Raw genomic sequence first — 72,089 nt, 5'->3', positions numbered from 1 at the left:
AGGGGACAGGCTCTAAGCAGAATGACGACCTAGTAGGGACACTGGATTTGTCGTCACAGCCTCTGTACTCTTCGTTCTGCCTTGATTGCTTCCATGGCTTGGTGACTTCTCTCTTGAACCTTCAGAGAAAGGAGCTGATATAGTTTGGATATTTGTCCCTGCCCAAATCTCTTGAATTGTAATCCCCAGTACTAGAGGTGGAGCCTTGTGAGAGGTAATTGGGTCATGGGGGTGGATTGCTCATAAATGGTTTAGCACCATCTGCTTGGTGCTGTCCTTGTGATGGGGAGGTCTTGTAAGATCTGGTAGTTTAAAAGTGTGTGGCACCTCTCCTTTCCTTTGCTCCTGCCTTCACGGTGACATGCCTGCTCCCCCTTCACCCTCTGCTATGATTATAAGTTTCCAGAGGCCTTCCCACAAGCTGAGCAGATGCCAGCATCATGCTTACTGTACAGCCTGCAGAACCATGAGCCAATTAAACCTCTCTTCTTATAAATTACCCAGTCTCAGGTATTTCTTTGTAACAATGCAAGAACAGTCTAATAGGGACCCAACACAGCTTTGCAGGAATAGGAACATATGTACTGCTTCTCCAAGGAGGGTTTGCATTTCAAATATTATCTCAAACTGTAGAAATGCTTATTCTCTATTAATAAACTGGAAGCAAGAAGAGGAGCTGTATTTCAGGAGTGGGAAGAACTATAGAACCCTTAAATCATTCATCCTTTGGACAAGACTTGCAACTGCATTCAGTTTTATACTGTCGTTTACATAGCTTTTGTGTACTGTTTTAAGTGTAGAAACTTGTAAGTTCCAAGGATAAAAAAAATACATAATTTTCAAAGTCTGTACCTATAAGGCATACATGGGGACATAAATCATCAGTAAAAAGTAAGTATGAAGTTTGGAATGAATTAGAAACAAGTTTTTTATACCGCAGTTCATCAGCACAAAGGTGACCCATGTTAATTTTAATAAGACAGCCCCCCATTATCATAAAATGCCCTTCACCTTTTTTGAAACTTAAATAAGGTACATATATATTGTTTGATAATCTAACCTAACTCCACTTATTAGTAGGTCTCATAGGTATTCCCTTGTTCTTTTTGACAGCATTACCTCCTTTTAAGAAATTCTCTACAAACCGCAGCATCTAATCCTGGGTTTTACTGTCTCCTCTGCACATTCCTGTCACCCCAGCTCTTTGTCATTACAATAACATGTTTCTCAGGATGAAACATGATATGGTTTGGCTGAATCTCCACCCAAATCTCAAATTGTAGCTCCCATAGTTCCCACGAGTCTTAGAAGGGACCAGTGGGAGGTAATTGAATCATGGGGCCAGGTCTTTCTCATGCTGTTCTCACGGTAGTGAATACGTCTCACAAGATCTAATGGTTTTATAAAGCGCAGTTCCCCTGCACATGCTCTCTCTCTTGCCTGCCACCATGCAAGATGTGACTTTGCTCCTCCTTTGGCTTCTGCATGATTGTGAGGCCTCCCTAGCCATGTGGAACTGTGAGTCAATTAAATTTCTTTCCTTTATAAATTACCCAGTCTTGGGTACGTCTTTATTAGCAGCGTGAGAACAGACTAATACAAAATGGTTTCTCTTACTACTTGATATGGTTTGGATGCTTGTCCCCTCAAAATTTCATGTTGAAATTTGAAATATGATCCCCAGTGGTGGGAGGTGACTGGATCATAAGGGCAGATCCCTCCTGAGTGGTTTGGCACCATCCCCTTGATGATGAGTGAGTTCTTGCTCAGTTACTTCACACCAGATCTGGTTGTTTAAAAGCCTGGGACATCCCCCTGCCCTCTTGCTTCTGCTCTCATCATGTGATGTGCCTCCTCCCCCTTCACCTTCCACCTTGATTGGAAGCTTCCTGAGGCCCTCACCCCACACAGATGCTGACACCATGCTGCTTGTACAGCCTGCAGAACCATGAGCCAATTAAACCTCTTTTCTTTATAAATTACCCAGCCTCAGGTATTCCTATATAGCAATGCAAAAATGGTCTAATACACTACTATCTCCCAGAAACTCTTACTATTTTTTTTTTAATTTTAATTCTTGAAGTCTTTTTTTTTTTTTTTTTTTGAGATGGAGTCTCACTCTGTCAGACTGGAGTGCAGTGGCATGATCTCAACTCACTGCAACATCCGCTTCCCAGGTTCAAGTGATTCTCCTGCCTCAGCCTCCCAAGTAGCTGAGATTACAGGCATGTGCCACCACATCTGGCTAATTTTTGTATTTTTAGTAGAGATGAGGGTTCACCATGTTGGCCAGGCTGGTCTCGAACCCCTGACCTCAGGTGATCCACCTGCCTCAGCCTCCCAAAGTGCTGGGATTATAGGCATGAGCCACCATGCCCGGCCAAAGTTTTGTTTTGATACAAACATTACTTTTTCTATTTCCCCAACTTAACTAGTAGAATGATGATCTCCTGACATCTGTAACTCAAGTTGACTTTTTTTACCTTCCATAAGTTTTTATTTACATACCCTTATTGAGATTTCCAAATTCTGTTCACTTATTACCTCCTGAAATTTTGCATTTTGTTTATCACAGTTTCCCCAGTACCTAGCAAAGTGCCTAGCACATTGTAGGAGAGCATTATTTATCTGAGAGAATGTAACCCTAGAGAACGAATTAGCACCTAAAATGTATTGAGCACCTACTTTGCACAAAGTATTCATTTAAGTAATTTACAGTTAACCCTCCCAACAACTTTAGAAGGAAGGATATGTTATCATCTTCAGTTTACAGGTGAAAAGTGAAGAGGTTCAATAACATGCTGCTCTGGTCACTCAGCTAGCAAATAGTAGTGATGTGGTTAAAATAAAGGCATTGCAACTTCAAAGCCAGCCTTCTTAATCGCTATTCTTTATATACAGCCTCCTAGAAGGCACTGAACGCCTTCTCCTTCCTCTTCCTTTCTTATTTCCATGTCCATTTCCTCCCTTTTCCCCATAACATTGGACATTTCCAAGTTGATCTGTATCTATCTTCAAGAAAAAAAAAATGAAGTTTTACTCTTACCCCAAATTGCTGGGGTAAAGATATAAAAAGACCTCAACTGCAAGAGATTCCAACATCCGAGAATGACTTTGGAAGAATCCCTTGCCTCTCTGGACTCCCAGCACACCCTGAAACCCTAGCCTGAGCACACCCTTTGCAAAGTCATAAAAGCAGGGCTGAGAACAGCTATCTGAGACCTTGGCTCATGGACTGCATCTCATTTGCTTTGGCTGTTGATTTGGGCCTTTGCCTGTGTGGGACTTTGTTTCTCATCAGCAGCTTCTGCTTGGTGTGAACTCCACAACTGGGGCTTGGTTTTCTTTCGCTGGACTGTGCTTCCCCATGGAGACCTTGATGTGCTGACCCATTACCCATCCCTTTATAACTTAGAATGCTCAGATTCAGAACTTGGCTTTGCTTACCTGCCCCTTTTATGTTTGTGAACACCTTGGACTTGAACCCATATATCACCTCCAGGCTTCACGGATATAGACCCCTAGTTCTGATCATCTATCATTCCTCTCTTTGCTGTCCCTATAACCCAAGGCTAACATTTTTACCCTACGTTTTCTTGTTTTCCACTTATCAATTAGAAGTCCCCAGTGTATTCTCTCGGCTCCTCCCTTGCTTCCACTTCTTACTAATACTCCTTGGCTTACTTCCACCCGATGACCTGCGGTTTTGTGAGAGAACCACAGGCAGACTTGGGATTTTCCAAATTTTTCCCACAGACACTCTCCAGAGGAGCTGTGGTGACGCTCTTTTTGATAACAGTATGATCCACTTTTCTCTGTGGTGTAGAGATTAGGGTAAGGGAGGTACAGGACTTGAACTTAAAGAATGCTTCAGAAACTGTATGTGAGGAATGAGGAACCACAAAGATAAAAGGCAGAAACAATGACAATAAAAAAATTGTGACCAAGTGACCATTCTGTGGGAAAGAAGACAAATTAAAATAGATCTAACCAACTCCATTTATGCTTTCTTTTGGTGCTAAGTATGTATTTTAGGAAAACTGCCAAGACCATCTGTTAAATGTTTGTTTCCTTTGTTACTTCTGAGGTGCTAAAAAAGACTATAAAAAGCCTATAATGAGAAGAAAGGGGAAAAGTTGCCTTTAAAATTGTTGGAAAGTGATCAAGAAAAGGAAAAGCTAGGAGCCAAAGTCAAGCTCAAGATCTGGCTTCCTTTTTATAACCAGAAAGTTCCAGAACAGACAAGTCTACCTTATTCATAAAATTATTACCTACACTTGTGCTTTGTTTCTAATTGTTGATACTGCTTTGTTACAGCATAAGAAACGGGGCACTTGGGAGGGAGATGTATTTTTCAATACTTTTCTGAAAGGACAGAGGAAATTGAGCAAAACCAGGAAACACTATTCTACTTTACTTGTTAGCTCTTCTGAAAAAAAGAAAAAGTTTGAGAAGCAGGGTGAAGGAAGTCTTCAGCCAAAATAAGGTACAAGAGCTCGTCTGTACAATTCAATTATTCATGCTCTCCCTGCCCACAATTAGTCTGGATAATCAAATACTGAGTGACCTAGAAAGAAAGAGAGACAGTGGAACATTTTCCAGTGGCCTCACACGCTCCTGATGTTGAATCCTGCTTGCTGACATTCAGTAATAGCCTCATCATGGAAAAATTGAAGGGAGTAACTAGCATCTCTGAACAAACCTTGAGAGTTTGAATTAAATTTATAAGAGGAAAAATTGGGTTTTTCTGTTCTCTGGACTATAAGAATTTGGATAGACAACGCCCAAATGGCCAGCAGCCTCAGAGTCAATTACTCTGAAGTTTGTTGCCAAAAACTAATTTTATTTGGTGAAAAGCAAAGTAAGAGTCCACAGGTTTGGCCCAGACCACAAATTAGCTTGAAAATGACAAATTCTCACTTTTTCCACCTAAATAAAATAAAATAGCGTCTACTGAAACATCCTAAATTTCTAGAGGATGGAAATTAACACAGAGGGCTTATTTTCAAGTACAGCCACCATTCAACAAAGCCCTTGTGGTGCTTTAGTAAATAAACTCTTTGGCTGGGATACAACAGCAGAGGTTGGTAAAAAAAAAAAGTCAATCTGTTCATGAAAAGTTATAGTGAGATTTTAATATTTTATGAAACAAGATTATTTTAGGCTCATCTATGAAAGGGCCATGATTTTGTAGAAAGCGAAAAATTATAGAGCTTTATATGCACTATCTCCTGTCATCCTCGCAAACCAGCAATGCAGGTATTTTTATCCTTATGTTCTAGATGAAGAAACAAAGGCACAGAGAGATTAAGTCACTTGCCCAAGGTCTTGACGCCGGCGATAAAGCCAGGACGCGGATGCACGCAGGTGATCTGGCTGTAGAGCTGCTTCTTTAAAGCATGTGGAAAGTTTTTCATCTCTAGGGTATTGTAGAGATTATCAAATGCAAGAAAAAAATTAAACTATGGAATTAAGGCTTACCACCCACACGAGAAAATGAAGGCAATAGTTCTAATGATTGACATAATGTGTTCATCAAAAGGCTGAAGGTACTATTGGTTGTGAACTTTTCTTAACCAGTGAGATTAATTCTGAACTTGATAGAATGTAGCATTTAATAGCTCATTTTGGCCTTGCAAAGACAGAATTTCTAGCATCATTCTGATTGTTCCACCAGGAGATATTCCATCTCCTCAGTGAAGAAAATAGCCAGATTGAGTTATAATAATTAATAAACCTCTCATAGCATTTGCTAAGATTTGCTGTATATATCCTCTTGCAGTTTTGTTTTTCTTTCAATCCTGTTACCATTGACAAAAAGGATAATGAGAACATTTTGATTTTAATCAAAATGATTTTAATCAATGTTAAACCAAAGAATGACTTAAATAATTTCTGGAAATCATATTTGAATTATGAAATCAGGTTCGTTGATCAGAATTCTATCAGTCATGTTTATGTCTGTATCTATATCTCTATATATATCCTTTCATTTTTGCTCTGAAGACACGTTTGGTAGAATTGCTGCACACAGTTACTTCAACTTGATAGGACAACTGGTTCTGCCCTTAAGTGTCACCATAAGCTTGCATTTCAGGATGCGTGAACAGTTTTTTGTTTTATAAACAAGTTTATAATTTTGTTTCATAAAATATTAAAATCTCACTATAACTTTTCATGGCTTTTAACTTTTTTGTATTATCTTATTATAAGGAGAAGAGAAGTAGGATTCTTTTGTCTCTTATTTATTAGTCATCAATGTCTCAGTTTCAAATTTAAAAGTCAGAAAATAGCTTCTGAAATACAGAGAACTACTTTTCAGGGGATGGTTAGCCTGCAGATCTTATGTGACTAAAACTTAGATGTTTATATTTTTATGCTAATATATTTCATGTATATTTGAAGCTGTTTCATTTCTTGGAGAATTCTTCTTTTTTATAGAAAGAAACTCATTATTTTTCCACTACTACAGCTTATATTTCAAAAATCATTATGTTAATATCATATTATCCTCTTACTTTTTCATAACTTGGCAAGAAATAGAAATCTGACCCTCAAAAGAAAAGCATAGGGCAGGATGGGTCACATAATAAGAACACACTGGAAGAAATTAACTGGTTCTGGTCTCATCTTGCCCATTCTACCAGCCTCAGATAAGGTAAAGCAACTTTTATTAGACTAACCCATTTAAAAATATAAATTATGAACTCTAGACAAAATAAAAATAAATCAAACAGCCTCTTAAAGGTAACAGACCGTGAATAAAAGTCAGCAAAAATGAAAAGGATTTCAACCCTTGAAATAGGGCAACTACATTGGATGAGGTCCATATGTATTCATCTTTTCCCTGAGAGCATTCCTCAGATGGTAAGGCATAAATGGATAAAGTTTAAGTGAAAAGCAGCTACTTTGCTGGCCTGAGGCATCAGAGAGGGAGTCAGGAGCTGCCAAAGTGGTCAGAAATTGAGGAGAGAAATTCTATAAAGGGAGAAATCCACAGTAGAGATGAGCCCCCAAAATCTGGGCATAAATTACCTTTAAATACTTGGCCGATTCTTGCATGGAACATGTACAAGGCAAGACTCCAAGGATACTCAAGGAAAACAATAACTAGAAACTGGAAAGAACGAACTGAGCAGAGCTTTTAGCATCTGCATACTGCAAGAAAGACAAAGGGAGTTTAAGACCTGACCCAACAGAGCATGGTGGCTCATGCCTGTAATCCCAGCACTTTGGGAGGCCAAGGCAGAAGGACTGCTTGAGGCCAGGAATTCAAGACCAGCCTGGGCAACATAGCGAGACTATGTCTCTAAAAAAATGAAAAAATTGGCCAGGCATGGTGACATGTGCCTGTAGTCCCAGCTGCTTGGGAGGCTGAGGCAGGAGGATCACTTGAACTCAGGAGGTTGAGGTTGCAGTGAGCTGAGACTGTGCCATTGCACTCCAGCCTGGGTGACTGAGTGAAACGCTATCTCTAAGAAAAAACAAACAAACAAACAAACAAACACCTACCCTAAGAAGAGTCATGCTTTAGGACTAAAATCTACATCCCAGTTCTAAAATATTTGCCTTAGAACTCAGAGAAAAACTGAAATATACCTACCCTAATAAAGCCTAAAACCAAACATTCACAAATTCAAAGTTATATGCAATAAATTTAACAGCCTGCTAGAACGGAACTTAACATTCTTTTAGAGAAGGTAATAGAATTCAGAATCTTTACAATGATTTATCCATGATGTGAGCTATACAATAAAAACTTAGTAGGTCTGGAAAGAAACAGAAGAATGTGACCCACAGTTAAGAGAATAATCAATCAATAGAAACAGTCTTACAGATGATCCAGACATTAAATTAGTAGACCAAGACCTTAAAATAACTGAATAAATATGTTTTTAAATCTACAGGGAAATGGGGCTGCAATGGGTATGGATATTCAAGGAATGTGGGAAGTATAAAAAAGAATCAAACAGAAATCCTAGAACTAAAAAAGAAAAAAAAGAATATCTGAAATTAAAATTTCGTCAGATGTGATTAATAACAGATTGGACACAACAGAAGAAAGAATCACTTTACTAAAGACTAGTCAATGAAAGTAATCTAAATTGAAGCTCAAAGGAAAAAAGACTGGAGAAAAAGAACAGAGCCTTGAGGACCTTAGAACAATGCCAAGTGGTCTGATGCACATGTAACTGAAGTCCCAGTAGAACAGAAGAGAATCGAAAAGAAAAATTATTTGAAAAAATAGTGTCTGAAAAACCTCCAAATTTGATCCAAAACATTAGCCTGTAGATCCAGGAAGCTCAGCTAATCCAAATCAGGATACATTTTTAAAAAACATTCATAGGCATATTATGGCCACACTTCTAAAAAGCAAAGACAAAGAGAGACTCTTGAAAGCAGCCAATATAAAAAGATATTATATACTGGGGGAAAGATGTTATATACACAGGAACAAGGATGAGAAAAGGTATAAATGAAGACTAATTTTTAGAGATTGAACAATTAAAAATTAATTATAATTAGAACATAAAAAGCTTTCACACAATTCTATTGATATAAAAACATGCATAACTAACAATATTTTAAATTTATTCTACTACATCTTCTTATAATTTTATTTCAGTGGCTTTGAGAAATCCCAGAGTAGAAAACTTTCAGAGTAGTTTTATTGTTAACTAAAACTAAAAGCACTTCCTTTTATTCTGTGTAGAAAGGGGAGAAAAGATGGTAATGGCAATTACATTAATGTGGTGGAATGATATTCCTTTTCTCAATATTTCACTTCAAATTTTCAAACCTAATTTTGGTGCCTTGTTCTCCCTTAATACTTCAGTGTTTATTTCTGAAACATAATGCCGCTCTCACATATAACAGTAACATAATCTTCAAAATCAGTAAATTAACAGTGATCTATTATTACCACCTAATCCAAATATTTCTCTCAAATTTTGCTGATTGTCCTAATATTGTCCCAAATAGATTTAGGATTAAGTTCAGATCATGCACTGCATTTACATTTCTTCCACCTTTTCATTTTTAATTTTTTAATTTTTTTTTTGAGACAGTCTCACTCTGTCACCCACACTAGAGTAGTGTGCTCATAAGTCACTGCAGCCTTGAACTCCTGGGCTCAAGCAATCCTCCCACCCCAGCTTCCCAAAATGCTGGGATTATGGGCATGAGCCACCACACCTGGCCCAGGTGCTCTTCCATCTTGTACAGTTTTCAGGTCATTTCTTAATTTTCATGATCTTGAGGATTTTTTTAACTTTATATTTTGAACTAATTTCTGACTTAAAAATTTTTTCAGGGCCAGACATGGTGGCTCACATCTGTAATCTCAGCAGTTTGGGAGGTCAAGGCGGGTGGATCACCTGAGGTCAGGAGTTTGAGACCAGCCTGGCCAACATGGTGAAACCCCGTCTCTACTAAAAATACAAAATTTAGCTGGGTGTGGTGGTGGGTGCCTGTAATCTCAGCTACGTGGGAGGCTGAGGCAGGAGAATTGCTTGAACCCGGGAGGCGGAGGTTGCAGTGAGCTGACACCAAGATCGTGCCATCGTACTCTAGCCTGGGCGACATACTATCTTTCAAAAGATTTTTTTTTTTTTGAGACTCTGACTCAAAAAAAAATCTTTCCAAAGATAGTACAGAAAATTTCTATATGCTGTTCATCTAGCTTTAATCTTTCTCTCTTTCTCTCTATAAATGTACATAAAATAATTTTTTTCAGAAACATTTCGGAGTAAGTTGCAGATACGATGCCTCTTTACTTTCAAAAATTTCAGTGTGTTTCCTAATAACCAGGGCTTTCTCTTACATAACTGTATCACAGGTATCAAACTTAGAAAAATTAACCTTGATATAATACTCCTATCTAAACTACAGACATTCAATTTTGTCAATCAACTTACTAATTTTCTTTTTATCAAAAGAAAACTAATGTCTGGTCCAGGGTTCAATTCGGGATCACAAGTTTCATTTAGTTTGTCATGCATTTTTTGTTTCCTTTAATCTGAAATAGTTCCGTAGTCTTTTGTGTTTTTCATGACCTTGGCATTTTTTAACAATACAAGCCAGTTATCTTACAGACTGTCCCTCAAAAAATGGAAAATGTCAGCAGACAAATAAAAACAATGAAAAGAACCAAATGGGAGATTTAGAACCGAAAAAGGTAATAACTGATATAAGAAAATCACTGGGTGAGCTCGTAAGAATGGGGATGACAGAGGAATAAGTCAGTAAACTTGATAATAGATCCATCAAAATTATCTAATGTGAATAACACAGAGAAAAAGACTGTAAAACAAAATAACAGAGAAAAAAATAACAAAGCCTCAGGACCTGTTTGACAACATGAGAACATCTAGCATATATGTAACTAGAATTCTAGGAAGATAAGAGAAAGAGATTGAGAGAGAAAAAAATATTTGAAGACATATTGGCCAAAAGCTTTCCAATATTTGGTGAAAGACATAAATGTATAGATTCAAGAAGCTTAGCAAACTCCAAACAGGATAAATTCAAAGAAAGGTATGGCTAGGCATATGAAAATTTAACTGCTGAAAAGAAGGCACAGAAAACAGCCCTTGAAAACAGCTAGGAAAAAAAGACACAGGACATACAAGGAAACAATGATCTGAATCACTTCAGTTTCTCATCCAAATCATAGAAACCAGAAGACAGTGGAACAAATTATTTTCAGAAGGGCAGCGTGAAAAATTTTAAATATTCACACCGTTTATCTTAGAATTCCACTTCTAGGAATTGGCCGTGAATAAATGAAAAAAAAAAGTGACTAAAATGTACACATAGTATGCTATTTACAGTATTGTCTAAAACAGCAAAAACTGTAAATAATAAACTTTTTTTGGAGGGAGGGTTCAATATATTATTGTGTAGCTATATAAATACTAGGCAGTCATTACAAATCTTACTCATATATTTATTGACGTATAAAGATGTCCACAATCTTGTTAAGTGTTAACAGCAGACTATTAAAAGGATGCACTTATGTATGTTTCTGAATTTACACAGCAAGTTCTCATTAAGGTAAGAAAGACAATAGCCCAACTTGGTCTAAGTAGGAAAACCAAATGGTCAAACTACTTTTAGGTTCAGAAATTAGTATTCTTTTCAACATTATTTCATCTTAGTGTTAAAATTCTCAAATCGTGACCAAAAAGCCATGTCTTCTTGATTGAAGTGAGTTCCTCTTGAAAAGTCCATTTAGGGCCAGGCGCGGTGGCTCACGCCTGTAATCCCAGCACTTTGGGAGGCCGAGGCGGGTGGATCACGAGGTCAGGAGATCGAGACCACGGTGAAACCCCGTCTCTACTAAAAATACAAAAAAAATTAGCCGGGCGTGGTGGCGGGCGCCTGTAGTCCCAGCTACTCGGAGAGGCTGAGGCAGGAGAATGGCGTGAAGCCGGGAGGCGGAGCTTGCAGCGAGCTGAGATCACGCCACTGCACTCCAGCCTGGGCGACAGAGCGAGACTCGGTCTCAAAAAAAAAAAAAAAAAGCCCATTTAATATACCTGTGGTAGAGTGTTTAAAGTGGCATCAATGAATCGTGCCTCCCTAGTCCACATACCTTTGTCACGTGACTTCACCACTCCTTCTATCAAGGAGTGAAATCTGTTTCCCCACACCTTGAATCTAGCTGGCCTTGCAGCTTGCTTTGACCACTAGAATCCAGCAGAAATGATGTTCTGGGATTTTTGAGCCTATACCTTAAGCAGCCTTGTAGCTTCCGCTTTTGCGACCCAGCAATTATGTAAAAGCTACTCTACTGGAAAGAGAAGCCAAGTGAGGAGAGAGACCCCTGAGGATGGGAGACCATAAAAGAGAGAGGACACGCAGAGAAGAACAGAGTATGTGCCACCGCCAGCAGCCAGCACCAAGGCCCAGACTCCAGAGTGAAGCTATTTGTGTTTTTTTTTTTTTTATACTTTTAAGTTCTAGGGTACATGTGCACAACGTGCAGGTTTGTTACATATGTATACATGTGCCATGTTGGTGTGCAGCACCCATGCTATTTTGGATCCTCCAGCTCCAGTTGAGCTTTCCTGGCTGAAACCATGTGGAACAAAGATAAGCCTTCTACACTGAGTTCTGCCTAGATTCCTGATCCACAGGGTCATCAACAAATGGTGGTTGCTTTAAGCCACTGTTTTGTGACAGTTATGCAGCAGATGACTGAAATAACACTTTCAGTTAAAAACCTTAACAACAAGGTATGCACTGCACATAGCTAGATAATAAGTAATGTCAGAATAAGCAATGACCACTTAGTGACCTTCTTTTTTTTTGAAACAAGGTCTCACTCTGTCCCCCAGGTTGGAATGCAGTGGCATGATCTCTGCTCACTGCAACCTCCACTTCTCGGGCTCAAGTGATTCTCTCTCCTCAGTCTCCAGAGTAGCTAGAAGTACAGGCATGCACCACCACACCCTGCTAATTTTTGTATTTTTTGTAGAGATGGGGTATTGCCATGTTGCCCAGGCTGCTCTCAAACTCCTAGGCTCAAGCAATCCTCCTGCCTCAGTCTCCCAAGCTGCTGTAATTACAGGTATGAGCCACCGTGCCTGGCCTAGCAATCATTTTGAATGACAGTACAACAGCAAAACTGTCCCTACTGAAAAGACTGAATTGAGGTATTCAAACGAAGCTTAATGAATTTGATTTCTAAGTGGATATCAGTCACCAAGATCCTATTATAAGAAAAAAATGTTTAAAGCTTTGTGATTCTGACACTTAAAATTGTAATGTAGACTAAATTCATTTTACAAAGGTATATTTGAAAATCCACAGTAACAGGGCAAATAATTTAAAACAATGTTCTGCTAAAATGATTCTAATAATTCATGGCAGTAAAAATTTTGAGTTCAATATAGAGATATTCACTATGCAACAAATTATCAAGGTGATCTCAGTAATTCTCACTGTACACATTTTTATTTAAATAACTCACACAACCTTTGACAACTATTGAATGTTTCTCATTCCAAGTCCTAAATAAGCAACTTCAGGTCATTTCACATAGTTAACATTATGAGAAACAGATACCTTTTACCATTCATGTAAAAACATAGTATGCATTTAAAATCATATTCTCCCATTCTGTTCAGGTGCTGATAACCAGCGTTCATTTCAGACATCAACCTAGAACAGGGTTGTAGGGATTTTTCCTGGTTACATTAAAATCATTGCCAGAAAAGGAAGCTGCCATTATTAAAGAGATCACAGATTTCCTAAGACGAGTTCTCTCCAAATTTGACAGTAATAGCAACAGCACTCATAAGAATAATATGATGTATCCTTTAAAACTCTCCTTACACACTTTATTTTATTAGATCCTCATAAAGGGCATATATCAATTTTATAGAGTTAGAAACAGATGTCTGTATAGACAGGAAGGATGCTCGCTGTCACTATAATGAAGTTAAATTGTAAGCCTAAGCCTCCTAAAAGTAAAACAAATGTCTAATGCTTAGTTCATGTATTATCATAAGTGGAGATACAACATACAGGCACACTCAGCCCTGTAACACAGGTAGGAAAGTGAGGACATAACACAGTTCCATGTCTACTTAAAGTGTAAATTTCATGGAAATCTTTCAGACAGTTATCAGACTTCAGTCACTTTTCTTGATTACCAAAAGAGCCAAACAACAGTTCCTTTTAAAAGGAAACCATCGTTTCCTATGATACCCTATCTTATAATAAACAAAACAATTCACAAAACAATTGAGAGTAGATATTGAAGAAAAATGGTACCTAGAGAGAACTGGAAGTATCATATTATAGTATGTAATTTAGAAAGCGACTGCAAATTAAAATGTTCCATTAAGGCTGCCCAAGAAACTTAAAATTCCGTGGTTTATTGTGGGATCTATTTTACTGCTAGTTATCAGAATGAAGCATAACAAGAAGTCAATTAACTGAGAATTTACCCTTTTAAAGAAATTTATGATTAAACTGTGAAAATGATAATGATGAGAAAGAAATTCAGGATCCTAGCAAGTTAACCAGAGAGGAGTTATAAACGGCATATAAATGCTAAAGCTGAAATGAACAGGGATGGCAGCTGCTCAGGGAACAATGAAGTGAAGTCAATCCTGAATTCCAACTTGAAAATGTTTAAAGTAAACAAGCAGGATCTAGGAGGTCATCTAGGAGGTCATTTTAAGGAAATGATAAGGAAAGACAAAAGAAAAGAAGAGCAAAACAGCTTTAGAAGTTAGTTAGGAGCAGAAATAGAAATTCATTTGTTTGGAGGTAAAAGTTCTCCAAATTTCCAGATGCTTTCATTAGTAATTGAGTCATTTTACTTTCTCTTCCTGGAAGAGGGTTTGGAAATCATTTATTTTAAGATGCAATGGGAAATAAAAGTGAAAATTAAATGTTTGATGAGCTAGACATGCAAAACAGTGAACATCTCCTCCCTACTCTGTTCTTCATTTTCCAAGCCAGAATTTCTCTGCATGACTTTCTTATCTGTCACCAAATCCTATAAAGCTACGTTTTAAATATTTCTTGAAACTGACAACGACTTTCTGGTTCCACCTCTTAAGTCCATGCTATGTCCTCCTAATTGGTCTCAGGCCCATGAGTCTAATTTCTCCATCACTACTAAGTTGCCAAAATGATCTTTCTAAAATAAACAGGATTATGGTGTTCTACTTAAAATCCTTCAGTGACACCTCATAGATTTCAGAAAAGTGTACACTCATGGATCCTGCTTGATTTTCTAGCTTCACCTTCACAACTCCATACAGGCACTCTTTGTTCCAGGGAAACTGAACAGCACATGCTCCATGCCATGCTGTCTCCTCCAGCCACCAATTTGCCTGTGTAACTGTCACTTGGCTTTAAATTTTGGCTTGCATGGGATTGCTTCCTCAGAATGCCTGCCTTATTTAATCTCGCAGTGTGATTTTGATGTTTCTCTTCTTGGCTCCCCTCCCATAGCCTCAGGTGTAAAACACCATCATAGCCTGAAGGGGATTAGGAAAGGACCAGCAGGCAATTGTCCAGGGCTCCAATCCTCAAGAAAATGTGCACATCGTTAGGAATGTTGCAGATCAATACTCTATGTGGTTGGGAGATTATTTTGATGAGCTTCTAGGAATGAGAAGGCTAAACTGACCCAGGAATATGCTTGAATAGTAATAAATCACTTTTAAAATACCTTTCAAAGAGGGTAAGTTTGGTTAGTTTCTGTTTTTGTTCTGCTAGGTAGGTGTGCAAGTTTGAAGTCAGAGCTGAACTGCTTAGAACAATACTCTGCTAGCAGACATCCTTCCTCATCCTTCACTGCACCGTGCTTGTGGTGCAGTAGTCTGTGCAAAACTGTGATCTTTCCCCAAAGAAAAGTGGAACAAATACTTTAAAAACATCTGTTTGAAGGGGAACTGTATTAGTCCATTTTCACGCTGCTGATAAAGACATACCAAAGACTGGGTAATTTTTAAGGAAAATGAGGTTTAATGGACTCACAATTCTGGCAGAAGGTGAAAGGTATGTCTTACATGACAGCAGATGAGAGAATGAGGACCAAGCAAAATGGGTTTCCCCTTATAAAACCATCAGATCTCGTGAGACTTATTACTATCATGAGAACAGTATGGGGAAAACCACCCCCATGATTCAATTATCTCCCACCAGGTCCCTCATACAACACGTGGGAATTATGTGAGCTACAGTTCAAGATGAGATTTGGGTGGGGACACAGCCAAACCATATCAGAAACCAAATACCTAATTAGCTTTCTCAGGCCATGCTATGTTTCTGTCTGGTCCTGATTATAATATTTATCACACAATATTGTAATAAGTTGAATTACTTATCTGAGGTCTCCATAAGCTTCATAAAGACCAAGGCTATAACTTTTTTGTTTTGTAACAAATATGAAAAAGAAACTTGTTCACCCAAAGTGTGTGATCTTTAAGTGCAGTGAACTGATGCCCAAAGATCAAAATTTAGCAGTGTATGTTCAACGCTGTCCAGAGACGAATGACCTTGAATCAAACAGGTAAGAATATTCTGTTCATTAAAGAGGGATTCTTTATTGTGAGGCAGATACCAATCATTGTGAGTGAAATGTCCCTTAAAATTATTTTTCTCTTTTTAGTTTATCTTCATATTCATCAGATAAATTACTAACTGTTCATTCCATTTCCTAAATACCATCATAGAAGAAATGAAGAATATTGGAGGGAGAAGACCAAATCTCTGGTCACTGGAAAAATAGAGCAACCATTGTAAATCAATAAATTTACACTCTTTTTTTTTTTTTTCCTTGAGACAGAGTTAGCTCTTGTTGCCCAGGCTGGTGTGCAATGGTGCTATCTCAGCTCACTGCAACCTCCACCTCCCGGGTTCAAGCGGTTCTCCTGCCTCAGCCTCCCAAGTAGCTGGGACTACAGGTGTGCACCACCATGCCCAGCTAATTTTTGTATTTTTAGTAGAGACAGGGTTTTCCCATATTGGCCATGCTGGTCTTGAACTCCTGACCTCAGGTGATCCACTTGCCTCAGTCTCCCAAAGTGCTGGGATTACGGGTGTGAGCCACTGTGCCCGATCGATAAACTTACATCCTATCTTGTGCATTATTCTCTTACAAGTATGATTAGCAGGACAGGAGGTCTTAAGTTTGACCAATTGAGTTCATGGACAAAATGTTACTTCTAGACCATTCACTTGGCACTGTCACCTTTCTGAGGTCTTGGGAAAATAAAATCCAATAATATATGTGTAACCGTTTTGAAAGTTATAAAGCTCCTGTATTTTTTTTCTTTGACAAGAATGACCTTTATATTTCAAAGGATATTTTAGCTTTGATTGTTTTCTCCCTAAAATAAAATTTTATCTTGGTACTGCTTTTGGCCAGCCAAATAAATTTTATGCCCTTGACCTGATTTAAACTAATATTTTTCTTCTTTCTGCTGCCAGTAAAATATTGTTATATTCAACTTTTCTCAAGAGAAAGATGTTCTGTGTTTCTTCATAGTAGGCAACAACATTTAAGGGAAAAGCGGGTATCTCTTGAACTGATGACTCTTTTTCTGGAAAATATACAGAATACTGTGAAAAAATAAGCTGTAATGATCTGTTAGGATTAAATTACATTAATAGAGAAGAATCCTACACATATGTGGAATTTACAAGAAATGGTGTTATTTTCTGGTAATGACCCATGTTGACTTGGCAGTTGTTTAAATATAATGTCAACCAATTAAGTTTAAAATCTCAAGCAAATTGGAAAGATGGTTCCAGAAAAAAGGTAACATCAAGGGCAAGTAAAATTATTTCCTGAAAAATTCTGCGGCTTGAGCTTTATAACATTTAAAACAAATATAGATAATCTTAAATTTTGTCAAATTGGGAAACGGAATCATTCAGATTAGGCCACTCAACCCAGCAGAAATACTATTTTTTTTCACATATTTTTTGTCAGATTAGGAAACTATGTTATGCTAAAATGAATAGGTTCACAATTGCTTTTCTAAAACCCATAGGGTAATTGGGTTGTGGAATTCAAATATTTTCAGATTTTAGAAAGGTAATACCATGTGTTTGCCACATAGTCAGTGCAGTGGTAGTAAGTGGCTCTCTGAAAAAGTGCATGTGTACATATAAGTTTATTATAAATTTTACCGATATAAACAATTTGTAACACAAAATTACAAATAAAAATAAATAATACGTTTTACTGTAAATTTTTGATTTCACAGAATGCTTTCATTATTTTTTGCATAATTTTCACATTCATAGTTAACCTATGGTTGTGACTGATGTAGAAATGTACTTTAGTCATGAATGTTTGTTGGTATTTTCCTTTATTCTTAAATCTGTATTTGGGCTTACTAGTTCTCTTTTTAGTTTCTTTAACTGAATACTTGCTCATTTATTTTAATACATATATATAGAGAGAGATATAGGTGTATGTCCACATCCAGATAGAGATAGATAGACGATAGATGATTGATACATAGATAGATTGATTGATAGACACACACACATACATACATACATACTAAATGAACACAGTTCAGGCCATACATTTCTAAATTCTACTATGGCTGCATCTCTACAAATTTTATGTTGTACTTTCATTGTTTTTTCTTGATTTTAAAGAAACCAAACATACATGGTTTAGAAGCACTATTTTAGGACCCATTAAACTGCTCTAAATTCTCCAGCTTATATTCACCTATTCCAATATTTTTGAACTATTTCCTGCAAAATATTTACAAGTTTTCCTTTCCTTGATAAATAAGTTTGGGAAGAAAGGGTTAAGCAAAGTTGAAATGAGTTTCCCTAATGTAGGGTTAATTTGCTAATATGCATTATAAATCTATAAAAAGGAAATACAGAAGGCACATTTACTAAAAGTATTGGACCACAGATTTTTTTTTTTTTTTTTTTTTGACGAGGTCTTGCTCTGTCACCCAGGCTGGAGACCTGTGGCACAATCATAGCTCACTGCAACCTCAAAGTCCTGAGCCCAAGCAATATTCCTGCCTCAGCCTCCCAAATAGCTGGGACTACTGACATGCACCACCATGCCTTGCTAATACTTTAAATTTTTGTAGAGAGGTCTCACTATGTTAACCAGGCTGGTCTTGAACTCTTGGCCTCAAGCTCTCCTCCCAAAGTGCTGGGATTACAAGCATGAGCCACCATGCCCTGCTGAACAAAGATTTTTGTTTGTTTTTGCTAAAACTATTTAAGTTTAATGAACCAACTTAGAAATGTTTACCTACTCTATAGTAGTTGACATCAGTATCACTACTTTTACCTGTAATCATCATTTAGTACTATATTAATCAGGATTGTTAATTGCAAATAATAAAAGTAACTCTCAACAAGTTTAAGCATAAAATAAATTTATTAAGAGATAATAAGTGGACAAAATATTCTCCAGGAAAGCCAGGGATCAACTTTAGAGGCTAGCACTAGAAACAATTCCCAGGTCACACCACTAGATTGCTGTTTTGGCACAACTAAAATGGCAGTAAATCCATGAAAAAGGAAAGTTATAAGCTGACAAATACAGCAGGGGAAAAGACCAGCAGTAGCAGTTTGGAGGCCAGAAAGCACATAAATGACTGCTTACTACTTTAATAGACTAGGGAAAGTTGAGATCTATGTCTCCAGTATGAAAACTTCAAAATTAGGCTGATTAGCACGTCAAGACCCTAAAATAGTTCAAGAATTAGAGATAACATTTACTTCTGAACCAGGAGGTGGGTTTGGGGGAAAGGAGTATAGAACTAAGAACAAGAAAATTCATAGAAAATCTGTATAAAAAGCAGTTAGAGCCTTGGAAACTGTTCCCCACCCCATGTAGCAGGGTGACTGCTGATTAGGATTAAGCACTTGTTCTATAGAGAGACTTCAAATTCTGGGATCTTAGGCATAGGTGAGAGCAGAAATAGTACACGCCAACACCACAAAATAGTGAGAGGTTCCATACTGAAAAATCTACATGTTGAATGGTAACAATCACAGCCCCCCCGCCCCCCCGCCCCTTTCTTTACTCTGATTCTAATTCCCTGGAGGATTTCTTTCCAGGAAGCCTAAAGAGGCTAAAAGAAAAGTCCTACAGATAGAATTGACGGTACCCACTGAAATAGCCCAGTTTCATAATCATACAGTGAAGTCCAGCAATTGATAAGGCCCATCCAGGATATGGTTTCCCATCAATTTCTTGCTACTTGAAAATTAAATGTGAATAAGAGAGGAAGATCACTAAACACTTGAGGAATGTCTCAACAGGAAAGACAGAGACCAAAACAAGCAAACAAAAAGTGGACTTCAGAAGAAACAGAAACAAATTTCAAATGAATTTTCTAACCATAATTAAATTCCTTAGCTGGCCACAGTGGCTCAAGCCTGTAATCCCAATGCTTTGGGAGGCTGAGGTGGGAGGATCACTTGAGGCCATGAGTTCAAGGCCAGTCTAGGCAACATAGCAAAATCCCATCTCTACAGGAAAAGAAAAAGGCTTAAAAAATTCCTTAAAGAGTTCAAAAAAAAAAAAAAAAGACTTTTGTATCCACGAAACAAGAAGAGAAAGCAATTTAAAAATTAAAAAGGAAAAAAAAAAAGAACTAAAAACATGACAATGGTGACCTATAACAGAGAATTTAACAAGGAGAAATAAACCCAGAAAGTGGAATCCTTCCTAGAAAGGATAAATGGATGAATTCAAAGAAAGAAAAAGAAATGGGACATGGGAAAGAAAAATTCTAGAGAATTAGAGGGTGTTTCAGTTATTTAATATTTGATAACAAATTACCCCAAAACTTAGTGAATTAAAACAATTTATTATTTCTCAATGTTCTGTGGGTTGACTGGGTTCAGTTTAGCATGTCTTCTGCTCTTTGCTACACTCACCTGGTAACTTGGCCAGGGCTCAATAGTCCAAGATGTCCTTTCACCCTCTAAGGCCTCTTTCCACATGACCTTTCATTATGAGGTAATCCGTGCCAAGTATCTTTACATAAGAAAATGAAGGAAGTAGAAGTGTCTAGCACCCTTATGGCCTGGCCTTGAAATCCCATATACCTTCTGCCACTTTCTATTGATTAAAGCAAGTCACCAAATCAGCCCAGATTCAAGGAAAGGGAATATGGACTTCATTTGTTGATGTGAGGAATAGCATGCACATAAGGTTTGGGAGGTATCACTGAGCACTGTCTTTATTTATTTATTATTTTTTATTTTTGAGATGGAGTCTCACTCTATCACCCAGGTTGGAGTACAATGGTGTGATCTTGGCTACTGCAATCTCTGCCTCCTGGATTCAAGCAATTCTCTTGCCCCAGCCTCCTGAGTAGCTGGGATTACAGGTGCCCACCACCATGCCCAGCTAATTTTTGTATTATTAGCAGAGATGGGTTTCACCATGTTGGTCAGACTGGTCTCAATCTCCTGACCTCGGGTGATCCACCTACCTCCACCTCAAAAAGTGCTGGGATTACAGGCATCAGCCACCTTGCCTGGCCAAGCACTATCTTTAGAATCAATCTTCCACACCACACAAGATCACTTTAAGGTGTCCAAAATCCCTAAAATAGGAGTTTGAGAAAGAAAGAACAGACAATATAAGATAGGAAAAAGAAATTCAAAAATAAGTTTTATCATAATTATCAGAACTGAAGGACATAAATTTCCATATTTAGAAAGCCCATCAAAGTCCTCCAGCAGCAAAACAAACAAGCACAAAGACTTGTACCAATAAATACTGCCATGAAATGTTAGAACCCTGACCATAAAGAGAAGATCCTAAAGGCTTCTACAGGAAAGGAAAAAAAGAAATTACATTTTAAAAATCAAGAATCAGAATAACATTAGACTTATCAAAAACAATAAGAGAACCTAGAAGTTGGTGGTGGAGCAATACCTTCAAATTTCTGAGGAAAAAAATTACTTCCAACCTAGGATTCTATACACAGCAAAATATTAATCTAGTCTATACACAGCAAAATATTAATCTAGTCTGCAGTGGAATAAAGACATTGTTAGACAAGCAATTTCTCAAATAATTAAAAGCATATGCTAAAATCACATTATCATAGGAAGCTACTGGAGAGTGAGTTCTACCAAAATTATGGAATAAACCAAGTAAAAGGAAGAAACTGGATCCATTCAGGAGAAAGACGGAAGGACAATGTGAATAGAAAGGAAAGGTGACTAGAGAGACCCTATAGGGTAGTCTCCCTATAAATCAACCAGCCTGCCTTAAAACAGGAAAGGCACTCAAGAGGGGAAATCTTCAAGAAAAAGATAAAATTGTTGGATTACCTAATGAATTTATAGTCTTTGACATTTGTGCATCTGGCAGAAAGTTTGGAGATGAATTTGTTACATATGTAGAAAGTTAAATAAATTGAATAAACACATTATTAACTCCAAAAAATAAACCCAAAAATTGTAGCATACTATGTAATTCAAATGTGGGTAAATAGCCATAAGGCAAAACAGTCATCTTAAGCTAATCCAAAATTACAATATATTAGGAGGATGGGAAGTAAGGAAATGAGAGGATAGTGGGACAGAACAGTGGGAGCAGGAGAAGTAAATATTTAACTTTTTTTTTTTTAAGATGGAGTGTCGCTGTGTCACCCAGGCTGGAGTGCAATGGCGCGATCTTGGTTCCCTGCAACCTCCACCTCCTGGGTTCAAGTGATTCTCCTGCCTCAGTCTCCCAAGTAGCTGGGATTACAGGTGTCTACCACTGCGCCCAGCTAATTTTTGTATTTTTAGTAGAGATGGGGTTTCATGTTGGCCAGGCTGGTTTCGAACTCCTGACCTCAGGAGATCCACCCACCTCAGCCTCCCAAAGTGTTGGGATTACAGGCGTGAGCTACCACGCCCGGCCAAATATTTTACTTTTATAGAAGAATGTCAGTAGATAATATCTAAAGCCAAAATTCAAAATAGTAGTATAGCTTGTTATCAAGAAATATGGAGGGAAATGCCAGAGGAAACTGCTGATTTGAGAGTAATTACCTCTGGGGAGTGGGTACTACTATTTTACATTTTAGCTTTATAAAACGATTTGACTTTTTAAACTATGCATAACTTTGTTTTCTAAATGTAACATAAGTTTCCAGTGGTGGGAATATAAATGGTGTAGCTGCTATAGAAAACAATACAAGAGATATTCAAAAAAATTAAAAATAGAATTACAATATGATCCAGCAACTCTACTTCTGGGTATATGACCAACAGAATTGAAAGCAGGGTCCAGAAAGCACATGTGTATTAGTGTTTGTACACACATACTCACAGCAACATGATCCACAATAGCCAAAATGTGGAAACAACTCAAATGTCCACAGACCGATAAATGGATAAGCAAAGTATGATACAACAAGGATTGCAAACCTGGGCCATGTGCTGCCAAGCAACCCCCAATGGTATTTTTACATGGCTTCCAAAGAAAGCCTATTGGTGAGCCTATAGTTATAAATAAATAAAGTTTTAATGTCATCAAAAATACAGGTAAGTCTAATTTAGTTTGAAATAAAATTAAGTCATTAACAATTAACATATGTTGATATTTGTGCTTTAAGAGCACCAAGAAGACTGTTTGTGGTGGTTATTACTTTTTTAACTTATTCTTATTGTTCAAAATGGTTCCTAAGGGCTTTTATAATTTCAGTATTTCTCATGAGCTCTGGAATATCTACCTCAAAGTTTCCGTTTTGAAAATTAGTAATAAAGCACTTGCTTAAAAAGTCCCTTGCAAAGATACTATTAAACTTATGATTAGATGGTATTGAATTGATGCATTTTAGAATTCATTCACCAAAGAATTTGTTCATTAAAAATAATCCACTGTGAATTTAAAATTATAAACTCCCCTAATATCTGTTAATGAAACTTACCTGCCATTAGCAACTCTGCATTTTATAGGGCACTACAATATCAATAAAGTCTATAATAACAACCTAAAAAGTGCTACATCTGAGACTAAATTGATCAGAAATACATCACAAAGCCATGACTTCTCAGAACAGTTGTTATTACCAATTAAATGAGAACCCTAACTCAGAACTAAGAAACAGAAAAAGAGTTCTGATATTAAAAAGAAAAGCAGCTAACCTGACACGGCATTCTTCTACAAAGCAATCCCAACTTCTGATGTAGGACTATGATCAAAATATTACCAGCTGATCAAAGTATTGCCAGATTATCAGTTATGCTGATTTAGTTGCTTGCACTTGACGTGTCCCTTTTTCATGACATTGGCAACTTTCTTGGCTTGGCTTTTTTGAGTCAGAAAAGCATATTTGTTTTTGAAGGAGTCTGTTTGTTTTGAAAACAAAAGTTTCAAAATGATAAAAAGTTAATGATTTGAGTGGTCACAGTGCACAGATGAGGCCTACACAAACTACTTTTTCATATGTAGATTGTATTCATTTTCCTGGATAGGGACAAAAACAGTATTATGTTTCCATGGATTTGAAGTTCACATGAAAACAGTTACTTCATGATTTTTTTTTTAACATTACGTAGTCTGAATTACAAAATGTTTATAAATGATTTAATGGATTGAAAGAAACAATATTTGCCATCCATGATTATTTCTGAAAGTGAATTGCTATTAAAATCTAACTAAAACTTCATACAAAACAATTTATTGTCTTCTAAACTCTATTTTGATGAAAACATTTTATAAATTCCATAAATATATAACTTAAAAATCTCATTTTTCTCAAATGTCTTACAAATTCACATTTAGGATATTTAAATTAATTTCAATGAAAGCTAGAAATTATAACCATAGCCTGAAAATTAATCAATTTTCATTTCATAAACTCAGATTTTTAATAATGTCGACATAAAAAATGGTTTTACATGCTATTAAGAAGAGTCACAAATGTTAAGAAGTTTACAGTCAGTAACCTTCAACATAAATTTTAAAAAACGGTATATCTATTGGATACAAGAACAGATACAAATTAGACAAATGTCCAGTAGTGGGTAAGTGGATGGTGGTGTTCATACAATAGAATACTATTTAGTAATACAATTCAATGAATTGTGGCTTCATTCATCTGAATGGATGAATTTGGAAGTCTCTGAGCAAAAGAAATAGGTCATGGGATAACACATGAAGTATGATTCCATTTATATAAAATTCAAAGAGTCAGAACTAAACAATGCAGAACTATGAGAAAGGGAATGAATAACAGAAAATGTATGATGTAGTTACAGCTGGGGGAAGAAAGTGAATCTAATCAATCAAAGAAGAACCAAAGGTGAGTCGTGTTCCATTGAGTGAGGTGGTGAATACTTAGGTATTTAATGCTTATCCTTAACCTGTACATATATTTTACACTCTGGAGAAAAAGAGAGGCAGGAAAGTGGACACCATATATGTAGATAACTCTGTGAAGAGCTTTATCTTGATTGGAGAATAAAGAAGCACAGATGGGAAAAAGGTGGATGTTCACAGAGATTTTGTTCTTATGCTAAAGTACAGAAAGACTCTAAATGCCATAAGAAAGGTTACACAGAAGGGGAGAAGTTGAAGAAACAAGAGGAAGGTACCTGATGAGACACACCATTTAAGTAGGTTGAAGGGAATAGGATCCAAGGCACAACTAAAGAGACTGGCCTTTAAAAAGAGAAGGAATGTCACCCAGTTGAATTAAAGGGGCGGGGAAAGGGACAGAAATGGATGCAGCAAACATATACACTTGATGATGGGAAGCCTGAGGTGTGTTATGTATGTATAGTCACTTGTTCCTCTAGAATGAAGCAAAGTTATTAGCTGAGAGTGAAGGGCCAGAGCTGGTTTTGAGAAAATGTGAAGACATGAAATAACTGTTTTGGCCAGTAAGAGAATGTGCTGTCCACAAATAAATACATATTAACCCTTGGGCATTTCATCTTCCCTGTTTCTCCTGCCTCTGCTAGAATGTTTTCCCTCTTCTTTTTCACCTAGAAAATCTTCCCATCCTTCAAGATTGATCTTAGACTCTATGTCCTTTGTGAGACCTTTGCTGACTATCCCATAGTAATCGTTTCCTCTTAAATCTTACAGCACTTAGCTGTATCACTCATTTTTCACTTATTGACACACCATCTTGCAATAACTCTTTTGCTTGTATGATTGAATTTTTGCGTTGTCTTGTTAACTACAGTTCTTGAAGGCAGAAATGTCTTTTTTATTTATTTTTTTGAGACAGAGTCTTGCTCTGTTGCCTAGGCTGGAGTGCATGGTGTGATCTCGGCTCAATGCAACCTCTGCCTCGTGGGTTCAAGCAATTTTTGTGTCCCTGTTTCCCAAGTAGCTGGGACTACAGGTGTGCACCACCATGTCCAGCTAATTTTTTGTATTTTTTGTAGAGATGGGGTTTCACCAGGCTGATCTTGAACTCCTGGCCTCAGGTGATCCGCCCTCCTTGGCCTCCCAAAGTGCTGGGATTACAGGCGTGAACCACTGTGCCCAGCCAGAAATCATGTCTTTTTAAAACACTGTTCCTCTCACTTTCAGAAAAATAATGCTTTTTTTTTTTTTTTTTTTTTTTTTTTTGAGACAGAGTTTTGCTCTTGTTGCCCAGGCTGGGGTGCAATGGCGCCATCTCTGCTCAACCGCAACCTGCATCTCCCAGGTTCAAGGGATTCTCCAGCCTCTGCCTCCCAAGTAGCTGGGACCACAGGCATGCGCCACCATGCCTGGCTAATTTTGTATTTTTTTTTTTGAGACGGAGTCTTGCTTTGTCGCCCAGGCTGGAGTGCAGTGGCGTGATCTCGGCTCACTGCAAACTCCGCCTCCCAGGTTCACGCCATTCTCCTGCCTCAGCCTCCTGAGTAGCTGGGACTACAGGTGCCTGCCACCACACCCGGCTATTTTTTTGTATTTTTAGTAGAGACGGGGTTTCTCCATGTTGGTCAGGCTGGTCTCGAACCCCTGACTTCAGGTGAACCACCTGCCTCGGCCTCCCAAAGTGCTGGGATTACAGGTGTGAGCCACCATGCCAGGCAAAATAATGCATTCTTATGTATAGTGAATATTTAGATGCAGTTTCTAAATATATCATCTACTGAAATATCCTTAAAAGTAAATGATAGGCCGGGCGCGGTGGCTCACGCTTGTAATCCCAGCACTTTGGGAGGCCGAGGCGGGCGGATCACGAGGTCAGGGGATCGAGACCACGGTGAAACCCCGTCTCTACTAAAAATACAAAAAAATTAGCCGGGCGTGTTGGCGGGCGCCTGTAGTCCCAGCTACTCGGAAAGGCTGAGGCAGGAGAATGGCGTGAACCCGGGAGGCGGAGTTTGCAGTGAGCCGAGACTGCGCCACTGCACTCCAGTCTGGGTGACGGAGCGAGACTCTGTCTCAAAAAAAAAAAAAAAAAAAAAGTAAATGATAAAATAATAAAGACATACATGAACAAACGGAACTTTGAATCTTCCATTTTTTTCCTATAACTGCTCCTGATTTTCAATTTTTGGTTTTAGAACCTCCTTTTTAGAAGCTAAGCCAGAGATCTGGTGTTAATATATAATTGGTTTAATTTAAAAAAAATTGAAACAAATTTCTCTTGCTTATTAAACTATTAAAATGTTTTCTTCATTACAACTTTCAATATATTTCTTCATGGAGGTTGTTCTCCCAGAAAATGAAACTGAATATTATCAAAGACAAATTATGTTAGGAATGCCATCTTGTGGTTGACAGTAGTCCATTACACTAATTGGTCTTGACAATCTTTAATTCAGAAAGAAAACATCCAGTAAATTCACAAACATAAATCATGGTTAAAATGTATTACTACAAAGGAATACAAATTAAATATGTGTATCAGTTGTGTGCAGTTTCAGCTGCCAGAAAAAGACAATGTTCACTAAGAAAGAAACAACAAATTACGTAAGAATTGACTCCAAATAATATAGGGAAACTGCTGTCTACAAATACACTCCTATTGAGACTACTCAAGTACTCTTAATTTTGGAAAACTTTTATCTTGAAATAGATCATTTTATTTCTGTATTCATTTCTAAGTAGTTCTGCTTACTGTTTCATCCTGGATTTCAGTAACGTCTTGATTTTCAAACATCATCACCCTAACCGTAAACATCCAAAGGAGAGTGAAGGACAGAGTACATCTTTAATTACATCTTTAATTTGGACAGTGCGGGATACGCACTAGTTGTAGTCCAAAATGGAATTTGAGGAGGGTTAAAAACACTGGCCCTAGCCAGGTGCAGAGGCTCACACCTGTAATCCTAGCACTTTGGGAGGCCGAGGTGGGTGGATCACCTGAGGTCAGAGGTTCAAGATCAGCCTGGAAAACATGGCGAAACCCCATCTCTACTAAAAATAAAAAAATTAGCCGTGTGTGGCGGTGCATGCCTGTCATCCCAGCTACTTGGGAGGCTGAGGCAGGAGAATCACTTGAACCTAGGAGGCGGAGGTTGCAGTGAGCTGAAACTGCACCAAAAAACAAAAAACACTGGCCCTAATCCTAATAGAAGAGTTTACTACTTCCTCCATTCAAGTTAGCCATTTTGAGTGGTAAATTAACTTTCTAACCAACAGAGTATTCACTAGTTACAGATGTAGTACCTGAAAACTGGGCTTAAATATTTTAATTGCCAAATCGTATACCAGACATTTTGGTCCACATAACAGTGAGGGTGTGGGAGTGGAAACTGATACACCCCTCATGCGCACAAGGCAAAAGCATGATAGCTCAAAGGTCCGTGCACAGTGTTACCTTTTGTCACTTCCAGATTAAAGATCTGAGGAGGTGCCATGGAGGTCTGTCAGCCCTAGAGATCAGACTATTGAAATTCCAACCAGATATAGAGATATTTACATAAAAGGCAAAATGCTACTGTACTCCAAATCAATATTTGAGATTTATTATTGCATGCTTACAGCTAGAAAAAAAAATTTACTCTGAAAGCTTTCATATGAATTGATTTTGGATAAGTTTTTCCACATGACTCTTCAAGACATTCATATCAGCTGCACAGACCTGGTACTCCATCTTCTCTTGCTGTTTTGTTCTCTCTAATAAAGCCTCATGCAGTGGAGGTAATGCATTGTATGAACCCAGTAAATAGAGCTGGCTTGATGAAGTCTCACTGATTTCTTTAATCTTTAAAGCCTGCATGATAGCAGGTGCAAACTTTGAGTAATGGGCTGTAGATGAGATAATCACAGGGCAAGTTTTGTCTTGCACCCTATCTGCAACCACTTTTGCAACAGCAGTGTGTGGATCCAAAATATACCCTGAAGTATTATAGGTGGAGTTAATAGCTGCTAGGCACTCTCCCTCAGAGCACCAGTCAGCTACAAAATCCTGCTGAAGTTTCTCAACTAGAGCCTTTTCTATCTGGAAGTGATGCTGACTTTCTAATCGATTAAATAATTCTGTCATTAGTTGCCCATCTTTATTAGCCATCAAGTGTAAATGTCGTTCTAGGTTTGAAGATTTGAGAATATCTATTGAGGGTGAAAAGGTTTGTGCTAATTTTCTTTCCCTTAGATCATAATGTCCTGTTTTTATAAAATCAGTCAAAACATGGTTCTGATTAGAGGCACAGATAAATTTTCGAATTGGGATTCCCATCATTTTGGCATACACTGCTGCTAAAATGTTACCAAAGTTTCCTGTGGGAATACAGACATCGACTGGGCTTCCAAAAGAAATAAATCCTTGACTAACAAGATCAAGATATGCGGAAGCATGATAAACTACCTGAGGAAGTAGTCGGCCCCAGTTTATGGAGTTAGCCGAACTTAAGATTGTTCCATATTCCACAGTAAGAAAGCCAGTAAAATCAGAATCGTTAAAAATTCTTTTTATAGCTGTCTGGCAAAAATCAAAATCTGACTCAACACCCACTGCCCATCCATTTTCTCTCTGACTGCCAATTATTTGTGTTTTTTGAAAATCACTTACTCCATTCTCAGGAAAAAATGTGACTACAGCTATCCTTTGCTTATCATTCTTACTAAGATGACTAAAACCATTTAAGACTGCACTCCCTGTGTCTCCTGAAGTAGCTACAAGTATCATATAATTGCAACTTGGTGGGATACAGTGTGCAAAAATATGAGGCATAAGCTGTAAAGACAAATCTTTAAATGATCCCGTTGGTCCATGAAACAACTCCAGAATGAACTGGTTGCCTGAAAGGTGCCTGACAGGAGCAATTTTTGAGCAGGCAAAGTTTTCCCCATAAGCAGTTTCAATCATTTCTCCCAACTTGGCAGCAGGTATGTCTGCAGGATGGATACATCTTTCCAACAGTATCTGTGCTCTTTCTATGTAGGTTGCTCCTACTAGGCTTCTCCACTCCCCACAGCTTAATTTTGGAAACTCCTTCGCAGGAACAAAGAGTCCACCATCAGAAGCCAACCCCTCAATTACAGCTTCACTAAAGAATTTTGCTGAAACCTTCTGTTCACAGTCTTTAGGCCAAACGTGTCTTGTTGAAATGAATGTTTCCGAGTCCACATCTTGGTATCTTTTAATTGCATTCAGCACTTTGTCAGCTACCTCCTCTGGGGAAGCCCCACTTTCACACAAAACACGAGCATCATACCACTTCTTATAATACTGTCTTCTAAATTTAAGTAAGTCTTTCATAGATTTTCCAGAATTCTGACCTACAATCCTATCTGTCTTCATTAATTTTAGACGATGAATTAGATCTAGTAGAGGTACATCCAGGTATACAATTATTCCATTTTTCTTCAGATGCCACATGCTAGCATCATGCATTGGATTGGACCCAGTAAGGGAAATCACACTTCCAGATGCAGAGAAGTTTAACACAGCTTTTCCTTCCTCTTCTAAAAATTGCTCATTACCAACATCCTGTAATTTTTCAGACACACTCATATTCCAGGTTTTTTCAAGGATATCATCATCCACATCTATGACACAACAACCTAGTTTCTGACCTATTATTCTGCCTACTGTTGTTTTCCCAGCACCAGGAGGTCCCATCAGGATAATATTTTTGTCTCCAACAAGAGAGTGGGTTGAATACCATGACTTCCTCAATTCCGCAAGTGCAAAGGTTCTTGAAAGAAATCGCTGTGCGTGTTTATCCGTTTTAACATGTATACTAGAAAAACATTTCTGTGTTATCTTTTTCAGATGATGACATCGGTTAAAGTGGAGCATTCTCTTTTCACTTTTCTGCCCAAGCCAACCTAAAAATTGGCTTTAGCCCTTTTCAAAACACAAAACAAAAAACAACAAAAGATAATTTGGTTACTAATTACAGTAGATTGTTAAAATCCCAATAGGATTGAATATAACCATGCCCATGGTATATAAACTGTTTAAAAATCTTCCAAACTTATGGAATTGAAAAAACTATTCCAACCCAGATTCTATATATTGCATATTATCCTTTTTAATGATATCTTTTAAAATCTCGAGACACTGAAAAATCAAAACTTTGACAAAATTTGTAACTATAAAAAACAGAAACTTGTATTCACAACGTGCCAGATTGTAGATGTTTTTAAAAGTATATATATACTAAATCAAATTACTATTTTTTTCATATTGAGATCTTTTAATGAAAATTATTTCATGGTTTATCAGTTTATATCACATATAAAGATGATTTGGAGTTGGAGTGCTATCTATTTACAATTCACAAAAGTTGAACAATATTCTTTATATTTAATTTCTCTTCAGTTGTATGAACATTGTGATAGACTATATTACTCATAAATTTCTTACAGAATTCATAACAGGAAACCAGAATAAAAGAACATATTTGCTTACAAAATGCTTAGTTTTCCAAACTACAGGACAAAGGTATGACATTTGCTTTCTTATGTGCCTTTTACATGCATATTAAGAATCATTGTTACATATTATTCATATTGAAGGCTTTAAAAAGAGCCAACGTGAAAGGTATAATATTATACAAATAGTTAAGAAAAATTAATAATCAGCAATGAGGTCAAAGGCTACATATAACCTTATCTGCATGGAACCATCGCTTTTGTTTCTAACCCTATAATCATCAGTGGAGAGATTTAACTCAACTTCCAGACCCCAGGGCGACAGCCAAGAACCTCAGGAATGTTTCCAATGATGAGAGAAAACAATTATTCTGGCATCCAAAGAAGCTCTATAATTTCCCATATTGACCAAGTCCTTGTCTTTGGAAATATACTCACCATTAAAACAAAAATGTATGCCAGACAAGTTTTTAGTTACGCAAAATGCAATATAATACCTGTGCAATGTTCATGTAAATTGCCTGAAGTAATGTCACAGACACACAGTGGGGCTTATCACGTGTTCTCTGGTAGAATCAATATGCAACTAAACCATATTAAATACTAGATCAAATGTTAAAATATGTTCTGAAAACTTTTAATCATGTAATACTGACTTTCTATGCTACTTAAACTCTGTTCTGTAATTAAACATTTACATGATTTTTAAATGAATTTTAACTTACAAGTAAAATTAGAGCCGTCAAGGGAAGTAATTCATTTCCTTATTTGACTTTTCAATTTGTATGTGTTTTGTTTAATTTCCACTGACTTGTAAACATAGGACACACCGGAACCAATCTGAAGAGTTTGTTGACTCTGAGGCAAAACTGATCTTTGCAAAACGTGGAGCCTATAATGGAAAAAAATTTAAGTTAATCATAACTGTATACAGTATCATAAAATCCTACATATAGACTAGTCTATTATTTGAAAAGCTCATCTGAAATTTTAAAAATACAGAAAAATTGACCCTTTTCATATGTTTCCCCAAATCTGTTATTACAAGATTAAGATACTGTTTTTAAACATGTGTGTCTCATTATAAAAATAATTTCACTAAACAGTACTGAAGGAATTTCTACCATCAAGCAATAAAAAACCAAATAATAACAAATACAAAACCTTTCAGAAGGATACCTGGAATTTTAATGATTTGGCTGTATAATGACCAGAGGGGAAAAAATCAGTGGACTAACGCTATGAAATTAGTGTCTGAGTTGTTTTTTAGGCTGTATTATCTATCAAAATCACTATATATATTCATATGTAATAATATCCACTATAAAAAGCCCAAATAAAACTCTTGCCACAAAAAGATACCTCTTAGCTATATAAGTATAACAAAATCAAAGCACATATCACAGTAGTTAGCACAAAATATTTACAGTAAGATTAATCATTGTCACTCACTGACAATGGGCTAGGAATATATAAATTGAACCCAAATATGTAGGTACAAGGCAAGGTGCATTTTTTTTATGGTTTATAAACCTTCAGAGAATACAGTGGTGTTCACCCATGAATCAAGAACTGTTTTGCCATGCACAGTCTAATCCTTTCCCTGAAGTAAACCGAGGACCAGAAAGAATTATATACTTGAACCATAACATCAATTTAATTAAACCATATTCTGGTACTAGACTTTAAAAGCACAAACTGCTTTTAGGGCACTTATATAAAACAGTCTGATTAACCTCCTATTCAGGAAGCTTTTGCTTGTAACATTACAGTCTCTTTTTTTTGAGTTTGCAATACCTAACTTTCTGATACCTGTATCAGTAATAATTGTATATAATCTTATAATCTGAGCAGATGGTTTTCATGAGCAGTAATTTTTTTTTTTTTTTTTTTTGAGAAATAGTCTTCCACTGTCACCCAGGCTGGAGTGCAGTGGCATGATCTCAGCTCACTGCAGGCTCAACCTCCTGGGCTCAGGTGATCCTCCCACCAGGTGTGCACCACCACACCCAGCTAATTTTTGTAGGTTTTGTAGACACAGGGTTTCACCATGTTGCCCAGACTGATCTTGAACTCCTGAACTCAAGCAATCCTCCCACCTTGGCCTCCCAAAGTGCTGGGATTAGGGGCATGAACCACCACACCGGCCCAGTAAATCTTTCATCTTTCTTCCACTTTATGTTGCTTGCTACCATGCTTAACATCAACTTCATTAAAAGTAGATTGTAAGGCAAACATTATGTTACCTTCACCTTATGTTTTGCAATCTTACTTTTCCTATATGTTAGTTCACCTCTACCCTCTTGTTTTAAAATTTTACTTCACTTCCCTTTTTCAAGACTTTGGGGTAGCAATATATATATATTTTTAAAAGAAAATTATGACAGTTCAATTTGTAAATTCTGTATCAATATTATTTCCCAAAAACATGTTCCTTAGACTAGCAGAAGGCAGTTAAGTGCTATAATATATATTATTTCTAAAGAACAATAAAGATATATTCCATTTTAAGCTACATACTAAATTTTATTTTGTAACATTTAACCACAAATTGATTTTAGGGGCTCAACATTTTTTAACCAACCAAATGAGGAAAAGACATCCTCATTTCCTTTTTGAGAACGTCTGCTGCAATGGCCACTCAGGAATATATATAGAAGGCATATATATGGACTTCACCAAAGCATTATCGATGGTTCATTTAAATTTTTTTTAATTCACAGAGAAATGGAAAAAAAGATTTGAGGATATTGTTGAATGATCATAAAAACGGTTCTGTTGAATAGAGGGAAATTTCTGGTAGTGCACTCCAAGGCTTTCAGTCTTGATACTCTTCTCTTTAATGTGTTTAACAATTATTTGGATTGAGCATTGAGAGGGATATTGGATAATTAGTGGTTAATAGGACTGACTTTAGAGTGAGAAAAATCTGCAGATGTGCAAGTCCTTTATATAAAATGGTGTAGTATTTACATATAACCTGTGCACATCCTCCTGTATACTTTAAATCATCTCTGAATAACTTATAATACATAATACAATGCAAATGCTAGGTACAGAGCTGTTGTACTAATTTGCTTTGTTTGTGGTATTTTTATTGTTCCATTATTTTCGTGTTTTTGTTTGTTTTTCAGACAGGCTCCCACTCTGTTGCCCAGACTGGAGTGCAGTGACACAATCTTGGTTCATTACAGCCTTGACCTCCTAGGCTCAAGCCATCCTCCCATCTCAGCCTCCCAAGTAGCTGGGACTACCGGCACGCACCACCACACTCAGCTAATTTTAGTATTTTTAGTAGAGAGGGGGTTTCGCCATGTTGCCCAGGCTGGTCTCCAACTCCTGGGCTCAAGCAATCTTCCTGCCTTGTCCTTCAAAAAGTGCTAGGATTGCAGGTATGAGCCACTGCACCCAACCAAAATTTTAAAATATTTTCAATCTGTAATTAGTTGAATCTGAGAATGGGAAATTCACAGATATGGAGAACCAACTGGCTGTCAGGACACAAACTAGCCAAAAGGAGGTTAAGCTCTACTGCTTCTGACTTCTGACCAAAAATTCTCTCAAACCTTTCACTCAGAGGGCCTCCCACCTGCCATGAAATAGAGGCAATGGTGGAAGGACCACGCAATCCAGTATCGTTCTGTAATCACAAGGATCTTACAACTAAAACAATTAATTTTGCAAGTTCATCACTTAGTCTTTATATTACTATCAAAGCTGACTAAGCTTTTTCTGCCATTAGACTTCTGCTGTTAGACATGTTCTTAATGATCTCAAATATTTAATCGAAAAAACTTAAGTATCCACAATTCTATAACTTTGAGAACTATAAAGAGCCTGTCTTTATAAAGGGTTTATCTTCCAATTGTCTTATATCCTCATCTACACCCATTTTGTTCGTTTAAATAGATTAAAATAATCCTTTGCAAAAAAAAAAACAACCCTCATTTGTTTATGTACATCACAGGCATACCATTATATACGGGGATCTAGGATCTGTGCAAACTACAATCCACAGGCTAAATCTGGCCCACCATCGTTTTTATAAATCAAGTTTCTCTGAAGCACAGCTTCAATCATTCATGTGCTCATACATTTTTTCAGTGCCGTCTTTGGCTGCTTTTGAGCTACAATGGCAAAACTGAGTAGTTGCAACATAACCACTTGGCCTAAAAGGGCCTGAAATATTTACTGTCTATCCCTTTACAGATAGTTTGTTCATCCCTGTAGGTATATACCAGTTAATTCCCTGTGGACATGCGGTGGACACAGGCATTTTTTTGAACTGTCATTTCAAGAGAATTATAAAAACTAGAAATAATTTTGCTTAAACACACTTTCAAAAGGCAAGGAGAATTGCAGATCAAATGTCTAAGAAAAAAGAAAAGTTTTTTTTCCAAATGATTTAACAACCTGCTCATGACTGTAAACTAACTATACCACAGTGAGGTCTTGCACAAATTGTTTACCATTTTTTAAAGCATAATAAATATACAGACATCGGTGAAATTATTTTATTTCAGTAACCCCAGAACATCAAGGTTACCTAAGACCAGTTGGTGCTAACTGCAGAAATCATGTTTTGCCCTTACTTGCTATTTCAGGAACTGATTAACACAAGTAGTCTCAAGGTGTTCCTTCTAATTATAAAATTCATAAGCTTTAGCCAATGACTATCGACTTGGCTAATGGTGTTATCATTCCATGAGTCCTTGGTTCGAATCTTCGTACATACAGGTGGTTTCCCGCCAAATTTTTCTCTATACTTGCTAAACAGAAACCCCAAACATAAAATACTCAAGGGCGAAAAGAAAGGGGCAAAGTGATATAGATTTGGATCTAGATCTAAACATAGATCTACAGATCTATCTATCTAAAATGTTTTGGAAGACAATCTGATGTGAAGAAATCTGGAGAATTTTCCCTAAGTGTCTGGGACAAAAATTAAAATCAACTGTATACAAAAAAAAAGAAAAACTTCATGTATTCTTATGTAGTGAAATTCAGTAAGAGCCCAAAGGAAGGATCTACACATTCAGTAAAGGCTTTTTATACAGGAACTAAAAGGTTCACCAGGCCATTGTGTTGTTTTCATCTCCCCGCCAGCCAACCAGGCAGTGAGAAACCCAGACTCAAGTGTGTTTTCTCTCCTCTCCGGGAAGCTTTATTTCCTTTGGGCAGAGTGGCCTCTGTACCGGTGGTTCAGAGGCATCCATCTTCCTCCCCAAATCCTATTACCAAAATGTCTTTTTTTTTTTTTTTTTTTTTTTAGATAGAGTTTCACTCTTGTTGCCGTGGAGTGCAATGGCGCAATCTCAGCTCATTGCTACCTCCGTCTCCCAGGTTCAAGAGAATCTACTGCCTCAGCTTCCTGAGTAGCTGGGATTATAGGCACCCGCCACCACACTCAGCTAATTTTTTGTATTTTTTAGTAGAGACTTAAACACTCGGGTAAAAGCGTCTAAATGACTTTCCTACGGCAGGCCCATGTGCATAGATTTACGGGTGACCAGGTGGAACAAAAAGGAATAAAACCGCTTCTAAGAAGACAATTTTCCAACAAGGGACACCAAAAACTGGACAAAAACGTAAAGGCCCACTTAAAAGGCTTCTCCTCTTAGTTTAGGCTGCTCATTTACAAAGAGCAGGTCCACGGGTTCCTGGGGAACGACCTAGAGGAAGGGTCCTGACCGCGGGAAGAGCAGGCGCAGAGCCGACCCCGAGGACAGCCCAAGGGGCGGTCGCAGGCGCAGGGGCGGGAGAGCAAGCGCAGCAGGCGGAGGAGGCCGCGGGCCCCGGGCGCGCACTCACACACGTGGCGGGCAAGGCTGCGCGGGGTTCCGAGGAGCCTCGACCAGAAGCAGCAGGAAAAATGCGCGCAGAGTTGACCAGCGAGTAGCGGAAAGGGGAAGGGACGGTGCGGGGAAAGGCATGCGATGGGAGCGGGCTGGCTTCTAGTTTTCCTTTCTTTCTCCTCCAATAACTCACCAAAGAAATCTCACTGAGAAGACGGGGGAAATGAAAGGAAATGGGAGAGCAGTGTCCACGAGCCGCTAAAGCCTCCACAGGACACGGAACACCGTACCTCCAGCTAGTTCCCCGGGCCCGCCCCTGCGCAGTGAACTCTGCGCCTGTGCCTGCGGCGGCCACCGTGCCTCCGCTCCACGCCCACGCCCCGAGCGGCCTCGCGCAGGGCACGTGACTCTCCTCTCTCACTGTAGCCTATCCGAGCACTCCGAGCACCTCAGGCTCCTCCCCTCCCTCGTCCCGCTGGCGGCGGTGGCCTTGCGTCCGCGTGGTCTCAGCCGCTCGCTCCGCCCACACCGGGATTGGGGCTTGCTCACAAAAACCTTATTATGTGACGCCTGCGCACCAGCTGCGCTTTGCCCTGTTTCTAGTAGGATTTTTCTTTTTCCCCAGGTACATAGAAATAGAAAACAGCACAGTTTTTAAAGGGACACCGTTTTCACCCCGTTATCCTTCAAAGGCATGTAAAAACAGTGGCTTCCAAATGAGCTTCTCTAGCAAAAGGCGCTGCAGAAAGAGGGAAGAGGGGAGACCTAGTTTGCAGTGCCGCCTAGTTTGCAGTGCCGCCTGCCGCTTCCTCGTTGCCTAGTAACGGTTTCCACGGCAACCGCACAGTCAACGACGCTTAGCAATCCGGAGTGAAATAGGGTGTTTTCTTCCCGAGAGAGGACTGCTAAGAGGGGGTTAAAGGGGGACGATGTGAAGGAGACAACCCGTGGTCTTTGAGAAGGCGAAGAAGTAAGAAAGGGGAAGCAGTGAAGAAAGGGACGGAGATACTGGGACAGGGAGAAAAAAGTTGAGGAGAGTAGCTTTTAAGGAGTCATTTGGTGGCCATGGATCCAACGTGCCCTTCAGAGTGTGTTTATAACCTCATTCCCAGTGACTTGAAGGAGCCTCCCCAGCCTCCTAGGTATGTGGATAAGCAAAGACTATCACTTGAAACAAGAATGGGGAATACTCAGTATTAATTAAGTATACAAATCCTGGGACTTTTAATAATAAATAAAATGTATTGCCTCGATGAAGTAGCCTTGGAGGATAACTTTTTAGAGAAAAGGTCGAAATATCTACGTGTTCAGCATCTCACAGTTTTACAGAGAGGGCAATCTGGCGCTGTGAGATGACCATTTTATTATATTACACTTAATCTCTTATTAATACGGTATGTGATTATTGTGTAATTTAATTATATGTGATATGTTATACAGCATAGCATGAAGTTTCATGTTTAAAAGAGAAAAATCACAATTCTGTTATCTTGTTTAAGGATACTTGATGTTTGGTTTCAGGAGTTCGGTGTTGTATTTCTAACTGCACTACATCTCCCTCTCTAATGAGATAGGACTTATCTTTTCCCCCAAGATTTTTATGAAATATAAATTTACATTTGCTTTTGAGCCTCAGGTTTTTGATCAGTGAAACGAAATATCTACCACTATTAGGCAGTTTCTAAGGACTTTTTCAGATCGAATGGTTTAATAGAAGGAAGAATTGGTGGATAGATAATGAACCAAAAAATATGTAATTGAGTTGAAATTTTACATAGGTCTTAGAACCTCTTAAATTCTCCAAATCTCAAAAACGTGCAAAGGAAGCACTTCAGTTACTCCCATTTGTAGGGACTTCTTAGAACTTACTTAAATCTGTGGGGAGCAAAGAAAGTAGTGGAGAAAATCTCATTTCTCCTAGTACTTGAAATGTTTCCTGTCTTTTACCATCATCCTTGTCCGTATGCAAGTCAAAACCACATTTGAAAAGGGCTGGACTAAAAATCAGGCCTAGCAACTAACTGTCTTTGTGATCTTTAGAATAAAGTTTCATTTGTTTACTGATCTGTGAGATAAATGTACTAGATAATATTCAAGACCCCTTTTAGATCTAATGGTCAATTATTTTTACTAGTATTAGGGTAATAGCTTCAACAAGTAGGCAGCTTCTTCAATTTTAAGAATCTGGTTTAAACTAGAGCAGTAACTATATTACATCTCCATTAGCATATCAACATCTAGAGATTGGAAAGATGAATGTAAAGTAAGTTATGGCACAGTTGCAGAATTTATTTTCAAATTGTCTATTGTTGAACCAACTTTTGGTTTCAAATTCCTGTATATGACATGAGATAAAACTCCTCTGTAACACATTAGTAGATTGTATTTCTATAGAATATTGAATTTGAGAGTTATTTTATTAGGTAGATATTCTGTTCTTTGCCAAATTAAAAAGCTTTACTGCATCTAGATGATTTTTTTTTCAAAAATATTTATAGGAACAGTCTTTATTCATTTGGCAAGCATTAATGGAGCCCCTATTATATGTATGATATTGCACTAGTATGTCTGTTCTTGGTGCTGTTGGAGTAATAGCACAGACTTCTTGGGTTTGCTATGAAGAAATGAGTAGAAGAAAGATTTATGATGAGAGGAAATAGAGGCACCCGAATGTGATGGCAAAAGAATCATTTCTGTTAGGTTAAAGTCAGTTGACACTGGCAAGACTCTGACAACTGCCTGCCTTTTGATCTCCCACGCCTCAGAGTTTACAGTCTTTTTGGGGAACTGAAATATGAACACTAAAATTTATCATCGAAAACCATAATGAGAGATGAAGATACTAAATGAGAACTTAGAAGATGAATGTATGTGACCAAAATCAGATGAAAGGCACTTTTCTGCAGTTGAACTATTGGCTGAGAACTAAGTTATGAAAGTCGCAAAGTCAATGGGAAGTCATGATTCAGTTTTCAAAATTTGAGTTACTCATGATGCATAAGATGGTTTCCAAGATTTTCACCAAATCTATCACCCTTTTTTTTTAAATTAATTTTTTTTTGAGATGGAGTTTCACTCTTTTTGCCCAGGCTGGAGTGCAATGGCGCCATCTTGGCTCACTGCAACCTCTGCCTCCTGGGTTCGAACGATTCTCCCGCCTCAGCCTCCCGAGTAGCTGGGATTACAGGCCCCTGCTACCGTGCCTGGCTAATTTTGTATTTTTAGTAGAGGCGGGGTTTCACCATGGTGGCCAGGCTGGTCTTGAACTCCTGACCTCCAGTAATCCACCCACCTCTGCCTCCCAAAGTGCTGTGATTATAGGCATGAGCCACCACGCCTGGCCTATCACCCTTTATTGATGTCTGCAGTTATTGAATATCTCCAGTCATCCCCTCTTTCCATTTTGTTTAAAGCAGTATTCCAGTTATGGTCTGAACAGTCCATGAAACCATTATCTCCTTTCCATAATTCTTGGCACAATATTTTCATCCATTCAGCTTAAGCTTCCATAAGCATTTTGACAGTCATGTCCAACCATTGGCTCACATTGAAATAACCTGTGTGGATTTTGACTAAGGTTGGTCTCTCCCATCCTCTAATTATGTAGCTGATTCTTTTTTATCTCAACTCATTAATCTATGGAGATAGTTTTGCATTTGAATCTTTTATAAATTCTGTTAACCATTCTTCCCAGCTTTGTGTCATTTGCAAATTTAATAAATATGTCTTTTATATCTCTTATCTATCATAGAACATAGTATATTAGTCTGTTCTCACACTGCTAATAAAGACATACTCAAGACTGGGTAATTTATATTTAAAAAGAGATTTAATTGACTCACAGTTTCACATGGCTGAGGAGGCCTTACAATCATGGCAGAAGGCAAAGGAGGAGCAAAGTCACATCTTACATGGTGGCAGGCAAGAGAGTGTGTGCAGGGGAACTCCCCTTTATAAAACCATCAGATCTCATGAGACTTACTCACTATCATGAGAGCAGCACAGGAAAGACCCACTCCCATGATTCAATTACCTATCACCAGATCTCTCCCACGACATGTGGGAATTATGGGACCTCATTAATTCAAGATGAGATTTGGGTGGGGATGCAGCCAAACCATACCAATCTACCCCAGCCCCTCCCAGATCTCATGTCTTCACATTTCAAAAGCAATCATACCTTCCCAACAGGCCCCCAAAGTCTTAACTCATTTCAGCATTAACTCAGAAGTCCACAGTTCAAAGTCTCATTTGAGACCAGGCAAGTCCCTTCTGCCTATGAGCCTGTAAAATCAAAAGCAAGTTAGGTACTTCCCAGATACAATGGGGGTCCAGGCATTGGGTAAATATAACCATTCGAAATGGCAGAAATTGGCCAAAACAAAGGGGCTACAGGCCCCTTGCAAGTCCAGATTCTAATGGGGCAGTCATTAAACCTTAAAGTTCCAAAATGATCTCCTTTGACTCCATGTCTCACATCCAGGTCATGCTGATGCAAGAGGTGGGGTCCTATGGTCTTGGGCAGCTCTGCTGCTGTGACCTTGCAGGGTACAGCCCCCATTCTGGCTGCTTTCACGGGCAGGCGTTGAGCGTCTGCAGCTTTTCTAGGTGCATGGTGCACGCTCTCAGCGGATTTACCATTCTGAGGTCTGGAGAACAGTGGCCCTCTTCTCACAGCTCCACTAGGCGGTGCCCCAGTGGGAACTCTGTATGGGGGGCTCCCACCCCACATTTCCCTTCCACACTGCCCTAGCAGAGGTTCTCCATGAGGGCTCTGCCCCTGCAGCACATCTTTGCCTAGACATTTTGATACATTCTCTGAAATCTAGGTGGAGGTTCCCAAACCTCAATTCTTGACTTCTGTGCACCCGTAGTCTCAACACCATGTGGAAGCCACCAAGGCTTGAGGCTCGCACCTTCTGAAGCAATGGCCTGAGCTCTACATTGGCCCCTTTTAGCCATGGCTAGGACTCAGGGCACCAAGTCCCAAGATGGCACAAAGCAGCAAGGCCCTGGACCCAGCCCATGCAACCATTTTTTCTCCTAGGTCTCTGGGCCTATAATGGGAGGGGCTGCTGTGGAGACCTCTGACAGGCTCTGGAGACATTTTCCCCATTGTTTTGACTGTTAACATTTGGCTTCTCCTTACGCAAATTTCTGCAGCCGGCTTGAATTTCTCCTCAGAAAATGGGTTTTTCTTTTCTATTGCATCTTCAGGCTGCAAATTTTCTGAACTTTTATGCTCTGCTTCCTTTTAAACATAAGTTCTAATTCCAAACCATATCCTTGTGAATACATAAAACTGAATGCTTTTAACACTACTCAAGTCACCTCTTGAATGTTTTGCCACTTAGAAATTTCTTCCATCAGATGCCCTAAATCATCTCTCTCAAATTTGAAGTTCCACAAATCTTTAGGGCAGGGGCAAAATGCCACCAGTCTCTTTGCTAAAACATAGCAAGAGTCACCTTTATTTCAGTTCTCAACAAGTTCCTCATCTCCGTCTAAGACCACCTCAACCTGGACTTTATTGTCCTTATCGCTATCAGCATTCTGGTCAAACCCATTCAACAAGTCTCTAGGAAGCTCCAAACTTTCCCACATCTTTCTGTCCCCTTCTAAGCCCTCCAAACTGTTCCAACCTCTGCCTGTTACCCAGTTCCAAAGTTGCTTTCACATTTTTGGGTATCTTTATAGCAGCATCCCACTCTACTGGTACCAATTTACTGTATTAGTCTGTTCTCATACTGCTGATAAGTACATACCCAAGAGTAGGTAATTTATAAAGGAAAGAGGTTGGACTCACGGTTCCACATGGCTGGGGAGGCCTCACAATCGTGGCAGAAGGTGAAGGAGGAACAAAGTCACGTCTTACATAGTGGCAAACAAGAGAGTGTGTGCAGGGGAACGCCTCTTTATAAAACCATCAGATCTTATGTGACTTATTCACTATCCCAAGAAGAGCATGGGAAAGACCCACCCCCATGATTCACTTACCTCCCACTGGGTCCCTCCCACAACATATGGGAATTATGGGAGCTACAATTCAAGATGAGATTTGGATGGGGACACAGCAAAACCATATCACACAGCAAGTACTTTACACTTTACTAGGTTACTAGACACCTCTCTCTAGGCTGATAGCAATACTTTTTTAAGTGTTCAGTCACCAAAGTGAACCAATTAACTCATATTTCTCTACCTTATCAACAAGGATTTAGCAAGATTCTCTGCTAACATCAACATGCAAATTATTATGTCTAAAATATTTCCCTAATCTATTAATCACATAATCTTATTTTTTAATTGATTTTCATTTGTGGTGACTGAAACTCCAAATGGCCTTATGCAATCATTGCTTCTCTATGAATGTAATAAAAATTCTCTCTACAACTCTTACAGAAATTGTCATCAGGCTCACCAGTGTAGAATTTCTGCATGCATACTTCTTTTATTATTATTATTATACTTTAAGGTTTAGGGTACATGTGCACAAAGTGCAGGTTTGTTACATATGTATCCATGTGCCATGTTGGTGTGCTGCACCCATTAACTTGTCATTTAGCATTAGGTATATCTCCTAATGCTATCCTTCCCCCCTCCCCACACCCCACAACAGTCTCCGGTGTGTGATGTTCCCCTTCCTGTGTACATGTGTTCTCACTATTCAGTTCCCACCTATGAGTGAGAACATGCGGTGTTTGGTTTTTTGTCCTTGCAATAGTTTGCTGAGAATGATGGTTTCCAGCTTCATCCATGTCCCTACGAAGGACATGAACTCATCATTTTTTATGGCTGCATAGTATTCCATGGTGTATATGTGCCACATTTTCTTAATCCAGTCTATCATTGTTGGACATTTGGGTTGGTTCCAAGTCTTTGCTATTGTGAATAGTGCCGCAATAAACATACATGTGCATGTGTCTTTATAGCAGCATGATTTATAATCCTTTGGGTATATACCCAGTAATGGGATGGCTGGGTCAAATGGTACTTCTAGTTCTAGATCCCTGAGGAATTGCCACACTGACTTCCACAATGGTTGAATTAGTTTACAGTCCCACCAACAGTGTATTTAATGCAGTGGACACCATTAGTTTTTGTTTTATGTGGTTCTGTTTTTCATTGTGATTAATTGTAACACATAATCAGTGTTTCATTTTTGGAGCTTCCCATTCTTCTTGGACTACTTTCTGCTTTATTCAGTGTCAATACTGTTAACACTTACATGTTCTGAAGTCTTTATAACATCTCTTTGTTTAAAGTATGGTTATCTATCTGACTTTGCTAAGAAATCTGTTCCTTGACTATTAGGAACTCTTAGGTAACATGGTCATTTTCTCCTGATTCAGAGTTTCTTGTCTTACCCACTTTGCTAATTACAGCCAAGAATTTAATCAAGGAAAGCAGTAACCCTTTTAATTAACTTATACTCAAAGAAAGTCTAAACTATTCCAAAGTCTCTTTTTGTTTGGCATGATGACATTTTATGCTAAAATTCCCATTGCTGCGATATATGGTCTCAGTATTATGATTAGTGTTAGAAGCTATTTTAGTGTTTTAAGTGTTTAGTGTTAGAATTTAAGTGTTAGAATGTATTTTTCATCTGGCTAGGCAGTCTCTACAGACCCACAATAATACTTCTCTTCATCTCTTACATTTTGTCCAACTGCCCTTCTCATAGCTTATACATCTCATATATTTATATTTATTCATATTATATATTATATATACATATATACAATATATCATAGGCACACAAATGAAGATGTGTTATAATTAATAGAATTACCTGAAGAATGTAGAGGAATTGAAGGCCTGGAAAACTATGTGGTTGACAGGATAATTCAAAAGGCACCCTTCCCTTGAGGCATATGGATGAGGGGAGAGACAACCAGATACAGGATTTTTTTCAGCAAGGAACATTGTGGCTTCCATATGCATTTACTGGCTTAATGTTTATTTTGAGTTACTGCCTATAATTTAGAAACCCATACGTGGCCGGGCGCAGTGGCTCACGCCTGTAAGCCCAGCACTTTGGGAGGCCGAGGTGGGCGGATCACGAGGTCAGGAGATCGAGACCATCCTGGCTAACATGGTGAAACCCCATCTCTACTAAAAATACAAAAAATTAGCCGGGCGTGGTGGCGGGTGCCTGTAGTCCCAGCTACTGTGGAGGCTGAGGCAGGAGAATGGTGTGAACCTGGGAGGTGGAGCTTGCAGTGAGCCCAGATGGCGCCACTGCACTCCAGCCTGGGCGAAAGTGTGGGACTCCATCTCAAGAAATAAATAAACAAATAAATAAATAAATAAGAAACCTATACATAATGTAACATGTGGTAAAAGGCATTAGCAGACCTCTCTGGCATTTCATATATACATAAAAATGTTGAGAGAAGAAAATATGACAGCAATACTCCTTAAAATCAGTTGCCAGGGAAATGTGTAAGTGAGCTTTTGTGAATGTTAGACTCATTTTTTAGATTATTCAGTTACAGAACAAGGTTTAATATCTTAAGCAATACTAACAATATATTGTATATGAGAATTCATTTTTACAGACCAGGGAAATATGTCAGTCTGTTATATTCACTATCTAGACATGATGACTCAAATTTTTACAGAATAAGACTGTGTCTGCCAGGACACAGGTAAAATCAAGTAAAGGGTTAAACAGTTTCAATTTTTAAACATTTTATCAGGATGGATATCCAATAATCATAACCACAAGAATACTATTAATAGCAATATGTTCAATGTATTAGAATTTAAAACGTGCCAGTTATTGCTCTTTTTCACAAGAATCCTATGGGATAAGTAGTAGTATCCCATTGTAACAGAAGAAAAATTTCAGGCCCAGAAGTTGAGGCAATGAGGAAAAACAAGGGCTGAGATTGAGACACAAATCTAATACCAAAGCTCATAACTTTAATTGGTTTGCACAGTTCTTTTAGCCTGAGTCAATAAAACAAACTGAGTCCTTTTTGCTTCAGTAACACCTATAATTGTTTAGTTTTTGATAATTTATTATATATCAGATACTATTTGGTGTTTATACACAACCTTGTTCTAATGCAATGAGGTTTTTTGATGAGGCTATCAAAGCAAATGGGAAATTATGATAGAAAAGTAAGGTAGAGCTACAAATGAGGACCTACATGAAATGTATGCTTTAAAATCATGCACATTTGCTTAAAGTCTGAAACAAATTTGACTCTATTAGTTAAGCAGCCAGCCCATGAAGGAAGAAAGATCCTTCCCAGGCTTCTTTAAAAATCAATTACACTCTAAGTCATATTGTCCAAAGACAAAAGCAAAGCAGTAGTCACAGAGGAGCACAAATGTTCTCGGTGTGCCGCCGCAAATACGCTTCCTCCAGGATTCACGGACAGAGGAGACCATGTGTGTAATATAATAAAGATTTCAGCCGCACTTTTACATTAAATCTACTGAGTTTCATAAGTCTACTGTTGCCCTCATTATAGACCAGTGTTCCAGTACGATAACATAACTAAACAAAAGCAGTTTTGGAGACAGCAATGTGTTGTGCTCTGGGTGTGCAGCTATCTGACTGCATAGTTTAATTCAAGGATAGATTTTCCTGCTATCTAGATCAGCACAGTCTAATAGAAATGTAATGAGAATCATGTATGTAATTTAAATTTTTCAAATCACTTTTAAAAAGTAGAAATAACGAAAAATTTACTTTATGTAGTTTATTTAATGCAATTTATCTAAAATACTATGATTTCAGCATGTAGCACCAGCCACATTTCAAGTGCTCAATATCCACATGTGGCTGTATTACACAGCACAGATGTAGATGAATACATTAACTACATACTCTTTTGATATTCCTCATATTATTTCACTCAACAGCTTGTGAGAGGTACTGAACAGCACTAAGATCATCATTATAGTCAATGACATATGCCTGTGTTGTCAAGTAAGTGCAGAGCAGAGCTATGACAGACAACCAGGCTGGGGGAAGAATTGGCATCCATTTTTGAAAATTTAGTTACTTGATATAGACATGAGCCTGAATTGAACATTCTCATTTCAAGTCTGTAGGTGGACTTAAGGGATATCTGTGTACATGTAAAATTTCTCCTCAAGAAATAATTTGGATAGCTTTCTAACACAGCCGAGACTCCAGTGTTCAGAGTTCCACACAATAGTGTAATGCTGCAGTAATACTGGGAAAAATTGAAAAAGAAAAGTTGTTAATCCCTGGTGCCCATTTTGCCCATTAGAGGAAAAAAATCTCAATTAAGCACTTTCAAACAATCCCAGCTTTTTGAGCAATATCATTTCTTTGTGTGCACTTTAAAATAAATGGTTTTTAAAATGTAAATTTACTGTCTTAATGATGGGACTTACTACATGGTGATTAGTAAATCTAATCTTAACTGTGTGGTAAAATACAGTTTTGGTATGTTTTCTGAAGATGACAATTTTAGTTTGAGAATAACTTATCTTTAGCCCATATCTCATAATTCTAATAATAAATAGAAAATAGAGCCAATTATCCATTACACTGCCTGACTTCAAACTATACTACAGGGCTGCAGTAACTAAAGCAGCATGGTACTGGTACAAGAACAGACACAGAGATCAATAGAACAGAATAGAGAACCCAGAAATAAGACTGCCCACTTACAAGTATCTGATCCTTGACAAACCTACAAAAACAAGCAATGGGAAGTACTCCATATTCAATAAATGGTGCTGGGAGAACTGGCTAGCCATATGCAAAAGAATGAAACTGGACCCATTCCTCTCACCATATACAAAAATTAACTCAAGATGGATTAAAGACTTAAACGTAAAACCCAAAACTATAAAAATCCTGGAAGACAACCTAGGCAATACCATTCAGGACATAGGCACGGGCAAAGATTTAATGATGAAGATGCCAAAAGCAGTGGCAACAAAAGCAAAAATTGACATATGGGATCTAATTAAACTAAAGAGCTTCTGCACAGGAAAAGAAACCATCAACAGAGTAAACAACCTACAGAATGGGAGAAAATTTTTGCAAACTATGCATCTGACAAAGGTCTAATATCCAGCATCTATAAGAAACTTAAACAAATTTACAAGAACAAAACAAATAATGCTATTAAAAAGTGGGCAAAGGAAATGAACAGACACTTCTCAAAAGAAGACATACATGTGACCAACAATCATATGAAAAAAAGCTTAACATCACTGATCATTAGAGAAATGCAAATCAAAACTACAATGAGATACCATCTCACACCAATCAGAATGGCCATTATTCAAAAGATACTGGTGAGGTTGTGGAGAAAAAGGAACACTTACTCACTGCTGATGGGAGTGTAAATTAGTTCAACCATTGTGGAAGACAGTGTGGCAATTCCTCAAAGACCTAAAGATGGGAATACCATTCAACCATGGGATACTATTCAGCCATAAAACAAGAATGAGATCGTATCCTTTGCAGGGAAACGAATGTGTACATGTAAAAATTATCCAATAAATAATTTGGATAACTTTCTAACACAGCCTAGGCTCCAGAGTTCAGAGTCCCACACAGTAGTGTAGTGCTGCAGTAATACTGGCTGGAGGCCATTATCCTTAGCAAACTAACACAGGAACATAAAACCAAATACTGCTAAATTCTCACTTAAAGTGGGAGCTAAATGGTGATAACACATGGACACATGGAGGGGAACAACACACACTGGGGCCTATCAGAGGCTGAGGGTGGAAGGAGGGAGAGGATCAGGAAAAACAAGTGATGAGTACTAGATTTAATACCTGGGTGATGAAATAATCTGTACAACAAACCCCCGTAATGCATGTTTACCTATATAACAAATCTGCACATGTATCCCTGAACTTAAAAGAAAATAGAGCCAATTATCTAATAAAGTCACCACTAGATCTTTGTAATAAAACCACACCATTCAGAAAATGGAATAAAATGCAGCTATTTAACAGAAAGAATAAGCTTTATGTGTATTAAGATATCATACTATATTAAGTTTTAAAAATCTAGTTGCAATTCATACAGAAATAGAAACACAGGCTTGGTGCAGTGGCTCACATCTGTTATCCCAGCACTCTGGGAGGCCAAGGCAGGTGGATCACTTGAGGCCAGGAGTTCCAGACCAGCCTGGCCAACATGGTAAAACCCTGTCTCTACCAAAAATACAAAAATTAGCCAGGCATGATGGTGCGTGCCTGTAGTCCCAGCTACTCAGGAGGCTGAGGCAAGAGAATCATTTGAACCCAGGAGGCAGAGGTTACAATGAGCTAAGATCACACCACTACACTCCAGCCTGGGCAACAGAGCAGGCGAAAAAAAAAAAAAAGAAACACTGAAATTGAATTTATTTTGGAAAATTTATTGGAGAGATGGAGGAGACCTAGATTTTAATTTACTTATTAATGTTATTTTTGTAATTTGGAAAATATTTATATAAAATAGAGTATCTTATTTTCTATAATAGATGGACAGGCTTTCAGTTCATATACCTACACAAAAATATATTGAATCATGGGTTTACAAATTTAAAAGAGGTGGAAGTAAAGACACCTTTTTTTTTTTACCCCACATGAAATTATCTTATTAATCATGAGACCATATCCGCCAGTCCCAACTTCTGTGGGCATTTTAAGGCACAGATTTGGCTTGAGCATTATTTCTTGAAACTATCTAATGATCTCATTCAGTTTGGACTATAATTGATTCCCAGTCTTTAAGTTCAGGATTGAGGCAAGGCTCCTAAAAGGAAAAAAACAATAATGTTTCTCCAAACAAATTTATCTACATAAGGAAGAAGATAATACAAGTTGTTACAAGCAATATAGCTGAACTTCTGCTTTCAACCAAAGATGGGATTTATCTTCTCGACTTAAACAACTAGAATACCAGAAAAAAATATATGAAACAATAGTTATCAGACACTGAACAATAGACAACATAGAGCGGTCATCTATAAGAGAAGAGAAACAAATGAGGCAAGCCCTACGACTGCCCCAGCATACTCTCTGGAGAGAATTTCTAGGCCAAGATCCAGAAGGAAAAATCAAAACAAAGCCTAGGTGTCTCCCTGAGTTAAGGAGACAGAATTCAGAGTTCGCGAAGGCCAAAGCTGCTAGAATTCACAGCACAGAGTACCAGAGATGAGAGCTGCATAGAGAGAGGACTGTAGAAATACGAACAAGGATTTCCCTAAAGTCTTTGGTTGATAGCACATGTATGTAATGAAACAACCAAGGCCAAGGAAATAACCAACAGAAAGCAGTAGTGCCAGATAAAGTTCATGTTCCCACCAGCCCAGGTGGAGACACCTCCTAATACACAGGGCACTGAGTAGTGCACTCAGAAGTATATTGCCTCAGTAGTGGGGCCAAATTAGAAATAGGCTAAAAGCACTGTGGAATTACCCTAACACTTAAAGCGAGCCCTAAAATGATCACACTCTTTCCAGGTATCATAACTGAATCCCAGAAAAAAGCTAAGGAAAAAATTTTACATATGTGTTTTTTACATATCCCCTATGTAAAGAAACACCAGAAAGAGAAAAAATCAGAAACAAACAATGTAAAATTCACAATGTTTGGCACCCAATCAAAAATTACCAGGCATGCAAAGAAGCAGAAAATATAATGCATAACCAAGAGAAAATATAATAAAGACAGATACAGAAATGACACAGATTAGAGAATCAGTAGATAAGACCTTAAAACAGTTATTTTAAATATTCATCATGTATTCAAAAGGTGGACGAAAGCATGAACCAAGATGGGGAAAGAAATGGAAGGAGAGATCCAAATCTAACTTCTAACCATAAAGAATACCATGTACAAAATGTAGCTATATGTAATGGATTGGATTAACAGCAGCTAAGACACTGTAAAAGAAAATTTAGTTGAATTTGAAGACACAGTAATAGAACAATGCAAAATGAAATACAGAGAAAAAATAGACTGAAAAGGAAAGCAGAGAATCAATGAGGCTTGAACAATATCAAGCAGTCAAAGAATCACGGAAGAGGAGAAAACAGATAAGGAAACAGAAGAAATATTTGAATAAAGGTAAAAAATTTGTCAGATTTGATGAAATCTCAAAATCCAAAAATCCAAGAATCACAGTTAACCCCAAGTAGAAAAAAAAATCATACCAAGAGACATTATCATCAAATTTATTAAAACTATTAATAAAGAGAAAAAAAAGTTTAAAATAACCAGAGGAAAAAAAGAAAAATTACATAGAAGAAGAAGAAAAAAGCACAGCAAATTTATCATTAGAAACAATGGAAGCCAGAAGTTTAGAAAGGTCCTTTATGGAGAAGGAATGGTACAAGTTGGAAATTTGGATTTATACAGCAGAATGAAGAACACTGGAAATGGCAAATATATGGGTAAATATTCAAGATTTTTTCAAATATATTTAAAATATAATTATATAAAGGGAACATAATCACAATCATTTATGGATTTTATACCACACAGAAAAGTAAAATATATTACAACACTAGGACAAGGGTGGGGTTCAATGCAAGTATTCTTTTGAAAGTTTCTCATACCATATGTAAAATGCTGTGATATTACTTGAAAGTAGGCTCTGATAAGTTAAACCTGTGTACTGTAAAGCTACAGTTTCCACAAAACCAAACCAAACAAAACAAAAAGCAAGGTAGAATGAGCAAGGGGATATGTAAAAAACAGCAAGCTGGAAAATTTAAGCAGAAACAAATTTTTAAAATCACATTAAAAGTGAATGGTATAAACATACCAAACAAAAGTGATTGTTGACTGGATAAAATTTCTATGCAGTCTATAAGAAAACTCAGACAAGTAGAGAGTCCAAGAATGGAAAAACATATACTATTACAAATCAAAGGGATGCTTGAGTAGGTACCGTAATATGAGACAGAGTAGATTCTAGAGCACAGAATTTTAAAAGGAATAAAGAGTGTTATTTTATAGTGATGAAGTGATCTGTTTTTCAAGAAGATGTAACAATCCTAAATGCTATGCACCTACAAACAGAGCTTCAAAATACATAAAGCAAAAACTCTTTTAATTGAAAGAAGAAATAGCCAAATCCACAATTACAGTCAGAGATCTTAACATCTCTCTTTCAATAATTAATAGAATAGACAAAATCAGGAAGGATATAGAACATTTGAAGATACTTTCAGTTTGACCTGATTGTCATTTATAGAACACTCCAGCCAACAGCGGCACAATATACTTTATTTTCAAGTGTATATGGAACATGTACTAAAATAGAACATACTTTGTGCCATATAACAAATGTCAGAAAATTTAAAAGAATTGAAATCATACAAAGTATATTCTCTAACCACAATGGAAATATATCTGAAATCAATTAGACATCTGGAAAATCCCAAATCTATGAAAAGTAAGCATGTCTAAACAAACTTGTAAATCAAAGAAGACATCAAAAGTATTAAAGTTTAAAATAAAAAACCTAAACTTGTACCTTAAGAAAGTAAAAAAAGAAAAAAAAATTAAAACCAAAGTAAGAAGAAATAATAAAGATAAGCGCAGATATCATTGAAATGGAAAACATGAACATTGGAGAAAATCAATGAAATTCTGGTTCTATAAGAAGATTGATAAAATTAATAGACCCCTAGCCAGACTAATCAGTGGAGAGAGAAAGACAGAGAAAGACAGAGAACACAAATTACTAACGTCAAGAATGAGAGGGGTGACATCACTATCGATGCTACAGATGTTCAAAGGATAATAAGGAAATACTATGAACACTTTTGCCCTAGCACCTCTTAGGGCAGAGCTTCCATCTAGTTTATCTAAGCCTGATGGACGGGCTCAGGTAAGTGTGTTTTATGATTATGCTTCTGCATATGAATATAGACTTAAATAAATTAAAAATGTAAAATTTAAACTTTAAGTAAACTTTAAGTAATTTTTACTAGAAATATAAATGCTACAACTTTTTAAATTTAATTTTAGATACATATCCATTTTTAAGGCAACTGTAAAAGATGACATGCAAAAAGCTAAAACTGCAATGAAAACTATGGGACCAGCAAAAGTTGAAGTACCTTCTCCAAAGGATTTCCTAAAGAAACATTCAAAGGAAAAAACTCTACCACCCAGTAGGTTTTATCATGCTTTCTTTTTAATATTAAAAGTGTTGGCAGGTGATTTAACTATTATTTTATTGTTGATGAATATTAAACGTGCACAGGTGATAGCAGCTTTACCTCATATTAAACAGAATTTGACTAGGAGAAAGTGGAAGTAGAGAATTGAGTAGAAAAATAGAATGGAGAGTGACAAATTGCCCCCAAAATAGACTTTTGACTGGGTTTGGACTATCCAATGAAGCCCACATGCCTCACCATCTTAGTCCCTAGCTGTGGGGCTTCAATTATAAACAACAATTATAGGAAGAGTCAAGATCCCATTATAGGAAGAGTCAAGACCCCAGAGACAGTGTCTGACTGATGGGCAAGATTGCCCAGCATCCAAACCCTGTCTGGTCTTTTCTCCAAGAGATGAAAATTACAACCATTACTACCAGTTGTTGAAGCAACTACTGGGCTCACTTTTGAGTATGGGCTTTTACTCTCCCAGACCTTTAAGACCAACTGGACTGTAATGAGTTAGATGTAATGGAGGAGGCTTCATGAATAAGTGGTAGAACCAGCTTAGGGCCCCATGCTTATTTTAATGCTGTACTCTTGCTGTACTAACATTTTTAATTTTTGATCAAGTAGCCTTGTGTTTTTATTTTTTACTGGGCCTCAAAAATTATATAGTTGATCCCAGTCACAGAGTCTTTTGAATGATTTCAGGAAAGAAAGCTATTAGGGAAAGGGAGAGTAGATGAAAAGTGATCTGTGACAGGTATGCATGGAAGCAATTTCTTCACAGCCCAGGTATGTCTTCCCAGATGTCTTAGGGCAATAAAGAAAAGAGAGCACCTGGGCAACAAAGCGAGACCCCGTCTGTACAAAAAATAAAAATAAAAAAATTAGCTAGGTGTGGTGGCATGCACCTGTAGTCTTAGCTACTCTGGAGGCTGATGTGGAAGGATCGCTTGAGCCCAAGACTTGAAACCTGCAGTGAGCTATGATCAAGCCACAACCTTCCAGCCTGGACAACAAAGTGAGACCCTATCTCAAAAAAAAGAGAGAGAGAGACAGAGAGAGAGGAAGGAAGGAAGGAAGGAAGGAAGGAAGGAAGGAAGGATGGAAGGACGAGGGGAGGGGAGGGGAGGGGAGAAGAAGAGAAGAGAAGAGAAGAGAAGAGAAGAGAAGAGAAGAGAAGAGAAGAGAAGAAAAAGAAATGAGTCTGTCTCTTCAAAATGTTGGCTTTTTATGTCTGCTGGCATCAAGGAAATAACGCAACATCTCAAGCCCAGCTAGCAATGTACATTTTAACAAAAGTGAAACTACTTCTCTTTATGGCAGTATTTAATGTCCCCAAATCCTCTTTCAACCCATATCTCATGACAAAGGGTAAGGGCACTATCAGGCAAGATGGCAAGATGGAAGAAGCAAGTGTGAAAATACAACATTCATGCTTAATTTGTGACTTCAGAAGTCTCTTTTGTATCTTCCTCTAGTCTTGGCCTGTTGTGACCCACAATACCATCTGAGAATACAGGAAAATCTTAAAATGGAATTTGATGCTTTCAATGCCTTAGGACCACTGGTATCCCTTGGGTCCTCATATAGCTTCTCTAGGATTAAACATATGATATAACATCCTTCGTGTCAAATAAGAAAAAAAGGAAGAAGCCTATCATTTTGTAAACATTGTAAGGCAAAAGCAAACGCAAAATTTCGTTGACCTTTAGAGTAATTCATCAATTCATGGTGTTAGGGCTGGGCAGAGTGGCTCATGACTGCAATTCCAGCACTTTGGGAGGCCAAGACAGGAGGATTGCTTTAGCCCAGGAGTACGAGACCAGCCTGAGCAACAAAGTGAGACCTTATTTCTATAAAAGATTTTTTTTTAATTAGCTAGGTGTGCTAATGCACGTCTGTGGTCCCAGTATATATGGGAGGCTGAGGTGGAAGGATCACCTGAGCCCAGGAAGTTGAGGCTGCAGTGAGCTATGATTGCACTACTGCACTCCAGCCTGGGTGGCAGAGTAAGACCCTGTCTCAAAAAAAAGAGAAATAAAAAAGAAAGAAATGGCCGGGCGCGGTGGCTCACGCTTGTAATCCCAGCACTTTGGGAGACCGAGGCGGGCGGATCACGAGGTCAGGAGATTGAGACCACAGTGAAACCCCGTCTCTACTAAAAAATACAAAAAAATTAGCCAGGCGTGGTGGCGGGCGCCTGTAGTCCCAGCTACCCGGAGAGGCTGAGGCAGGAGAATGGCGTGAACCCGGGAGGTGGAGCTTGCAGTGAGCCGAGATTGCGCCACTGCACTCCAGCCTGGGCTACAGAGCGAGACTCCGTCTCAAAAAAAAAAAAAAAGAAAGAAAGAAATGAAGCGTTTTGCAAGAGCTTTAGAAACTCAGTCCAGTGAGAGTTCTGGAGGACAGTTCTGGAGAACTAGAAGTCCAACAACAAGATGTCAGAGGATTCGTTGATTTTTGCTTTTCTTTTTTGGGGGTATTTTTGTTTGTTTTCATTTTTAGAGATGAGGTCTGTGTTGCCCAGGCTGGAGTGTGTAGTGGCTATTCACAGGCATGATGCAAGCACACTGCAGCCTCACACTCCTGGTTTCAAGCAATCCTCCTGCCTCAGCCTCCCAAGTAGCTGGGACTGCAGGCATGAAACACCACACCCAGCAGGGTTGGTTTCTTCTAAAGCATCTTCATTGGCTTATAGATGGTTATCTTTTCTCTGTATCTTTAAATGTTCTTCCTTATATGTATGTCTGTGTTCAAATTTCCTCTTGTAAGGACATCAGTCATATTGGATCAGCGCCTTCTTTAATGACCTCATTTTGACTTAATTACCTCTTTAAAGACCCTTTCTACAAATACAGTTACATTCTGAGATACTGGGGATTAGGGCTTCAACGTATGAATTCTAGGAGGACATAACTTAGCCCCCAACAGAGGCTAATCCAGTTCATAGACTTTCAACAATAAGTATTGGCTTTGCTGATAATGAAAGTTATATAAACTAATAAAAAAGGTCAAATGATGCAGAAATGAATAAAGTCTGTCCTTAGTAATTGTGATGGGGTTAAAATTGGAATAAGGCATTGTCAAGATAGTTGTTGCTTTCAGTTCTTAAAAATAAATTATTTCACATTTTTGCATTGTGGCAAACCATTTGGCTATATTAAAATAGATCAGTGGGAATGATCAAACTGAAGAGGCTGTGTAAAAATGGCCCTTGTAGTTATATACTGTTCATACACACACACACACACACACACACACACACACACACGATCTTTTTTGAGACAGAGTCTCACTCTGTCACCCAGGCTGGAGTACAATGGCATGATCTCGGTTCACTGCAACCTCCGCCTCCCATGCTGAAGCAATCCTCCCACCTCAGCCTCCTGAGTAGCTGGGACTACAGGTGCACACCATCATGCTTGGCTAACTTTGCATTTTTTGCAGAGATGAGGTTTTACCATGTTGTCGAGACTGGTCTCAAACTCCTGAGCTCAAGCGATCCGCCCACGTCAACCTCCCAAAGTGCTGGGATTACAGGAATGAGCCACTGTGCCCGGCCTCCTCAACATATTAATTATGTTGCCCTTAATTTATTTCCATTTTAATTACTGACTTTTTTCTTTTTAAAAAATGATTTTATTGAGGCATGATTGACAGGTAAAAAGCTGTGCATATTTAATGTCTATAAGTCAATGAGTTTGGGGATAAGTATAAACTTCTATCTTAAATATTTAAATATATTATGACTGAAACGTCAATATACAAGTGGTGAAATATCTGGATATTATAAATAGCACTGAGTAGCAATGTTTGTAGTTTAATATTAACAAAGAAATGTTATATTTAACAGAAAAAAAGTTTGATCGGAACATGCCCAAAAAGCCTGCTGTGCCATTGAGGACTGATCATCCTGTCATGGGAATACAGAGTGGAAAAAATTTTATAAATACAAATGCAGCCGATGTCATCATGGGAGTGGCTAAAAAGCCTAAACCAATTTATGTTGATAAAAGAACTGGAGACAAGCATGATCTTGAGCTTTCAGGACTAGTTCCAAAGTACATCAATAAAAAGGTAGCCTTGTGGTATATTAATGAGAGGGCTGAGATTCAAATAATTTAAATACGGTGTTCATGATGATCATCTATATTATCATTATTAGTGCTCTCGTTGGACATATTGTCTACGTTGCTGATTCTCATTCTTCTGCAATCTGTGTTTGGTCCAAATCTAATGTGATGAAGTTACAAAGAACTCATAGTAAACAATTCCATGTAGTTCAGTGGATGAAAGTTATTGTTGTTTTCCTTTTGATTATTAACATATTTAACAATTTTAATAAACATTCCCTGAAAGATATTTTTGGTTAGTTGGAAATGTCACTAAAAGCAGTCATTACTGTAAATCTAGAAGGAATAAGCTGTCAGATGGTCTTAAGATTTAGTCATTAATTGCAGTAACTTGGCAGCTGAATAAGAAAAATGAAGCAGAATGCAGCTTTAGAGCCATCCATCTCATCAGTGTAGTATAAATAATTCACATTCCTATTTTAACTTGAATATATTTATTTGGTTTTGGTTTTGGCTAAAGACTTGAAAGTACTGTACAATAATCTAGTGCTTTTGGGTCCTTCATTTGTATCTGAAAAGGTGTATAATTTCATTGGTGAACATTATAGTTTAAATATAGATTTTTTTTTTTGAGACATATTCTCATGCTGTTTCCCAGGCTGGAGTACAATGGTGCAATCTCAGCTCACTGCAACTTCCAGCTTCCGGCTCGAGTGATTCTCCTCACTCAGCCTCCCAAGTAGCTGGGATTACAGGCATGCACCACGAGGCCTGGTTAATTTTTGTACTTTTAGTAGACAAGGGGTTTCACCATGTTGGCCAGGCTGGTCTTGACTCCGGACCTCAAGTGATCCATCCACCTCAGCCTCCCGAAGTGCTGGGATTGCAGACATAAGCCACTGTGCCCAGCCAAATACAGATCTTTAAAATAAAAAAGCTTACAAAAAGTCTTATTTAATCCTACTTTATTTTGCACACTTATAAAGCTTAAAAGTGCTTGAAACACACAAAATATGAATGCAGATTGGGCACAGTGACTCACACCTGTAATCCCAGCACTTTAGAAGGCCAGACAGATTGCTTGAGGTTGAGAGTTCAAGTCCATCCTGGCCAACATGGTGACACCCCGTCTCTACTAAAAATACAAAAATTAGCCAGGCGTGATGATGTGTGCCTGTAATCCCAGCTACTTGGGTGGCTAAGGCACGAGAATCGCTTGATCCCAGGAGGCAGGGGTTACAGTGAGCCAAGGTCACGTCACTGCACTCCAGCCTGGTGACAGAGTGAGACTCTGTGTCAAAAAAAAAAAAAAAAAAAAAGGAGTGCAGAATTCTAAAGAATAATAAGTTGCATCAAGAAGAAATGAATGAAGGGAGGGAGAAAGGAAAGGAAGGAAGGAAAAAGGAAGAGAGAGATAAGGAAAAAGGAAGAGAGAGATAAGGAAAAAGGAAGAGAGATAAAGAAAAGAAAAAAAGAAAATAAATTGCAATAGTGATGTACAGGGACCTTGAATTGAAGAGTCCAATGATCTACCACGATAAATCCAATGCCAGCTGAAAATCAAAACAGGACCCTCAAGGCTGTTTTCAGAGGACACTGTCTTCTCAGGAATCTAGGAGTTCGCAGGGTAAGCCAATAAAGTTACTTCAGGCTTCTCCAGGTACTTCCTCCTTCTGTGGCCCCTGGAAACTGTTTTATAGTCCTTGTCCCACAAGATAGGGAATAGTGGAAAACTCACTCTCCTGGCTCTTAAAGCCACTTCCAATCCATTATTTCTCCATGATCATATGAAAAGGCTTTGATGGTCATGCCACCACCTGCCACACACTCTGCCCCTCCTTCTGGCTGCTCTCTAAGCTGTCCACATGAATGCATTTTCTACCTCCAACAGGAAATTTGGAGTATCCATCATGGAAACAGAAAAATACCAATTTACCAAGCCATGAAAGCACTGTGCACCTAATCCCCTTTTGGTGTTGCTGACTAAGCAATCAGTGCTCATGAAAGACTTATTCAATTTACTTTTCCCTTATCAGAGTTAAGTTTTAAAGATCTATTATTAGTAGGTGAGATAGTAAATAAATTCTTTTAAAGTCAATGTCATATTTTTATAAAATGAGTGAACTCCTGTTTCAGTTCCAAGTGAATTATATGCCATTCATACCATGAGAAACAATTTCTGAAAACAAGCAAGGATAGATGATCACATGAGGCATTTAGCAATAGTAGTAAAGACATTATTTCAAAGTCTAACTCTGCCACTTAGTCACTGTGATTTCCAACAATCCATTGGATTTATCACAGGGTTGTAGTGAGGATTAAATTATATAAAGTATATTGAGCACTTGACACAAAATGTGACACCTAATAAAAGAACAGAGTGAATATTATAATATATGCAATTTTATTAACAGTATGCATTAGCCTCTGGTGATTCAGCCCATAGGAATATTTCAGATCATTGAAACTTTTGCTCATTTGTGAGTTTTTTTTCTGAACTGTTTCACGCCATTCCCTTTCTTTTTAAAAATGTTTAATTTAATTTTTTTTTAGAGATAGACTCACTATGTTGCCCAGGCTGGTCTTGAACTTTTGGGCTCAAGCAATTCTCCTGCCTAGCTGTCCCAAAGTGCTGGGGTTACAGGCATGAGCCACTGTGCCCAGTCATTCTCTTTCTTAAACAGAGTATGCCAAATATAATTTAATCTTTTTGTGATCCTGCAGAATCATCATGATGAAGCTCTGTTATTGTACTAAGCTGTAATGAGGTGTTTCCCTCAGTGTTTCCCAAAGTGGATTGGCCTGTCTCGCTGCACCAGCTGACCAGAATACTGGGCTCCCAGAGTCTATTTATATTGTCCTCTGAAGCTTCCAGAGCACATTTATATCTAGGGTTTCTATCCCTTGTTCAGTCAGGATGGGTTAAGTTACACTGCGATGACAAACAACCCCCAAATTTCAGTAACTTAAAGCAACAAAGTGTTATTGTTTGCTTTTGCCACATGCCCTTTGAGGGTTGTTACAGACTCTGCTTCTTGTCCTTCTTCCAGGACCCAGAAAAGTCTAAACATTGCTTGTCACTAGACCAGACAGGAAAAGACACAGCCAGTCATCCACTAATTCTTAAGACTTCTATCGAGAAGTGGCAGAGGTTACCTCCACTGACACTGAGCAATTCGGGGCATATGGCTACATCTTACTTTATGAGGACAACACAGGAAAGTGTTGTCCTACCAAGTGTCCAGAAGGAGAACAGAATATTTGTCAGAATTTTAACGACTACCGTACCTCCCAACTGCTTCTTCTTCAGAGAGTTCCTCCCCGACCTCCTTATTTATCTAAAATAGCCCCTATTATTTTCTTTTCTCCCACTATCCTTCTTTATTTTACTTCAGAACACATACATATTATTTCATTCTCTATTTTTGGTGAGTCTCTGTCACCATAGAATGCAAATTCCCTGAAGACAGAAACTTTGCCTTTTTTATTCACTAGTATACCTAGCACCAAGTACATTCTCAAATATTTTTTGAAGAAGGAATACATAGTAATTCTGTTTCTATAGATGGTGAAATCAAACGCATTTACTAAGCTGAAAGAATCACAGCTGATGGCTTCACTGTCAGTCATTGTGACATGGGAAAATTCCCTTACTTCCCTCGCAGAGTGTACCATAGGGCTGTGGCTCACTTCTCGGGTGCCCCACTGCTCAGACCTCTAGGGGGAGCATGCAGAAGGGCAGGTTGTGGGGCTCTGACTCCACAGCAGGGTCTGTGGGTCAATGTTTACAGCTCCTGAAGCCCCAGTGGGCGTGTGTCACACGGTGCTCTTTTAGTTTAGCTGTCCATAGGCGGCTTGTGTTTGCTCAGTTAGACTCCCCGCCTTATCACAGGGACAGAGGGCTTCCAAAGGACTTTCTGTATCCCAGGAGTCTTGCCTTGGTATACTTGAAGAATTGGATCACATGTGGGCTTGGAGAATGAGTGCAAGGTTTTATTGACTGGAAGTAGCTCTCAGCAGATGGGAGAACCAGAAGGGAGATGTTTTTTCCCTGGAGCCAGGCAGCTCTGTGGCCCGGGCTCTCCTCCCACCACCCCGGCCAAACTCTGCATTGTTCCACTGGTCGATGGCCTGCCGGCATGCCGGTGCCCATCGGTGTGCTCTTACGTTGGCATGCTCCTCTCAACAGCCTCCACTTATATGTTCTTCCATTGATGTGTTCCTCTCGACGTCCAGCCATTTGTGTGCCTGCCTGCTAGGGTCTTGGGGGTTTTTATAGGCACGGGATAGAGGCATGTTTTTATAATGTTTTGGAAGACATTGTCTTTTCTTTAACAAGACCATGAAAAAGAGACTTAAAAATATTCAAGATATTTCAGGTAAAAACTGAAGCATGTAGAAGGTAGAAGGTAGAAAAGCCAACTCTTGAATATCTTATTCAAGATATTTCAGGTAAAAACTGAAGAACATAGGAGGTAGAAAAGCCAACTCTTAGGAGTAAAGTATCAGCCAAGAACAGGCATGGGAAACATTCAGAAAAGGGAAAACAAGCAACTGCAATAACAACTCCATTTATTTATTTATGTATTTAGAGATGGAGTCACACTCTGACACCCAGGCTAGAGTGCAGTGGCACCATCTTGGCTCACTGTAACCTCTGCCTCCCAGATTCAAGAGATTTTCATGCCTCAGCCACCCGAATAGCTGGGACTACTGGCACATGCCATGATGCCTGGCTAATTTTTGTATTTTTAGCAGAGACAGGGTTTCACCATGTTGGCCAGGCTGGTCTCGAACTCCTGACCTCAAGTGATCCACCCCCCTCAGCCTCCCAAAGTGCTGGGATTACGAGCGTGAGCCACCATGCCCAGCCAATAACAACTCCATTTTAAAAGGCAGGAATCTACTAGCTCTCAACAGGGGGAAAAAGTCACTGAATTTTGTCAATTTACAGGGTTTTGAACAAAGGCTTTAAGTCTGTACCATTTCTTTTTCTGCCATCATCGGTTGATAGGTACCCATATATAAGATTGCATACAAAACATTGATTACTTTTTTCTGCAAAATCTTTTTAGGATTATGGTGTCACACCTGAATACATATGTAAGCGAAATGAGGAAATAAAGAAAGCCCAAGAAGACTATGATCGTCATATCCAGGAAAACCTTAAGAAAGCGGCTATGAAAAGGCTCTCCGATGAAGAAAGGGAGGCAGTTCTGCAGGTGTGTGTTCTGCCATTTACATTCATCTGTAACTCTGGATCATCTCTGAAAGAAAGGTGTACCATCACCTTGATGATTAAAATCAGCACTTTGATTCTGAAATCAGAACAATCTCTTTGGGTTACAGTTAAAAACTACATACAGCAAAGCTGACTCTTTGGAGAGAGCAAAAAGTTGTAATATAGGGATTCATTTAATAATATTTTATTTCCAATTTGGTGAACTTTTTTTTTTCCTGAACTACTGTTGTAAAGAAGCCTACCTTCCTCTACAATGAACACGCATGAAATGAGGCAAATAAAACATTTTTGTTTTCATTTTTATGCCCCTGAGTTTGTGAAAAATAATATTCATAAATTAGATATTTTTCACTAGATGGAGCTCTAGAATAATTGAAACTGTTCTTAAAACAACTTTTTTTTCTTTCCTATAAGCCAAATGTCCAAAATTTTAAATAAACAGGTGTTAGGTTTCACATATGTTTTTCTTGTTTTTAATTACATAGACTTAAAGATATATTTATATTGGAATTTTTAATGCAGGACTTTTATCTGAAGCATTTAAAATATTAGGGGGTGTAAGGGTTTCTGCTTCATCATTTGTATGAGTGTTTAATTAAGCACCTCTTTGTACTTTTTATAGTCATACTGTTTCTTGTAGAGATAGAAATAATATTAATTCTTTGTTTTTTTTTTTTCATTTCGAAAGCACCCCACAAAGCCATTTCTAGTTTATTATTAATCTCTGTTGAAAAATGGATTCATACGCTGTTACAAATTCTGAACATTTTATCAATGTCATCATAATCATCAATAAACATTTCTTAAATGCTAAACCCTGAGGATATTTTCAAAGGCATAAGATTTTTTAAAATGTCTGCTATGGAGAATTGTGCAATTTAATTAGTGAGAGGTACTATGGATCTATGTACATGTATAGATGTGAATATGTGTATGTGTGCAGCTCTGAAGTTTCATAAGCTTCCAAGGCACTAGTCACCCCTGGAGGATAAGATTATAGATCGTTAGGTTGGCCTGAAAATGTAGAGTGACGGCGTGTCCCAGACAGTAGGAGTGGCTCAAAGGCAAGGATGGTGTCTCTTTGCTGACAGCAGCATCCCCAGTGCCTAGCACAGTGCCCAGTGAAAACGCAGGTGTTCAGAAATGGTCTGCTGCAAAGGAGGAAGGCAGACAGGCAGGAAGGAAGGCTGGCAGACATGGAAGTGAGAATTGGCATGTCATTTTCAGGGAGAGTTCTGGTCTGTGGCCCATTCTGTCTCTCTCATTTGGATTTTCCCATTTTCAGAAAGTACGTGCCTTTGTGAAAGCCAGGTTTTTACACCTAAATGATGCTGAAAAATAGGAATATGACAAAGAACGTAGAAGTGACAGGTCCTTCCCTTCTGTGTCTTTTTGGCTGTAGGAGATAAGCAGCCCTCAGCTTCCTATTACGGTCGCTACAGAGTTACCCTTTGATGTGACAATAGCAAATCATCCACTGGACACCTTATGAGCCAGGGAGCACAGCTGCCATAGTAACAAAGCCACTGGCTGGCCTCCTGACGAGCCCTGAGCCACACTTCCTTCCCTAGGCAAGAGTTGCATGTAGTTTGATGACAATCTGGTTGTATGCCCCTGAGTAAGCCACATTCTGCTCATTCTTCATAAAATAACAGTCTCATTATACCTGGACAGGATCATCTGGTCTAGTGATTCCAAACTTCTCATTTTTAAAATGAGGACTATATATATATATATGCTATGTCACTCTACATTTTCAGGCCAGCTAAAGATCTATAATCCTCCAGTGGCGACTAGTGCATTGGAACCTTATGAAACTGAGGAGCTGCACACATACACACATACATATCTCTACATGTGCATAGATCCGTAGTTCCTCTCACCAATTAAATTGCAAAATTCTCTATTATACGTATTTTATATATAAATAAATTATATATAACATATATACAATATAAAAAAATAAATTTTACATACATATAAAAATATATATACACATATATAAAAATATATATACACATATATAAAAATATATATACACATATATATAAATATATATACACATATATAAATATATATATACACATATATATAAAAATATATATACACATATATAAAAATATATATACACATATATAAATATATATATACACATATATAAAAATATATATACACATATATAAATATATATATACACATATATATATATATATATAAATTTTTTTTTGAGATGAAGTCTTGCTCTGTCGCCCAGGCTGAAGTGCAGTGGCACAATCTTGGCTCACTGCCACCTCCACCTCTCAGGTTCAAATGATTCTCATGCCTCAGCCTCCCAAGTAGCTGGAACTACAGATATGCACCAACACACCCACCTAATTTTTTTGTATTTTTTAGTATAGATGGGGTTTCGCTGTGTTGCCCAGGCTGGTCTCAAACTCCTGGCCTCAGGTGATCCACCCGCCTTGGCCTCCCAAAGTGCTGGGATTACAGGCGTGAGCCAATCTGCCCAGCCCTTAATACAAATACATTAAGTGGGCCCCTTTGTTCATTCATTTATTTATTGAATATCTAGTGTGTTCCAGCCAGAGGGATACTGTAGAGAGCAAAATAAACACAGTCCTCAGTGTCAGTGAACTTAGAGTTTGATTTTCATTTGTCTTTGGTCATAAAACTATCAAGTGCATCGATAGGGACTAAAACTCATTTACCAATTGCCAGGCTGGTGTTTCCCCCACTACAGAACACATACTTGCAGAGGAGATAACAAAGGGAGGCTGCATCGGTCAGGGCTCCAGCAGGAAATTGAAGGCACACTCAGCTAGAACTTGAAAGAGAATTTATGTTTGTTTATTTTATGTATTTATTTGAGACAGTCTTGCTCTGTTGCCTAGGCTGGAGTGCAGTGGCACAATCACGGCTCACTGCTAGCTGGGATACCACCATGCCTGGCTGATTTTTATTTCATTTTTTTTTTTTTTTTTTAGAGAGGGAGTCTGACTATGTTGCCCAGGCTGGTCTCAAATTCCTGGCCTCAAGCAATCCTCCTCCCTCAGCCTCCCAAAGTGTTGAGATTACAAGCATGAGCAGTGGCGACTGAAGAGAATTTATGAAGGAATTATTGACAGAAGTGAAGTAGGGTTAAGGGAACCAACAAGAAGCACTGAGGCACCCCAGGAGCAGGGACAGTAGGAATTTACCACCACCTATGCTTGAAAGGCAGCAGGCACAAGAAGCAGTGTTGTCAGAATCCAGTGAGAGCTGGAGCTGGGCTGAGGGTCACAGTCACAGATGAATGCAGCTAGAACCCGTGTCTAGACTGTTCTAGGAGAGGAGGAGAAATGCCCAACCTCACTCTCCGCCCTCCAGGACCTTCTGTGGCTGAACTCAGGCCAGAGGGCAAAAGAGCTGGGAGCACCCCAGAAGGTGGAGAATGTTTGGGGGTGGGCGAGGGTGCAAAAGGAGCATGAAACTGAAAACTTCTTATAAGATCACTTCTCCCTATCTGAGTTTTTTCCAAAATGAACAATATTATTTCAGCATTGAAATAGAAAAGAGGAAAATTAAGAAATAAAAATAAGGGAAAATTGCTATTGCTGCAACACATGAAATATCTTTTTAGATGACATAATGAAAAAACCTCTTAAAGTCAGCAAGTAGCCTGTTTCAATATAATATGAAATATTAGCTACATTTAGTTTCCATCCCTGGCTGTTGACTTTGATCCAAACGTTATTGTACACACTGGAAGATAAAAGCAAACTATCCTTTAAAAGAAAATACAGAGAAAAACTGTAGCTGCTGTGACTACAAGTAATATGGAAACATCACCCAACTAGCTATGAAAAACCTTTGATATCCGCAAGTGTACAAATACATAGACTTCCCCTCTGCAATAGCCACTCCTGTGGAGCACTGTGGGAACCTCTTTCACATTTCATAATGAAAGGCTGTGGAGAAATAGAATTCTTTTGAGGGCTTCTTTTTGGAATACATCGCATACACTGTCAAGAACTGTGTAGCCTCCTCTTTTTAAAATTTAACCTGGATACTTTTTCTTCTATCCTTTCCGTTTCCCAGATCCTTAGCTCAAGGATCCTCACTCAAGAAGACCTCATAATTTGTTGCCTTTTTCCCCAACCAAACTCTTCTATACAGTGTGCCCTGACCTGTCATCATCCCTTTTATCTAAGCATGGAAATAAATCAGTGAAATTGTATTGTTCCTGAAAGTTTCTACAAGATTAAATCTGTACCACAAGAGCTTACGATGAAGGCATAATTATATGAGACACTTGTAATCCTCTTTTACACCTAGATGTGTGGCCATAGTTTTCAAGGACCATGTTTTCAAGGCAGTATTTTAACTTTTGGGGTTTTGGTTTTGTTTTTGTTTTCAGGCAGGGTCTCACTCTGTTCAGGCTGGAGTGCAGCGGCGCAGTCATGGCTCACTGCAGCCTCAACCTCCTGAGCTCAGGTGATCCTCCCACCTCAGCCTCTCAGGTAGCTGGGACTACAGGCCCATGCTACCACACCTGGCTATTTTTTGTATTTTTTGTACAGACAGGGTTTTGCCATGTTGCCCACACTGGTCTCGAACTCCTGGGCTCAAGCAATTCACCTGTCAAGGCAGTATCTTAAATTGCACTTTCTGTTTTGCTTTTGTATAAATAAAATAATCTATGTGCCCATAATGAATAATTAAAAAGTGTTAACTTATAAAATGTCATTGAATTAATTTAATTACTAGTTTAAGACCATTTTGTCTGTGGAGCCCATAGGGCACTGTGATAAAAAATGATAATTATGCAGAAACAGAAATAATTTTTTTGCTCCTAAGAGATCCCTAATTTTGAATTTGTTGATTTCTGAGAATAGAAAATATTAGCTACATTATTGAATTAGCATGTGTGTTACATTTAATGACCTTTCAATCATTTATAGAATACATTAATGGGAACAATAGATCCCTTGACTATATGGAGGGCAATTGGTTCTTTCTAATACATTGAAAAGACACTTAGAAGATCATCTTTTGTACAAGTCAATTTTGGCAATTTTACAATCCCATTTGTTAGATATAAGAAAATATAGCCATGCACATCAGACTGAGGTCTTCTATGTGATTTGTCTGTTGAAGAATGAGGATAAAAAAGAAAATTTTACCAAACAGTTTCCTGTTCAAAAATGTTTTTGACTCAGGGATATCATTCTAAGTTGTTTTTCACTCACACATTTGCTATGAGCTTTAGCTTCACACTACTCATAACTCTGCATGTACATTTTTTATGGTAAAAACAAGTACAGTAACAACAAAAACACAGCAAACAAATACTCCCAGTGGGAACTGAGCACACAGTCAAGGATGGAATTCGGCCTCTGTACAGTAATTTTGGTTACTGTGGCCAAGTACTTGATAAATACATTTCATTTTAGAAGTTATTTTTGTTAGTCTCTTTTACTTGTTGACACTTTTCATTACCAATTAGCTTTTCCAATTTCCTTTACTTTTGCAGTTCGCTTTGGTATTTACAAGTTTCTTGACCATTTGCAGGGGCTGAAAAAGAATTGGGAAGAGGTGCATAAAGAATTCCAGTCCCTCTCGGTCTTTATAGATTCCATACCAAAGAAGATCCGCAAGCAGAGGCTGGAAGAAGAAATGAAACAACTAGAACACGACATTGGCATCATTGAAAAGCACAAAATTATTTATATTGCCGATAAGTAAGAATGGATCTTTAAAGTATAACAATTTCAATGTGGGGGAGAAAACATGGAAAATATAAAAAACTCCAAGTTTTTCAAAAAGGAAAATAGTATGAAGAGAATAAAAATAGTCTTAATCAGAATGCTTAGGCAATGTGCAAAGAATAATTGGGTTACTTACACAAGAAGAAATTTTGTTTTTACTAGTGTCACGTTTTCCACATGTAAACTATTAAATTTGAGAATATGTGTTCCAGTTCCACAATGTAATTCATTATTATTATGTACTTGTTTCACATAAACATTAATTTCTAGGTCCTGAAAAATAAAGTCAACACTCAGAACTTCACTTTTTTTTTTTTTCTGCAGTGCATGATACCAACAGTACAACTTTGAAAACTGTTAAGTATTTTGAACTGGAAATAGTAACACATGCCTTCTTGCTACTCTAAAGTGTCTCCAACACATTGTTTCTGAGCTCCACAAATGCAAAAGATGTATTTTCCTGTGGCCCATGACATTTGCAGTTACTCCCAGTGATAAATATTTTCAGTATTCATAACACTGTATATGATGAAAGGCTTCTATTTGGAGGAAGAAAAATTAAGAAGACAACTTACAAAATCAAGATGACAACTTGTAAAAGGCATCACTGAGGACGATTAAGAATAGCCTCCTTTCTACCATACCAATTTTGATACTCTTATTTTATTCCACAACTCACTATGCATATCTTATTTAAATGTTTTTTTTTTTCCTTTTGGTTCTTTCTACTTATCTATTTTGTGAATTCTAAAGTTACATTTGTAAGATTACATAATCTATTAAGCAATAAGTTTATGTTAGTAGAGCTGTTTTCAACCCAAAAATAAGAAAAATAGCTCTAAATATCTAAGAGGAAAAGGTTATTTTATGAAATTTTAATTAGAAAAATTTGGTAAAATATATGCAACTATAAAATATCAGAGAAATAACAATTTCTACTGCTTACACTGGTTTTTATCCTCTGGACAACATAAAAAACAAAATATGGGAGTCTTTCAGGCTTTTTTCACAAACACAGAATTTGGAAGCCTTATAGAAGAGCTTATTTTGCTTACTTAAAGAAAAGTAGTTTATATACAATTATTTTTTGAAAATTCACTTGAAACTTGTCCGTATGAGTATCTTTATTTCTTTATTAACTTACGGCAGATATAAAATAAAGGATAATATATGATAAATTCTCACTTATCAAGAATGATTGGTTGCTATTTAGGGTAGGCTAACAGCTGTGACAGTACACTCCAAAATGTATAATTACATAAACACATATTCAATTCTTGCTAACATAGCAGTACTTTGCTGTGAGCAGGTCAGCAGGAACCCTTTTCTGCAGTCACTCAGGGACCCAGACTTACAGAGTGGGTAGGATGCATCTGATCCAGAGTTAGGGAGAGGAACGTACAGGCCAGGCCTAGAAATGATGCATATCATTCCTGTTTGCATCGCTAAGTAAGCAACTTAAGTTGCTTTAACAAACTAACTCCAAATCTCAGTTGCCTGATAAAGATACATTTTTCATTTACATCACTGTGCAATGTGACTAAGGGTAGGGGTATAAGTCTGTTCCATGCAGTCACTCAGGGACCCAGTCTCCTTTTGTCTGGTGACTCTGTTGATCCAGGCAGCCTTTCTCTGCCAATTCAGGATGAGATGTTTAGGTAAGTATTTTATTTGTGAAATGATTGCTGTACATACTCATTTTTAAATAATTCAAAATCAGTAGCAATGCAAAAATATTCTGATTACTTTAGCCTTATGGATATTATGCTTTGAAGTCATGAGTGGGACTTGCCTTAAATGTTAAAATGAAAACTTTGTGGTTTTAACAGCTAATTATTCTGTAAATGTCTACTAAAGAATCTAGACTTTTCTCTGTGGTCTACAGTGTTGTCCTAGATGGACATTGTTGCCTTTCTTTCACACAGCCTTCAGAGGGAAACATTCCCATCCATTGTTCCTGGAAGGGTGATCCCTACCATGGGATCCCAACCTTGGATAGAGCCAGTTCAACCTCCCCCAATTCATATACATACATACCTAGGTCATCCTATCACCCAGAAGAGGGACAAACACCTGACTTGGACAGCTGGCCAGTGACTGATCAGATTCTCTCTCTCGAGAGCATGAATTAAGAAACATGGAGACTGCAGTCACTTGGGAGTAGACATCTGAAACTAAAAAGTCAAACTTCATTATGCAGCTAGTTTGACTTGGTCTCTCTTCCTGTTCAAAGGAAGAATGGGTAGAATAAAGATTTGATGTGGTCTGGTCCCTTGTCTATGATCTTTTTAGCTTGATTTCTTGAAATGCTGCTTCTTCCCTACCCACTGTAACTGGCATTCCCATAGTACTGAGGTACTAGAGACCTCCGAGATCTGCACACATGATTCCCTCCACCCAGAAAACTGCCCTTTTCTTTCTCTCATCCTACATAGCTGCCTGGCAAATCCCTAGTCTTCATCAGCTCACATCACATTTCCATTACAATTGCCTTTGATTCCTCAGAATCTGGCCTTCCTTTATAGCACTGGTCATATTGTATTGTGCATATCTGGTTATTTGCCTGTTTTCCATGAAATTGCAAGCTTGTGGGGGAGAAGACACTGTATATCTTTTCATCTGCCTTCCTTAGAATCTGCATAACAGCTGGTATAGAGAAGGTACCCAAAAAATCCTTAATGAATAAAGTAATGGACTGTACCCAAACATGTATTTTAATGATCTCTTGACATTATTATCATGACATAAATCAGACTTAGAGGATAGAGAATTTGACTGCTAAACAAACCAGTTGATTCCATACCAATCAGTTAATACATAATCAAGGTAGGAGGAGGCAATTTCACATGGTGCTTAAGATCTCAGGTACTAAAGTCAGGCAGCCTCCGGTTTGCATTCCAGCTCAGCTGCTTACTAAGTATGCTACATAACCTTTCTAAGCCATGTTTTCCTTTTTCTGTAAATGGGATTGCTAACCCATTCCTTGATCTGTAGAGTTATAATGAGAATGAATGGAACAATATGTGCGTAACAGCATAGTTCCTGGTGTGTAGCAAGACAACTTAATACTGTGACTTATTGTTAAGAACTCTCAATTCTGTAGTTGTTTTGTCCAGTTGGTGCTAGGTGCATTAACATACCATCAATAGAATTTCCCACACCCATAAAATCTGGTTGCAGGAGAGGACTTGTTTGAACCACTTAGAAGTTCTAGCCTGAGATTAGCCTAGCCTGGTTAATCTCAGTGGCACACACAGATGATAACTATATTTGGTAACTTTTATCTCTAGTAACTGGCAAAAATTTGGCAATACTTCCAAAGTTACTGAGCACAGGCATTCAAAAAAGAAAGATAAGCTTAAATCAGTAATGATGCCAGAGAGTCACTGAGGAGAAAGGTCTGCAAGGTTGTGTCCAACAAAGCCTCATAGGTGACATTTATTAGTGAATTAATGTGGCCCAGGACCTGACCTGAGGGCCCATGCTTCACTGTTCTCAGGAACTCAGAGTCAGACGCACATGAATTAAAGTCTATGTGAGCCTGAGTTATTGCCTGGACATCGATTTTTAAATTAAGAAATACCTCTCAGCTAAATAAATCCCCATAATCAGTGCATTCTGTCCCAGTTGTCAAACTATGTGGGAAGATAACTCATAATCAAAAGGCACTTTGGGCCAGGCACAGTGGCTCACACCTGTAATCCCAGACTTTGGGAGGCTGAGGTGGGTGAATCACTTGAGGTCAGGAGTTTAAGACTAGCCTGGCCAACATGGTGAAACCCTGTTTCTACTAAAAATACAAAACTTAGCCGGGCATGGTGGCACGCACCTGTAGTCCCAGCTACTCAGG

General features: G+C 38.1%; 2 protein-coding genes across 3 annotated transcripts; one reads left to right on the top strand and one right to left on the bottom strand.

Annotated features, from left to right (window-relative positions):
- Positions 1-27,230: 27,230 nt before the first annotated feature.
- Positions 27,231-37,499, bottom strand: THNSL1 (threonine synthase like 1). 2 transcript variants are annotated; one of them, XM_055274923.2, is made up of 3 exons: positions 37,247-37,499; positions 31,984-32,150; positions 27,231-30,728 (listed from the first exon to the last, which is right to left on the bottom strand). In XM_055274923.2, exon 3 carries the CDS (start codon positions 30,678-30,680, stop codon positions 28,449-28,451), a length of 2,232 nt encoding a protein of 743 aa, XP_055130898.1. In that variant the 5' UTR covers positions 30,681-30,728; positions 31,984-32,150; positions 37,247-37,499; the 3' UTR covers positions 27,231-28,448. The 2 variants fall into 2 exon arrangements, with proteins under 2 accessions (XP_055130898.1, XP_055130899.1); XM_055274924.2 differs by having other exon boundaries at positions 37,344-37,499.
- Positions 37,500-37,872: 373 nt separating this feature from the next.
- On the top strand, positions 37,873-68,543 carry ENKUR (enkurin, TRPC channel interacting protein). The gene is made up of 5 exons (XM_055274925.2): positions 37,873-38,195; positions 53,035-53,180; positions 57,031-57,254; positions 62,326-62,472; positions 68,043-68,543. Exons 1-5 carry the CDS (start codon positions 38,119-38,121, stop codon positions 68,214-68,216), a joined length of 768 nt encoding a protein of 255 aa, XP_055130900.1. The 5' UTR covers positions 37,873-38,118; the 3' UTR covers positions 68,217-68,543.
- Positions 68,544-72,089: the final 3,546 nt, after the last annotated feature.

Source organism: Symphalangus syndactylus, chromosome 4, assembly GCF_028878055.3.
Source record: "Symphalangus syndactylus isolate Jambi chromosome 4, NHGRI_mSymSyn1-v2.1_pri, whole genome shotgun sequence".
In the NCBI taxonomy this organism is placed as follows: domain Eukaryota; kingdom Metazoa; phylum Chordata; class Mammalia; order Primates; family Hylobatidae; genus Symphalangus; species Symphalangus syndactylus.
Note: the sequence above shows the minus strand (reverse complement) of the source record. Positions and strands in the feature narration are given on the sequence as shown.

Bases quoted from the DNA above. Each gene is read 5' to 3' on its own strand.
- THNSL1 (XM_055274923.2), bottom strand. From the start codon at position 30,680: ATGCTCCACTTTAACCGATGTCATCATCTGAAAAAGATAACACAGAAA.
- ENKUR (XM_055274925.2), top strand. From the start codon at position 38,119: ATGGATCCAACGTGCCCTTCAGAGTGTGTTTATAACCTCATTCCCAGT. The intron at 38,196-53,034 runs GTATGTGGATAA...ATTTAATTTTAG, and splicing joins GAGCCTCCCCAGCCTCCTAG to ATACATATCCATTTTTAAGG. The intron at 62,473-68,042 runs GTGTGTGTTCTG...GACCATTTGCAG, and splicing joins AAAGGGAGGCAGTTCTGCAG to GGGCTGAAAAAGAATTGGGA.